The sequence below is a fragment of the Rhyacophila brunnea genome, unplaced genomic scaffold, assembly GCF_057557595.1.
Source record: "Rhyacophila brunnea isolate RB1 unplaced genomic scaffold, BYU_Rbru_1.0 scaffold_11, whole genome shotgun sequence".
NCBI lineage: Eukaryota > Metazoa > Arthropoda > Insecta > Trichoptera > Rhyacophilidae > Rhyacophila > Rhyacophila brunnea.
In genome coordinates, this window is record NW_028232763.1 from 27336964 (window position 1) to 27409052 (window position 72089).

Consider the following 72089-nt stretch of genomic DNA (forward strand, 5'->3'; position numbering starts at 1 on the left):
CTGTAGTGTCCTCCGAAAGCGCCCTTCCGCCCGTTGCCGATTTACCTGAACCCTTCTTGGCGGTCTGTCCCGTCACGCCTGATCCCCCCGCGGAGTCCGCGCCTTCCCCCGTCATAGAAAATATCGAAGCTCCAATTTCAGCATCCTCCGTCGATTTACCCCCGCCCCCTGCGCCCGAATCGGAATCGACGTCGCCGACTGCGGAGGCCGCTCCGTCCCCCGTGGCCGCCCCCGACTCTCCCGTCTCCGAGAAGGCTCAGTCCGAAGCGTCCGAAGGCGCGGCGGCCGGGCCCCCTTCCGATTCTTTCCCCCCTCCACCCCCACCTGAGTCGTGCGCCGATTCCGTGACCGAGTGCTCCGTCTCTGAATCTCTTCCCCCGCCTCTGTCTGATGCCCCCGATGCCGTCCTCAACAGCCCCGCCTCGGAAACGGCGGACTCTCCTTTGAAAGAACCGTCGGCGTTACCGGAGGAGCCCGCAAGAAAGCAGTCGGTGGACCTGGAAGCCCTGGCGGCGTCGGCCACCTTACCGGAAGTAACCATTCCCCCTCCTGCGGAGATGGCGTCGCAAACGGCCCCAGAGACGGTGGCCGAGCCGGCGGAGCTTCCCGCCGCCGTCGTCACCCCTCAGCCTCAGGTGAATAGCACGCCGACGGAAACTATTCTGTCTTGTTTTGTTTGCGCCCGATAGATCATTCATTAACATTCGACCGATCCCGGCCGCCGTAATCTGTCTGTGAACGTATTTAACATCCGCCGTCCCGGCTCTATTCCATTTAGTGTTGTTTTCTTTATGTTGTTTTTCGATTAATCGAGTGGAGTTCTGCATGATTAGCAGATTAATTAACATTGCGTAGTGGAACGCATCGGATGGTTCGCCTCTCCCTTCTCCCATTTCCGTTCGTGATCCTCAGACACTACAGCAAACGTCGACTTCACTGCGCATTGTAGCGTTCGGTGAATAACATTCAAAGCCACTAATGAAATCCTCTGTTTTCAGGTTTTGCGTATTCTAGTCGCCTGCGATTTTCACATTCCTAGAATGCCCGCCAGTTTTGTAGCTAGCATTGATATTTTTAATAGAGTTAAACTCTTGTGTAATTGATCTTATATTTCTAACACAGCTTTTTATTCAGTTAAATTATTGTTTTGACTCATTTATAATGTTTACATTTTAGATTTTGGGGTTATTTTTATTATCAGACACTACTATAATTACTTGTAGAAAATATTCATTTTAACTGTGTTATTATTACAGTTTTTTTTTCAATGATGCTTATGATTTCATTATGATTTAACTGTATTGTTGAACAACATCCATGTAAGGGAGGGAGCGTGTTTTAAAAAACAAATTGAAGTTATTGCATATTTTTTATTATTATTTCAAAGAGGTGGGTGGGTCACTTGATTTATATATGTTTAGGAAATTCAGTGCTAGATTATGTTTAGATTTTTTGGATAATATCGAAAAGGTAAAGCAAGGAGTATTTGTATTCGCTGTTAGAAATGGGGTTGTTTGTTAAACATTTCACATTACAACTTTAAAACCCTGCTTCCGCTTTTCTTTTCTTGTGTTTAGTGGGATCTATTGTTATCATTACATATTTCGCATGACATCTCGCATAACATTTCATTACCATACCCAGTATATTAATTAACGCAATTTACGCATAAATTAAATGCCACTATTTGATGCTTTTAATGATACCACTGCATTCTTAACAAATTGATGTTTTAATATACAATTTTTTTTTTTACACTTTATCTTAACTCAATAAGGCTTAAGTTCACATAATGTTAACTACTAAAAGACATCGGTCTCACAACATGTGCTTTTGCAATACGAATTTTTGGTCGAAACATGATAACTGTCTGTATAACGAATAATTTGATTCCACATAATTTAATAATCACCAGAACCGTTTCATTTGCTTCAATGGGACATTGTCAACTGTGATGGAATAAAGTAATAAGTATATTTCAATAACCTAAGTTTCATGCTTGTAACATAAATTTAAAACCTTGTCTTCTCTTAAATCTGATATTGGCACAATGTCGCCGAACCCTCGAACAGACATTGTGTAATATTCTTTTTTGTTTAAAATTTTTATTAATAATTAGTTGTAAGTTTTTCTAGCCGATGGCATTCATGATCTTTTTTTTTATATGTCGTGTGATCTGTTAATGGATAAAACGGTCTAACTCTGGTGGGAATAAATTAGTATTCATTCAATTAATGTGGATTTTCAATAGGGTTTATCAAGCAATGTCTTTACAATAATAATTTGACAGTTGTCATGTTTAGCACAAACATAATGGATATTGTCCCTGTTATAATAAAATCTCTTGTAATGAAAAAAAATCCCTTTGTCTTCCTGCTACATTTTTATTTTGCAGTACAATTAATTATGAATAACTTTCTAAAAGATTTTTTTTTTGATCATAATTATTGTGGTGTTATAAGTGGTAAGAGCAGTTTTCACACCACTATATTATATTTACCCATTTATTTGTGAAATAAGATACATCCGTTTGTAAGCAAATAAACATTGTTTATAAACTGTTTGCACACATGTTGCTTTATCTTTATATGAAAGTTATAAGCATTGTATTCATAACATTGGATTATATCCCATTGACATGGTATATAAAATGTTGCTATTATTTGTAATATAAATATATTATAATTTTAATGTTTACGCCTGACTCCACCACCACCACCGAAAACATAACACCAAAAACATAAAGGTGTACCATGTTTTTTTCTTAGATAAGTAATATCATCAAGTAGATAATTATTGAGAACAAAATGTTGCTTTCAGAATATTAAAAATAGATGTGCTCAACTCGGTTACCTGTCAGATTGTATTCATTCAATCGTCAGCGTAACAGTGACATTTTTTTTTTTTTATTACGCTTCTCAAATAATAGGCCAGCTACAAGAGATTTTATTGTATCGGAGACATTAATACATTCAAAGCTTTTGATTAGAAATATTTTTTTACAAGACATAAAGGATTTTGTGAATGTTTTTAGGTACAAGCCATGAGTGAAGTGACGTCGCCTGAAGCATCACCTCAAGTCACTGAAGCACCAGCCACAGAATCACCCACAGTGGTATGTTATTTTCACTTTGTGATGTTATATCCAAAGTCCGTCTTCAGTTAAACTGTTATTGCTTATACACCCGTTCCTCTTTTTGCACGGGGGATACGTACCAAAGACTACTGTGCAACATAAAACCGTGTAAAAAAGATAAGGTGCCCATACAAAAATGGTAGACATGTTCCATTACTTTATCAACTCAAAATACGAAATTCTTGAACTCAGAAATATATCGAATTTATTTATTATTTATACATAAAAATAGATAGTTTTCGATTTAAATAAAATTTAGTATATATAAATATATTCATTCAGTGTCGCTACTTGACAAGAAACGTGCTCGTTAAACTGCTATTTTTCGCTATCGAAAAATCACTATCGCTGGAAATATTTAATGATGCTGACGCCGAAGCACGTGGCGCGTCTCGTATCGAACCCGAAGTGACTGACTGCTCTGCTCGATGCGGTCATAGTTCTTCATTACAGGATGTAGCGCCAGAAGAGAAGGAAATGAATTGTGTTAGAACTAATTGGTGTTTTTCTTTTTTTTCAGGATTCTGCGACGGAATAAGTTATGGCGGGTTTCGAACGAGGGTTGTGTACAGGAAACAATTGAAGTTGTTTAGACAAAATTGCGCATCTTCCGTTACTTCGTGGAACAAGACACAATTTCAACTGTGGGCCTCTCATCAATTCGTAGCTGCATCGTATCATCGCTCATCAATCGTCCCCCTCGGTCTACCGGCGGAACTGTCACCGCAAAATTAACACGCTGCCAAATATAAATTAATAATAAATATCGAGAAATTCAAAACCCGAATGATGATCAACCGACTCTAGGCGACATCTGTAATAATTTATTAGAAGATTTTTGGAAATTTTTACATATAGATATCATAATACTACTCTAAGTTTGGCAGTCGTCACTCATGTGATAATTGTCAACTGATTAATAAATTAATGTGTAGAATAAAAGAGTAAGGCGCAGGTGTAAAGGAATGAAGGGCGTCGGTGCGCACCGGCCGTGCGGAGTCTGGACTTCGTTTTGGAGTCGCCAATTTTTTTTGAATGTATCAAATATATGTAAAGAAGTGCGCAAATTTTATCAGTGGTCTTAAATATGAATACTCGGTAAGATATTATTATCTATTGAAAATAACAGTAAATATAAAGTTTTTTAGTTATTAAGAAAATTTCTGTATGTATCAAACCAAAATTCAGTACGAAGACTATTATTATTTTATCATATTTTTAATCTCTCTATTCCGATGAAGTAAGTAATCGATTTATCAAAATATATATGTTTATTTGTGTATAAATTTAATGTATGAGAAATTGTCTACTATTAAATATTTAGTTCTTAGTTCAATTATGGATTTGACATCACTTATACAATTTTAATGAACTTTTTACGATTTTTATCTAATGAATACACTTGTATTGAAATATTTTGTACTGTTAAATAAATAATATAAAAATTGCGATCAAATATTGATCTTTTAGTATAATAAATAACCTCTGTAATAGAATAAATAGGTTTTCATCGGAAAGTATTTATAAAGAATAGGAATGGAGTGTCTGTTGGAACACTTCCGGTTCAGAATGAAAAAGTGATGAATCAAATTTGTCATTTTGCATGGAATAAAGCAGGTGCTATTTGTATTTGAAAGGATGCAGGGAAGGAAGGCGTGGAAAGGGCGCGGTCGCGGCCGACCGATGTCAACCGAGATACGGTGCGCCGTCGCCATTTTCAGTGTTAGCTAAACGTGTCAGCAATAAAAAATTAATGTCAATCCGTCGGGTCACTCGGGTGCACCGCTGAACTGTCTAAATTGTAAACATTATCAAACAAAGGAAACTGAGCAGTGATAACCAATTATTGTGCTGTAAATTAATACATCGACCATGTTTTGTACTCTTTTGAAATAAAATAGAATCATTTCTTCCAACGTAAGTTAAAGGTAGACGTAAAATATCAACATTTGTAATTTTATACATTTTATTATCCGGGAGTAGATGCTAGACTATAATTTGGACATATGATGCCATGGATAACATTGAAGGAATATGTGTGTGTAGACATTCCATAGTATGTATCCTGCTGTTTGTATACGCAGCCGTTTCAACGTAAAACAAATAACAGTAGCCTGTAAATCCAGTTAATTTTCATATGTGGCTGTTTCCTAATTATTATTGCCATTCGCCATATAAATCTAAGTCATGCATGCCCGCTCGGAGATACTTTGAGATATCATGCGGTCCGATCGATTTATACAAATTTCCTTTCGGTTTTTCAGATAAGCTTTTTTATTCACCGCTCTCTCTCGTTTACCGGTCAGTTATAAATCTGGATATCGATGTTAGTAAATGTATTGAAAATATTAAATAATTAGGCAGCTTTATGAGATTACTCTGGTTTGTGTAAAATCATCCGTTGCGATTCCAATTGTAAATTATTCAACAGTTTTTGAAATTGTTTGACAGAGAATGTTGGTAGTGTTTCTAAAGCGATAATGATGAATGTTTAGAGTCTAGAAAAAATATTGAAATGTTATTCTTTGGCGTTATCATCTATAATTTATGCACCTACATTTTATGTAATAAATTTTCCCCATCTGGGCTCTATCGATAAATATATATATTATACAAAAATATGTAAGTGTCGATGTGTGGATGTCTCTTATAAATACACTTGAAAATATTTCTATCATTGTTTTTATTTCAACCAAATTATAACCATTTGTCTTGTCAGCATCGACAATTGAAGAAAATTACTTAACAATTAATTAGTCAACTTGTTTATTATACTTTTAGGCATTGTTGACTATTTTATTATACTTATAGTATACTATATGGTGAATACAAATTTGATAATACGTATTTAATATGTATTTACAAATTGGTCCCAAGTATGACACAGTTTATTTTTACAATAATTTGAATCTGTTTATTTTCTTTAATCATTGGTTAACACTTTTTTTTTTTTTTTTAAACATTTACATAAAGATATAAGTATATGAACGAGCTATGCATAAAATATATGCATTTGGATCAATTTACCGTTACAGTGGTAAAATATCTTTGATATTAGATGTGAGTATCGAGGATCCTATTTACAAAACACCTTATAGTGGGGAAGAGTGATTTTTAGAAGAAGGTAGCTGGTAGACTATGGAGATCAAAAAAAAAAATAGTACCACACACTTCTTGGTCATAAGTATACAAGGTATCGGGATCTTCTGGATTCTATTTTTTGCCAAAAAGATTATTTCTAGTAGGTATACACTATACATAATAATTATATCTGAGGTGTTTACAGGAGGACCTCGACTTTCGCACATAATTGGTTCCTGAAAATGTGTGTGAATGTTAAATGTTTGAAAGTAGAGGGAAGTAAAAAAATATTTAAATTGTGTGTATTTTAAAATATTTATTTATCAAGTATATGAAGCGTCTAGTTACAAAAAGCGATATGATAACATTTTCAATATTTGCAGGAAACATGTTTTTATGTTTTAACGTAAAATTTGTTATTTTAAGTTAAGATTATGTATTCTATCATATTGTATGTTTAAATTAGAACAAAATAACAATGTGTAAGTGCCTATAAACTCTATAATCAAATAAATATTAGCAAAATAAGATTGTATATATCGCGATTTGTAACCGACTTCAGGATTGGCGCAAACTCACCTCTCATTCGGCACGCGCCAACGAGAAGCTACAGCATGGTTAGGAAACAGTTTGTACTAAAACTAATGTTATTTTTTGCTCTAAATTAAAAAAATATTAGCATGGTAACACAAATGTTTTTAAAGATTTACATGTAAGTATTATAAATTAGAACTGGGAATAAAACTTAGATAATAGAAATGAAAATAAAAGCTTAGATAATAGAAAGTAAAATAATGTAGAACAGAACATTTTATTGTAGATTATTTTGGATGAAATGTATGTTAATATTTTATTTCGGAATTAAGCGTGATTAGGAATTTCCCTGAACTCTTAATCCAGGAAAGGATGGGCACAGAATATGAAGGATAGAAAATACCAAAATGTTATAAGGTATTAACCTTTTAACAGCCCAGCTGAAAGTACTAGGTATACTCCCCAGGGCCCAGGAATTAATTATATTATAAAAAAATTAAAAGAATAGTGAAAAGTCCAATATAATGCACTTACATATATGAGACCTCAATTGAAGTTCGGCGAAAAAGTTTTTCATACACAATTTCGTGAAAATGTCTGAAAATTTTCAGGTATGGTAGGGTTGTCACAACACTGCACTTACAAGAATTAGTTGATTTTTTTTTTTTTTTTTTTAATATAAGTATTTTGAAAAATAAATTTTATAGTATTTTTGTAAAATGTCACCATAAATACTTATAGCACTAAGAAGTATACTAAACACATTAAAATCACTAAAAACTTTCTTGTGTATGGAAAATTTCGAAGCACGGTTCAAAACACAGAGCAATGTCGCACTGCTTGCACAAATACCTAGTTTCTTTCCGTCTTTTCTGATTTTTTGTATTGGCACATACATAACATCTTCTTGCCGCATTAATTTTATTGTTAGTAGGTGGTATTTTACCCAAAAAATGTCTTTCTGTTAGCCTAAAGGGTAAGGGTGCTTTTCGCTTCAAAAGAGTTTTTGGTTCTAACTTATGTTTTTCGATCAGTTGTCCGATGACTTTCAATTGAAATTCACCCAGCGGTTGTTTTTTTCCAGTTTTTTGTTGGAACAATACATGGGCATTCAGCAGAGATAAATCTATCAAATGGAAAAAAAGTTTTTTGTACCATTTGACAGTTTTTCTTGTCGAATTTACAGAAGAAATTATCATATCACTACGATCCACAGCACCCATGTTTTTATTGTAATCAACAATGCATTCCGGCTTGGAAATCGGAATTTTAGTCTTATAGTCTACTTTTCCAGTAGGTTTGAAAGTATTGTTGTGAATTGTGGACAACATTGTAACATCCTTTTTATCCTTCCACGCCAAAGCCATAATTTCGTCAGTATGGAATGTATCGGTTTCCCCTTTTTTCAATTTCTTAGTAAATTTGGGCATCCCAATTCTGTTTCTCCTTACGGTTCCACAGGCATTCGTCCGGTGATCATAAAGATACTTGAATAACGTTGGGCTGCTGTACCAGTTGTCAATGTACAATGTATGCCCTAGTTCCAAGTATGGTCCAAGCATCGTTACCACCACGTTGCCCGATATACCGATGTAATTATTTTTCTCAATTTCAGTTTGTTTTCCGGTATAAATGATTACATCTAAGACTAAACCAGTTTTGCAATCAGCCATTACAAAAATTTTTATTCCGAAACGACTAGCCTTCGTCCTGATGAATTGGCGGAATAAAAGTCTGCCTTTGAAAAGGAGAAGACTCTCATCAATACATATGTTCTGATATGGACACATGTACTGCTTGAAAGAAATTTTCAGTTCCTTCAGGACCTGTCTAATTTTATATAGTCGATCTCCGGGAACCTGCGTTTCATTGTCACAAAAATGCAACATTCGATGCATCAGTTCGAAACGATTCCTGGACATGGTTTCGGAATAACATGGTGAAAATAACAATCTGTGGATAGACCAGTGTTCAGATATTTTATTCCGTGAATTCCTTGACATTAGCATACACAGCCCCAAAAATGTGTACATATCATCAATTGTGCAGTCTACCCATCGCCGTAGACGATCTCTCAAAACTGTGATATTTTTTGTGGCAAATACAAATTGTCTGTTGGTCTCTCGGACTAACATTTCAACAAAAGAAATATCGATGAAACATTTGAAATAGTCCATTTCGAGTGCATCCGAAGTCAAATTATCAGCTTTGCATCCCGAAACGTTAGCATCGAAGGAAAATGCGCGTGGCTCAAACATATCCGATTTCCACTCAAATGTCGGTCTTTCAGTGGATTCCGGTGTGATAATTTCACTTTCATCGACTTCCAAAGTTTCCTCAAGTTCGACATCCGAATCATCACTTCCATCGTCTTCAGATTCAACTGTTTCGATAAGGTTATCGATTTCACCAACTTCGTCGATCTCATCCATTTTGAATAATAAAATTTGTAAAACTAAACTCGTAAATAAAACACTTTGTATACGCAAATCGAATCCGAAATACAAATAAAAAATAGTCACAACACTTAGTTCTTTGTCAATTTCTATCTAAAAACATCGAAAATCTTTCTTTTCATTCAAGTTTAGTAGGTAAAATCTAAAACAAAACTCGTAAATATAACACTTTTTTATACGCAAATTGTATATGAAATATAAATAAAAACACTTGGTCACTCAATAGAAATTAAATTTCAATGTAAAAACATTGAAAACATTCCAATTATAACGCAAATCTGAATAAGAAAGCATTCCGAATTAGCATCCCGACTAAATGATATTCCGGCGACAACTGACTCATCACTATCGAATCATACCAACTGCCTATTGTACAAGATATCCCAGTGTGCAGGGGAATTTTGAGCTAACCCTGATTTGGCCTCTCGGGAAATTCCCTTATTCTCGCGATGTATGCGCCGTACAAATGTTTTTTGCTTGCAAGGTCTGATCAGAAATGTAGTTACACGTTTTAAAATTAAATAAATAAATATTTGACTCATACAAGCGCGTAGAACGGCTCGGCGTATATCGTACGGTACGGGCGCCTGAATCACCGCCGTGCATGACTAAACGTTACGTTACGGGCAGCTATCAGGTTAAAAGATAATGAAATTAAATAACGATTAAAATAATATTTATTTTACATAGTTGACATACAAAGAATGACATATTTCGATGAAATACATAAATGCCAACAAATTAAAATTACACACAATAATTGTCTACAGTTACGGTACCACATTCAAAGCCCCTTGCATTGTGTCGGCACGGTGAGACCAGGAAAATTAGTGGGGATGTACCTAAAAAAATAGAAAGCAATTTATTTAGTATAATATATGTATGGGAACAGTTTAATTTTTATCATAATTTTTATAAAGTTAGTATAAAGAATATAATAAACACCAGACGCATTTGGAATCCACTGGAATTTCATTTTTACAAATTGTTTTGATAAGCTTAATATTTTCATAGAAAACACTCAACGTAAGAAAGTGCATAAAGTATAATCAATTAAAATCTAATATATTTAGCGGTTACACTGTACATGGCATGTAGTGCAAAATTTACTTACTTTATATGGCGCTCCTGTTCTTTTTTCCACGAATCTTTGTTTTACCGAATAACTGTCACCTTGATCGTAAAACTTTAGATTTAGTTCTGACGCCATTTTTAATATTTACCGCTCGCTGATTGGTCGACAGAAATGAGCGCGGAGTTAACCAGATTTAAAATATTCCGATGTCGTGATTATATCGCTTTTTGTACCAAATTAAGAATTTAAATATTTTTTTTGTAGGTTTATATCGGGTTTAGAAACATAAAATTTTCACACATGGTGTAAAATTACGCGTACAATACGAACGTATTTTTTTCTCGATTTCGACAAAATGTGGTTTTATCGCTTTTTGTAACTAGACGCTTCATATAAGATGTTTAAGTGGGGTTTGCGGGTGTTTCCCTTAAAAAGTTATCAAGAGTTAACTGTTGGCCACTCTTCTTTTTCTTATTTTAAATGGTGAATTATTAACTTTACAATATTGCTTAACTGCTGGCACGAAATTTAAAGTGAACCAATATTTAAATATTAACGTAGTAACAGTCTTTCTTATTTGATTACCAAATGACTGGAAGCAATTCTTTATCTTTCCCTTTCAATGCTCTGGGATTTTCTGGTTGATAAATTAACATTGGCATCAATTTTAAATCACCAATAAGAAGCAATGTCAATCGGTTTTTAGAAGGTTTATGCCCAGGGGAAATGATGAGCCTCCAAATCTGCAGCTAGCTCCGAGGGTTGGAAGTGGAGGTCAATCATGCAAGGAGTCGCAGGCCAAGATCTTGCAGTAGGTGGTGACCACATAAGTTACTAGAATAAAACTCATAGCAAAATTAAAAAGGACTATATATTGTTCACGTTCACAAAAGTTCACAATGTTATAATTTATTATTGTTCAGAAAGTTAATATTGTTCGCAGAATTATTAGTACACAATTGCACAGTCACACATTAAATGTCAAAGTACATCGAAGTTCAGAAAACGAGAATAATTAAATTCGAAAATTCACAATTATTTCAAACATGTACACGGGCCGCTACTAATAGACTTTAAGAACCGATGTTTGAATGAAATGAAAGTTTGAAAAATTTCGGGGCCTCCGTTGAAGAACCACTGTACGAAAACTAATTTCGCGTTCGAAAATGATTAAGTACTGGATAGGTATTTATCTCAAAAAAATTTCTCGCGATCACGCTAAGTCCGGTTTAGGTATTTATAATTATTCTCTCGCCCGAAAAACGACAGAGTCCACTTTAGGTATAAACCCGAAGTAGGTATAGGGGGAGGTGGGTGGCCACGCTCCTGTGCAAACTTGCACAAATATATGGTTTTGTATGCAGCGGATCAAAGCGAGCTCCGACGTGGAGACAGAGCTGAGATGAAATTAAAACTGGATAATGAATTCAAAAATCCTGGGTTTTTATCTAAAAATGAAAATTTCATCCCCCAGGATCAGCGTTCCACGCATCACAATCTCGCGCAACGGCTTCGCTACAAAAATTGCACTCAATCGCTCACTACGCGAGACCGCGAAATCAGAACACTACAAAAACACTTGCACTCAATGCAGGCGGTCGGTAGGCACCTGCGGGCCGACACTGCGTCTCATTGCGAGCCGGCTTTGGGGTACATCCCCGAACAGTAAGTACGTTTCGTAAAATGTATTGTCATCTACGATTTTACTTAACCACATGAAAATCTCGCGTACGGAGGTGTATGATACATCACCCCACGTGACGTAAGTCTCGTCATGGCTGAGCGGCGCGAGTCGCAAGCTCGTACCTACAAGTGGGCCTCCCTTGCGCACCGTATACAGTAGCAATAAAAATTAAATTATTAGACCTCCTAACCTAAGTACATGTATATCTCTTATATCTAATTACCTTATAATTATTGCGTGAAAATTAATTCCTAGTCCTGAGCCATATATGATTAGATAAATCGCTAACCCTTCTAGTTACGCGAGCTACGGAATAACAGGTCACCGCGATCCAGAGACGATCACGTCATCACAAATTTCAATCTGATTGGACGCACGTAACCCAAGTTATCGTTTATAATTCGTTTGTATGGAAATCTCGCGGCCTTCCGCGGTTCGCGCGAAAAGGATGGGGCCTTACGTGCGAACGAGAAAGCTGCCGCAATACCGGATTGGAGACACCGCTCTCAGAACAGCCCTCGCGGCTTTATAGAACCGCGAAGAAATCCGCGCTTTTATTGCGCGGGATTTGCCTACTCCGCGTATGATATTTAATATGGGCGTGATGAGAATTATAAAGTCGGGGATATTAGGTTCCTCGTAAAGAGTTTAGATACTATGTTGATGCTTTGTGTGAGGCTATCAAAATACCTATCACTATTGTTGAAATACCTATTACTAACATCTTAATTAATTCAAATTCAGCCATTAGATTGTATGTCTATCATATTAATTTATGTTAATTGTTATTATTGTTACGTTGTTGTTATCTGCATTCTTACCATTACTCTTCCTGGTCCTTGTGACCGACTTACATCTTCCACAATTCACCCTGAGAAGTGGTGGGACCTGCCAGAGCAAACTGCGGAACTTCTACATTTATAACATATTGCTCTGCTTTGTCGAGGGTCGTAAGCACATTGACTACTAGGATCAGAACGAGCGGCTGGGTGGTACTACTCCTTATGGGAGCACCCCCACAGGGGTCTAGAAAACAGGTGCACGTCAGCAACTGATTCTTCCTTAGATAAAAATAAACCTGTCTATATTAAATATTTGGCTAGAGGAATATTCTCCATATTCAATAATTTTGGATAATGAGGAAATAAATTCTTTTGCTGCATCTTTATCCGCATCAGCCGATTCACCAGTGAATTTAATATAAACCAACCGTTACTTGCTTGAAAATCGTGTTAGAATCTTCTTTGAATCTAGCCTTCCAATTTTTGTGCAAACTAAGAGCCTTCATTTGAATAATTGAAATACTCAGAGGGACATCTTTTTGATGTTGGTCATCGATCCATGATGACAAAGATTTTTGGAATGTGTCTTTTGGAAACAATCTTTCAAGATATATTTCCACAATTATCACAACATATCGTAGACCTGTTTGTATTATACGAGCGTCCGATTGATGCAAAAGATTCACCGCTATCAGAACGTCTAATAATTTCCATCTTTGTCTCGATCCTGTGAAGTTTATGAGTCCTTGATTTGTTTTGTTCGTATCAACACTGCAGTTTTTCCGTTTCTCACTCACTAAACCTATCCTATCTAGCTCACAAGCAAAGTGACGGGTGTGAGCAGGATGCAAGTGATGCAAGAAATGCACTTGCTTGTGAGCGAGCGAGAGGGGAAATCTTTACCCCACAGCGCAACGTTTTAAAAAAACATTTTTTTTTTAATGTGCGAAAAACAACGAAGTCAAACGTTCGAAAGTCGAGATCTGCCTGTATGTTTAATAAAGAATATTAGATTCTCAAATCTTGCGAATACAATATTATAACTAAAATTTGGGAGATCCTGACACCGGTTATTAAATATCTAATTAATTTTCAACCAAAATTGTAATTTATATTCTCCATTAGTGAGATACTAATTGAGGCGCCGAGTGCCAAAGGAGCTTAAGCGCCAACTTTACGATTTTTGACATTTGAATGTAGGTTTTTTCTATAAATCGATATGTATCATGCCACAAAGTCTTATCGCTCAAATAATTATAGATATTTTACAATAGAGATTTATTTTCTGTGGCATAATTGTTTTTGTCGTTATGTCGACACGCCACAGAAGCTTATCCGCCAATATTCTATGGAGAGCGCGAGACCAAAACAGCTGTCAGATTTGTTTTATTGAATATAGTTCTCAACAGTGAAAAAAACTAAAAATGAGCTCAAGAAGGATTAGAAAAATAGTTTCGATGTGTGTTAAACCTGTAAACGAGGAAAATCATGGTAAGTTTAACATGTTTTATCCGTTTTTCTTTCACATACGCTGTTGTTTAAAATATTTTAGATTACTTTTGAAATATGGTTATTAACTTCATTTTAGTAATTATGTCCACGAAACTTTTACTTCCATAAAGGAAAATAACTCTTATTTCTAATTTCATCTTATTTTATATCTAATTACGAAAGATATACACTAAAAAAAGTATTTAAAAAATCACCCGTATCCTTGAGAAAAAATGATGGTGTTAAATTTGAATAATGATTTTGTTATTTTGGCCAGTTTGGAGTAACGATTTGATTTAGTATTATTAATAATATTGGGTTTATAGACGGTTATTACAAAAAAAAACCATCCAAAGGCTTTGAAATCATTGCTGTAATGGAAAAAATGTATTTAATATTATAAGGCAAATTTTATGCCAAACAAACTTATGTAACAATCATAACAAATTTGACCATTTTTTCAGTGTTTATTTGGCATAATAAAATTTGTTTATATCAAAATGTTTTTTTATTGCTATCCAAACCCTTTCATTAAAACATTTTTTTTAAATGATTTATTTTTTTAAATTAATGCCATTATTTGAGTTTGAAAATGTTAATGCCACAGAAGCTTATGCAACAAAAAAAAGTATCAAGTGCCACCTTTTTTCATTTTTCTATATGCCAAAGGGGCTCAAACACCATTTTTTTTGGAATCCAATAGATATTTTCCATTAAATGTTATTGCAAATAATACTTTGATTTTTTTAAATTTGCTTTGCTTAGAAAATAATTGTCCATTTCAACATTCAAGTTTAAAATTAAAAAAATAAATTCACTGAAAACTTGTCGGCCATTTTGTAGCACTTTTGTTAAATGGTGCTTGAGCTCCTTTGGCGCTCGGCGCCTCAATTATTTTAGAGCAATTGTATTATGGATATTTTTATGATGTTTAATGATCATATCTTATCTCCTCGTACTCCTAAAGTCATACCCACCGCACACTCAGTATCCGTCGCAAACATCTGTTCTTGAAGCTCAGTATACGGTTGCTCTGAACCTTTGTAAGGTGCCATGATTTGCAGCAGTAAAGCAGTATAGAATGTTAAATTTTTCTTATTGAATCTCTCTTGAAAATGTTTTATATCTACACACACTCACTTGGCCTAACCTTTTTTCTAGATTCTATTCTAATATGTATGTTTTCTGAATTTTTTCAAAATTATGTGTTTGTTATACATACCTATTACGTATTTAGAAGTCTTCTTCATATTTGGTAAGAAATAAAATAAACAATAAATATATTGAATAACATACTTTATTATTTAAATACAATATTAACTATTAAATGCATCATTATATAAAATTAAACACATTAACAAAAAGATGATCAGTGGTGGAAAAGTACCTTCTATTGATTGTTAAAAAGACATAACCGAAGGCATTTTTGCATCAACCGAAACTGCTAGCAGAAACTTCAATCAGTTAATCAGTTGAATATAAATGTAGCACATGGGTAAAGAGCACCATGAATAAATCAGAAGAAAATTTAAGTATGAAGTAATCACATAAGGATGATAAAAATGACAATGACAGATGTCAATGTGTGAGTATTTTTTAGATTATGCAAATCAATCGACAGTGGCTACTAATTTGAGTTTAAAGTCGGACACGATAACTCATGAAATATGTATGAGTGGCCTGTCGATCACGGCCTCGTAGGTGAGAAAACTCGCTGAAGGCATACACCCTGTTAAATTAATTTAGGTGTCACGTCACTTATATCTGAAAACGGTTGTATGAATGAAAATTAGCTGAAATTATCAGGCTTATTCATGATAGCTTTCAAACCCAATTGAGATTTCAAGTAAGTTTTTACCAATGCATAATTTGTGTGAATTTTAAAATGTGATTCGTAGTACTCGAGTAATATACTTACGTAAATTATGACAAGAAAAAAACACTAAAATATATACAATATTAGATTTTAGAGACAAACATAGAATATAAATCTATAATATTATCTGGTTGTTACTAAAGATGTCATATTGAAAGAAAAATATTAATATCGGTATTGGAAGAAATGTATCGAAGTGTTGGTCAGAAAGCATTAATATTTCTTGTGAGTATCGGATCGGTGTCAAAACTGATTATCGCTGCAAGAGTTCTTTTTTCGAAAGAAAAGAATAAGTCAAAAAGGATAGATTTTTTAACAACCCTAATTGTAACCATTTTTGATAAAATAATGAATGAATCATTCTAAAATTACAAAATACCGCTTTATTTTTGAGTTTAAAGCATTAAGATTGATTGGATGACAGTTAATCAAGAAAATTATGTGAAAATGTAAGTCCGGAAGCATTCAGAATGAATAAAAGTTACCAACAAAATTATAATGAAATATTTGTTTTGTATGCATTAGCATTTTTTAGAAGCGCCACAAATAATGTCTTCCTATTTACATAACATACATTTAGATGGGACGCATACATACTATACCAAATGTCTATGCTGGCATTTGTAGTACTTCTAAAAATGCTAATGTGTAAGGGCACTTTTGGCTAATTTAATCTCAATGGAATATTGATGTTGTTTCTCAAAACTAAAATCATACAAATAATTGGTAAAAATCTGAATGATGAAAATTCCATTTAATGCTTTTCTGCTTTTTATAAATTGGGTTGATGGTATTGGCCAATTTTCCTTTATACAAGTATTTACATACAAGTTACTTAGTTACGGACATAATATATAAATTTAATGCATACCATTGTCTATTTGTGAAGCTTGACTTTCGTCCAACACTAAAATCAGTCTTTCAAGTTCCTCTTTGTTCATTTCTAAGCTAATATTTCTATAGGTAGGCACATCTTTTACATAATTTACAGTAACCAAATCCAAACAAAATAAGGGATAACGCAATGTTGTGGAAGAGCTGGTCCCCATAATCCAATTCACTTTCCAATCGAACGTGTCAATGACTGGTGCGATTTGAGCATTGTGTTGTTTCAAGAGTGCTAAAGCTATGTCAAGTTTTCTTGCATTTACACATTCGATGAGAAAGTCCTTTTGATTAGATTCCAGAGAATTCAAAAATGTTTCTTCACTCGAGTTTGTCGAGTATACGAGCCTCAGTAAGATTGATTTGATGGTAATTTTTATGTTTGTCAACGAGTCATCGGAATATTCTGCTTCATTCAAAGACTGTTTTGAAGATATTGTGATTTGTTCTGAGATTTCATCTAAAGACGATATCGCAATCTGGAAAAAAAATAAAATTCAACAATTGATTTATCAGAACTTGATATTTTCTTGTTAAAATATATTGCCATGATTTTGAATTGCATTTCTCGAACACAATTATTCAATATTTATACTGACACATTAGGAACACTATTAAAATTATCTTTCTACTAATGAATGTCGTTTATTTTTCTGGTTTTGATAATGGTGTTTCACCCGAATTAGCTATTGACTTAAAAAAACATCCAGTAGAATTCAATAAGTATAATTTGTATTATCATTTGTAAAATAGAATTCTATACTAAGTAAAATGCTGGTTCAATTATAAACAGTAAGTAAATAAAACCAAGTTAAATACCTTTCAAAGTTCATGATTACCCCACAGATTAAGATAAATAACATTACACATAAAATAATAAAAGCAAGTGATTGGGATTATAGTTTAAATAACTTAAAATAAAAGTTTATATAGGTACTAATATATTGCAGAATTACCTTTTCAAATAGCTCGAATGGAACATCATTGAGAGCTAGCATATTTGAAAGTATCAGCTATATGCTATATAAAGTAATTTTTTTCATTAGTTTTCTTTTAAACGACACTTGACAGTGACAGTTGCAGTCATTAATCATTATCTATGGTTGCAGATACAAAAGAAGAGGGTTGCTACTTCCCAAAAGCTAATTTCCACAAAATAATTTTGTGCATGACTAAATTGTAACTAAAACAACGTCGCCCATATCTTAAGGTAATGAAAGGAGTTTTACCTACCATTAAAACTCTTATTATTTTTGTTGATTCTGAAGTCCCTCGAGATGTTGATCGTATTTTTTGCCTTGTGTTCTTCTGTGCTGGCCCTTTTTTACCCCCTTTTCTTCTCGATTATTTATATCTCTGGTTACTCGTTTTGTTTAGCAGGCTGGCAGGACTGACGGTTCTATTGGTGGCGTCAGTGTTGCCAACTGTACTATAATTATAGTATTTGTACTATAATTTTGGTCCGCGTACTATGTACGATATAAAATAGGTATAATACGCCCAAAATACTATAATTTTGAATATCGGAAAAAATATGTAAAGTACCTACTAAAATTTCTATATTTTCGTTGGATAAATTGGTGCAAAGTATTATAATTTCGCAATATAAGAAGATTTGGAGAACATGAAAAAAAATGTAAAAAAAATCTTTGACTTTGGGGTAAAATGAAATTTCTTGAATTCTTCGGTAAGCAGTTTTGATCGCAAGAGGTACCAAAATAAAAGGGGTCTCCGAGTTTCTCAATAATATCTCCGTTATTTTTTTTTTCTGAGAAACAAAAAACCTATACAATTTCAACAAATGACAACGCGTACTATATATTTTCCCCAAATACTATAATTTTGAAGGTACTGTACTATAATTCCACTTTCAAAATATAGAAACACTGGGTGGCGTCCTTTGTCTCTGCTTATTTATTTTGATATGTCTCAAGGAAACCAGGTAGGTGTTCTCTGGACTTCAGAGTCAACAAGAATAATAAGAATTTTAATGGTAAGTAGGTAAAACTCTTTTCATTATTCGCTATTGACTCTGAAGTCCCTTGAGATATCTGTTTGTTATCACCTGGTAAAGCAAGATCGATCCTGCAAGATAGGATGGATGACACCCATGAGAATTAGGTACAATATATTCCTTGCTTTTAGGTTCAGTCCACTGGGCTAAACAGAGAGGTCACTATATTTTGTTCCCCCGCTGTAGAAGTCTGTGTGTCTATCGGTCTCTGGTAAAATGTTTTAAAAGTAGCTTCGTGGCGCCAATTACGGCCCTCCTCCCACGGCGCAACTGAAATCTGTCGAACTGGTTTGTGAAGGAACTCATAAACTGGCCAATGTGATGCTTCGCACACGGCGCTACTGAAACCACTTGAAATAATAATCACATAACCTCAAACTGTCAAACTGAACCATCAGCTGTTTTGTACAAAAACCGACAACACGCACACTGCTGCGTTCATTCGAATAGAATTAAGTTATTTCTATTTTGCTTATCTTGTACTTTTTACGTTTTGGGTTGTTAATGATTTTTATAGCATGACACATGTTCGCAGTGCGACCAATTTTGGTAAGAAAATATGATTTTTCACCGAATCTAATGATGTTGGTACCACTGTTTTTCGGTGACTGGAAACTTCAGAGACCGCGCGACTAGCATGTCGCGTCTCTTCGCGACCGTTTTGAAGCTGAGAGATTCCAGTCTCGCCGTCAGCGAGCCGCCATTGAAATACATTAGCTAGATACTGGCTGGAATTTTAATTTCAGTTCCGTCGGACTTCAGTTGCGCCGTGGGAGGATGGCCTACCTCTCTGCAGATGTCATCTATGTGGTAATTCTCTAACCAATTTATGGAGGCGACTGCTGATCGAGTACTGCCTGGTGATTCCTGTACCCCTGCTTCAGTGAGTACTGACTTCACCCAATTTCCGATGACTGCTCGAGTCGCAGGTTTTGGGGGGCCTCTTGACGAGATAAATAATGCCGGAATATTACCACCTTCTTCTCTTCTTTCATTGGAAACGCAGATAAGTTTTCGTAGCCAAAATACTGGATCGATGTTTTGGCAACTGGAAGCGTTAAATTTCCATCCAGATTGGCGGTGCCTTGATGTATCTGTCTTGGAACCAAACACTGGCCATAGAATTATATGGTCGCCATTATCGACTAGGCCATTATCCGCTACACTGAGTAGGGTAAGGTCATGAACCCGTCTTCTCGATGCGAGTAATAATAATAGAGCTGTTCTACGTAAACTTCATATGGGTTGTATAGTAGTGGTGTTGTTTTCTTGAGGTAGTCTACGACTATTCTTGGATCCCAAATCGGTGGTTGTATAGGTTTAATCTTGCGGGTAGATATGGCTTTTAACATATGACGCACTACTATGTTACTGCTGATGTCTTTACTGATCATAGGTTTGCAAAAGGTATCTATGGCTGACTTATGTACAAGAATAGTGTAAGAAAGACCTTCCTTATTGTATAAGTGACCCAGGTATCTAGCCACTTCAATCGGCTCGGGGGTGTTATAGCTTATCGTGTTGGCCATGCACCATGTCTTCCATTCGGCTCTCATGCAGGTTTATAGGTCTTCAAAGTGGATGGTCGCCAGCCAGAAGTGAGAAGTGATCTGTCCTCTACCGACCAGCTAGAAACTAACTCTGCCCACCCGAAATTATCCATAACTGGAGTGATAGGTCCCGGACTTGTGGAGGTAGATGGTTTGTCACCGTGTCCACTAAAAATGACTCTAAGTGCGGGATCGGGTAGGGGGGTTCCAGTGATCTCTGCTATAGATATGCGCTCTAAAAACACTTCTTCCACCATGGGTCCACTAGTAAATATTGCCTGTATACCTGATAAGTGGTACTCGTCTAACTGCGCTCCCCAGCCTGAATCGGCTGCGTCTGTGGTGACGAAGTGATTGTAGGTTGCCCTGTGAATCTTTTCTGAGGAGCCCACCGCTCGAATCCACCACATGATGTCCTCTCGAGCTTGTGGTGAAATCGATGTTGTTCGACGAGGGTGGCTCTTTGATAATTGAGCGCTCGTACGTTGTAGACGTCGGCAATGCAACCTCCCCTGTGGAGTGACGAAAGTTGCAAAGTTGAGTCGCCCGAGGAGGCGTTGGGCCTGCCTGAGCGACCTTTTTGGATCTGCAATTGCAGGTGGTGACGAAGTGATGTGCACTTCTCTGTTGATAGATATTTCCGATTGTTGTGAGTATCCCACGCCGTTGGCTTGGAATTAGACAAGATCTTTTCTTGTTGATTATGAAATCTATCGTATAAGTCAGTTGCGACCGAAGTATCTCTCTGGACTGATTTGCCATCAGAAAGTCGTCTAAGTAAGTGACGATTCTCATACCTTTTCCCCGGAGGTGTTCGGCCACCCAATTTGTTAATGAGGCAAACAGTCTTGGTGCTGCCGACAGTCCGAACGGCAGGCATGTGAATTGACGGAGTTCTCCTTGGTAAACTAGCCGAAGGAATCGGCGATGTTGTATAGCTATAAGTACATGTAGGTACGCTTGGCTTAGGTCTATTTTTACTAACCAGTCTTCCCTTTGCACGAATGTTGGGACCTTGAAATGGTGGAACAGTTTGAACGGCTTTGGTTGTAGGAAACCGTTTAGGCATTTTAGGTTGAAGACGGGATGTTGACTGCCGTCTTGCTTCCTTACTAGAAACAGGGTTGAGAGGAAGCTCGGAGATGGCTCTGCCGATTCCAATACTCCCGATTTCTTCAGTTTCGCGATTTGTGAAGTGATCTCCGGCGATTGTCGCGTTTGGAAATCCTTCTGGAATTGTACGGAAGGCATTATTAGAGGGGGTTTCTTTTTAAACGGAATACGGGTTCCCGTATTATTTTTAATAATGGTGTTGGTGCACCCTTGGCCTGCCAGATTTCCTGGAAATGCTGGAGGCGTCCCCCTGTGAACGTGGTGAGTGAGACCCGATCACCTGCGTCTAGGGTAAGTGCCCCTCACACCACCTCGGTTACCTCTGGGAAAAACTCCGTTGGGTGGGCGTGGGCCTCTCGGAAAGCCACCCCTAACCTGGTCTGATATCCTCCTCGTGTATCCCTGCCTCCGAAAGGTGTCCTTGTGTCCACCTGACGAAGTGCTAGGTTGACTCTCCCTGCCTTGGTCAACCACATTGGTGGTCTGATCGAAGACCTTCTCACGACCCCCACCTCTTTCTAGGAAAACCGCCAGTTTATCTTTGTTGAAGATATGTTCGGCGCTAGGTGGGATCTTGTTAAGAGCCTCTCGCGTAAAGGTGTCTTGTATTACCGAGAGGATTTTCTGCCGCCTCGTCTGAACCAACTTTTCCCGTTTTCCACAAAAGATTCGGGCGACGTCCTCACACACTTTGTTGAGTGCTGACGAGTTTCCGAACTCCTTTGCGAACGTCTCAAAAAGAGCCGTACCAATGGTGTGGTCGCTGACAGAGTCAACCACTCGCTGTAACGCGTTCCGAATGCACTCCTTTCCTAGGCCGGCGATCGTACGCTCCATTAGATGTATGGTTTGCGATGAACGATCGTAGGGGCGTAACTCATCGTTGAGTCCCAATTCAACGAAGGACGGGGCCGCCAAATACTATTTTTGTTTTCAGCATAGCGAACCCCCGCTCAATTATCTGTGTCGAAAAATTGGAGTCTGGTAAGTTCCGCTACCCGAGCTTTGTCTGGCGTCGGAAAAGCAGGCTCCTGTACTACGACACTAAATACAGGCAACGGAATCCTGTTGGGTTTTTCCGCTGTTCGGGCCTTGCGGGCGGCCGTAAAAAACTTACCGGAGAGTCGATGTTTACCGTCGGCCTCTGCGGAGTAAGCACCACTGCAGGCAGACCCTGTTGGGTCAAGATTGAAAAAATCTGCGATACCTTATTATCCAGTGACATTACTGACGCCTTCAGCTCACCAACGGAATCCTCGATCAGTAATTCCGACTCATTCGAGTCAGCCTCCATTGCCAGTCCCTCCGCGACGTTGCTGTCTTCTTTTTAATGCACAATTTCACTGTACTTTCGTAAGACTCAAATTTTTTCGCTTGCGAGCAAAGGAAAAACAATCAACTTATGAATAAGCAGAGACAAGGGACGCCACCAATAGAAGCGTCAGTCCTTCCAGCCTGTTAAACAAGATGAGCAACGATGAGAAGAAAAGGGAGTAAAAAGGGGCCAGCACAGAAGAACACTAGGCAAAAAATACGATTAACATCTCAAGGGACTTCAGAATCAATAGTGAATAATAATAATAATATGGACTAATAATTTAATGGACGAAAGAAGAAAATGGAAAAATAAAAATGAAACTCAATATAAGAGAATTCATTATACCATAAAAAGAAAAATTCGTACAGCTAAAGAAGAATGGATGTCCGACCAATGCAAAGAAATTGAAAATCTCCAACGAAAATACGATTCCTTTAATATGCACAAGAAGATAAAGGGAAACATTGGGAATTACGAATTGCCCCCCCCCCAAAATATGAAAATCATCAGAATGAATTTTACACATTGAAATCGAAAGCCAATAAACTATACCTTGGGCTTAGACAAACAACACGGCAAAAAATGATTTGTAATTCTCCAGCACCCTTTTTAGTAAAATTTCTTAGATTTTAATTTCTAACACAAAAATTTCGAAACACTAATGTCAGGTTTTTTTAGAAACCCGTTCTTTAATGAAATTCTCGGTGTCCACCCGAATTCCGGAGTGGTATAGGTCATGGCTGGGGAGGGTTGATAGGGCTCTAACGTGGGGGCCCGGGCTGTGGGGGGCCTGGCGTGTCGGGTTGACCAGATAAGTGAGATAAACACACATCATAAATTAGCTTTAATAGTAAAAAAGTCGCCTGCGGCGCTATTATACTTCATGACTATGAACATTTTAATTTATATAATTGTCCAATATATTTTCTAATTATTATGTGTCGATACTCGACAGCTTTATTATTAAAGTAGATGTATTGAAAATCACCAATAATTCACTGTATAAGTACCCTCAATTTGAACTAAAACACAATTTGAAAAACGTTTATGTAGTATTTCACACTGCCTTTAATCTAAGCGGTGGATAGGGGGCCCGTCAAATACCCTAGGCCAGTGGTCGGCAAACTCATTAGTCAATAGAGCCAAATATCAACAGTACAACGATTGAGGTTTCTTTTGAGAGCCAAATTTCTAATACTTAAATTATATACGTAGGTAGTAAGTAGGTACACTGCTAATTTACTTAATAAACTTTAGTTAAAGTTTTAAGTCCTAATTAAGTTATAGGTAGGTACACTGAATAAAACTGAATATCATACGTAATAATGATCTTATTTAATAATAAAAATTACATTGTAAGTCAGGTATCCATAAAATTGAATCATGACAATGACTGACAAACTCAATGTAAATAATGGCCTTGCATCTCCTTGTAAAGTTTGGGTAAGTCAGGTTCGTATGTTGTTGATTTAATTTTAAGCACGATTCCAGGTTCTCATCAATAAATCAATTTCTTAATTTACTCTTGATTTCCTCTCTTGGAAATCTTTTTACTAACCACAAAACTTGCAATATTAACATTGTTGACAGATTTTATTCAGTACCTAATTAAATACAGAACTTTATTTTTATTGACTCTTCTCCTCAGCTGCTTTCTTCTTTGCATCATCGACAGAATATTTAGCGCAAAATTACGAGTTTTTAGTTGTATCTTTCTAAATTTCAATGCGCCAATTTTTCCCGACACATAAATACACGTCGGTAAGCCATTTAAGTTTTGAATAAACGCGAAGTCTCGGTCTATTCAACATCACATTTACGGTTATCCTCTTCCATTTTCTTTGCTTCTTCTTTGTAGCCATGTCAAATATGGCAGAGAGCATCTGTGGCAGAGCCGCACTCAAGGGGCCAAAGAGCCGCAGTTTTCCGACCACTGCCCTAGCCGGAGGGCCCGTTTCAGGATGTGGGGGCCATGGTGTAGGTACACCGAGTGCAATAGACAAAAGACCGATAAACGAGATATTAGGCTGTGTTGTATTGAGTAGGTTGTGTATAATTTAAGCTATAATACTTTTTTGTCCATTTTCGATTAATATGTTGGAACCTTAATATTGAAAAACCAAAAATCTACGATAAACATTCGGCGAAAAGAACGAATACACCCACCACGGTGGTGTTGTAAATCAAAAGAACATTTTATTCGGTGGAATTCGGCATAAATATTGTAGCTCTCTAGACCAGTGTTCCCCAAACTTTTGACATCTGTGTACCCCTTCTATAATTTTCGTAACACTGAGTACTCCTCGTCAAAGAAAAATGCATATAAGTACTTTAATAACAATCAAGATATATTTATATATTCCTTTTGTAGTACATAAACAAAATAATAATAAACGAAAAATAAAATTCATTCATAATAAAATATAAATAAAAGTTATATTATAAAAAATAACATTCATTGGTTATTAATTTTAATCTGAGGTGCGGTTCCACACCCAAAAGGCTGTGCCTTTTTTTACGTAATGTCTACAAATTTTATGCTGAAAAAGCAACTTCACATATATATGAAGTTGGAAAAGGCAAGATGTATTTCAGGAATGTCTCTGTTAAAACTGGATACACATGTTGCATTTGCAACCTAAATGATGTTTAAGTACGCTCCTTATATTTATTTTGCAAGAATCCGTCTGAAGCTAATAATTCCAACAATTGCTCTTCTTCCGCATGCGATAAATCTTCTAGCATGGATATTGTATTAATGCTTGTTGCACCAGGTGTAGCCATAACCCGGTGCAGCGCATACCCCCACCAAACTCTTCCCGTACCCCAGGTGGTACGCGTACCACATTTTGGGAAACACTGCTCTAGACCAAGCGGGTAGCACAGCCGATATTATTTAAGTAATCTTTTAGCATACTAGGTAAACATGTCCAGCATGGTCGCTGTTCACTTCCAATCCGCCAGTCGCTGATGACACGCTCAACGGTTACCGCCACTATGCCTCCAATTTAATAAAAACTAAGAGAAACTGTACAAATATATCGCCGTGTATTGTGAAAATATTTATATGAAGAAGAAAAAGAGCCTATGGGACTAATTTACATTCTCCTCCTTGCCCCCCCCCCCCCAATAATAAATCCTGGGTGCGCCACTGATGACACACAATTTGGCTTCAAAAGTGGTTTGAGCACTCGCGAAGCACTTTACAGCTTGAATGTTCTAGTGCAAAGATGCCTAGATGCAGGGGCGGCTCTTCCTTTGGGTACCTAGGGGACAGACCCCGGTCCCCTCATCATTCTATAGTCAATATTCAATTGAATATTCATGTTATACGTTCCTACCATAATACATTGATTTTGTATAAATTAATTAAGTATATATTTTATTTGTACTGTTTGCCCATCCTTGATTCTTGTTTCTTGGCCCATCTCTAATGCTCTATGTGAGTTTTGGCACCACCTACATAGTACAATACAACGATACTGCCGGGGTCGAAATTCGGTGGTCCCTTTAAAATCAAAGCAATGTTATTCTCAAAATTCATAAGGAAGCTGAACAATGCGTACATCTGTAGGCCGTTCTGGGGCTCTATGTTAGAACTTGCGAGTGCAAGCTTCCCGGTCGAGATGACGTCATATGACATCATTATGACGTACTACCGGAGTGATAATAGCATTCGAGAAAATAGCGAGTGGTCAGACAGCGGCGCTATTCATTGTCACCATACACATATAGGTGTATCATAATAAAATTTTCTATAGTTATTCTGTGCGCGGTCGGCATGCCTCGAGCGTGACGTCACAATTACGTCATCTCGTCTGGTGCCACACGAGACGAGAGTTAGGAAATCGCGGTGCTGCACGTGCTATGCACGTGCTATGCACATTTTATCCGCATGTGCCGATGCTAGACCGGGGACACTGTAGTAAATACCTGGTCTTGCATAAGTGTGAGTTTATAATATATTATCAAGTTATCTTGTCGGTCGGCTGTAAATTCATATCCCATGACCCATCGGTTTAGTTTATTAGTTAGTTTGCCAGTAAGTGATCAAATATGTCATCTATCTCCTTAAGTTTTAAAATATATTTGTTAATACATACTATAATAATTTATAATATTATCTTGAATGCTTAGATTATATTGAATGATAATAAAAAAGAGTAGGTAGGTATGTGCTATTTCAGTTAATTAAATCAATATTAATTTGTATTACCTACCTACCTAAATATTAATAATTGTAATGTACTAGTTGTGGATAGATGAATTTCACGTTAGTAAAATAATTTTGATTAATAATATTAGGTATTATGATGAATGAGGTGGTTCATTTATTGAAATATAAGTTCAGTACATTGACATTTGAAGACAAACTAGAAGTGAAACAATTAGGACCTCATCAACCAGTCACCAACAGATTTAGTTATTGTGTATGAACTAATCAAAACAAAAAAAGCATTAACCTCCGAACAGTTTACCAAAAAACATGGTTGACGGCAAGTGTATCCTTCAAAAAACTATGTTGTTTTTCTTGTAGAAATAAGATTCTTTCGAACGCAGGAGGCATATGACGATGAAGTAATAGCTAAAAAAGATATGTTTTTTACGCTTTGATTAATATTGATTAGGTAGGTACTTATTAGATATTTCACGCCATCTGACCCCACTTACTAAAAGATGCTAGAGCCGCCACTGCCTAGATGTTAATGTTGATGTTGATATGTTTTTCATCGATTACGAGAAAGCATTCGATACTGTTAGGCATCATAAACTTCTCGAACAGGAGAAATGCATCGATGCAAGAGACATTCAACTGATAGCTAACTTATATTGGAATCAAACAGTGAATATCAAGATCGAAAACGAAATCAGTGGAGAGGTAAAAATTCGTCGCGGCGTAAGACAGGGGTGTATATTGTCACCTCTGCTATTTAACATGTACTCACAAGCTATTTTCAAGGAAGCCTTACAAAGTGAATCGGTGGGTATTTTGGTTAATGGCAAACATATTAACAATATACGATATGCCGACGATACTCTGCTGATTACTGATAGTTTCAAGAGTTTAAATCAACTGGTAGAAAAGGTTAATGAGGTCATTAATTTTTATGGTTTAAAAATGAACCTCAAGAAAACAAAACTATTACTAGTATCAAAAATATCGACACCAGACACCAACACAAATTTTGTCATTAACAACGAACCAATCGAACGTGTGACCCATTATAAATATTTAGGTACATGGGTCAATGAGAAGTGGGACCAGTCTCAGAAAATAAAAACTAGAATTGAGATCGCAAGGAGCGCCTTTTTCAAAATGAGACGCCTCCTTAGCAATCGAGATCTTAACTTAGGTCTGAGACTGCGTATGGTACGTTGTTATGTTCTCTCAATTCTTTTCTATGGTATGGAAGTATGTACGCTAAACCAAGAGATGTCACGGAGACTTGAAGCTTTCGAGACGTGGCTGTATAGGCGCATCCTTAAAATTCCTTGGACTGACCAGGTGACAAATGTTGAAGTTCTCAATCGAATGGGGAAAGATCGAGAATTTCAACGTAGTACCTATCAAAACCAGGAAACTACAGTACCTCGGCCACATTATGAGAGGACAAAAATACAGCATTCCCCAACTTGTCATTCAAGGAAAGATCAATGGGAAGCGTAGCAGAGGACGGCGCCGCATTTCGTGGCTTAAGAACCTCCGTGATTGATACGAGTGCAGCTCCACTGAACTGTTCCGGGTAGCAGACGACAAAGATAAGATCGCCTTGATGGTGGCCGACCTCCTTTAGGGGATGGCATAATAAGAAGCAGAGTAATAATATTGGATTGTAATATAATTATCTAGCGTTATTTGTCCACACAACTAAATAATGTGATAACAAAGTTCCTATAGCATATCGTAATATTGGATTGATTGCTAATTGCAAAACATGATAAATTAAATCCCATTAAAAAGAGCGCCTAATATTTTTTTGTAACATTAAATACTTACGTAAATAAAAATACTAAAACATATTACCATGGTGACTACGTTTTATGAAGGATATAACTACCGCATATTATTATAGGTAATACGAACATAATAATAATATGACAACATACTTTTCTTTTCTAAAGTCGATATTATTAATTTTATTATAGTCATTGAATGTACCTTTTTCTTTATGGTAATTTTTTTAGGCTGGCAAATCTGAGTATAGACGCCATTTTCGTGAAGTACGTTTTTCATCGCGCCCTATCTTATTGGCATTTTGTGGATTCAAAGCTTTTCAATTTTTATACAATCTATGTTTGTTTGGGAATAAGGTGCACGACTTTTAATAATGGCCGAATATTTAGCTGCTATTTTTGGTACAGAAAAGGACAAGTATGATAACATTCTATATTATACTTACTATTTAATCAAAATTGTGAACACGGTTATGTTTCTCTGAACTTTACTTTTCAGATGTTTTTCATGCATTCGATTAGTTAAAGTTAAGAATAATTTATCGCCGAGTATTAACGTTATTGTAAAATGTTTTGTTGTTATTGTTTGGGTAGATTAGCTTCTTATTATCATTTGTTTTTATATATGCCGGATAGGTGTCATTACAAATCTCTTAACGTTTTCTTATGTTTTAGAGTAAATTGCTCCTTTTACTTCAAAATTGGTGCATGCCGGCACGGTGATCGCTGCTCTCGTATACACAACAAGCCGACCTTTTCTCAAACATGTTTGCTCCAAAATTTGTACGTGAACCCACAGAATTCGGCGAAATCTGCTGATGGAAGCCATCGTGAGTACACATCAGTTCTATATTATCTTGTTTAAAGTTTTTTTTATCATTATCAAGCTGCGGTTAAATATTGACACTTCTTGATTTGATACCAAGCAAAGATCAATGTATAGGTAGCTATATGGAACATTGAAAAACGCAGGGCATGTCCATTATTTTTTTTACTACAACGTTTTGACAGGGTGACAGTTGCTATATCGTCTTACTTGAATCTTTCTATTCAGTATATAATATGTATATTGGCTCTATTTACCGAGAGCTTACGGCGAAGAAACGTCAGATTTTTCGCGTCTATATCTGAGACCATCCAAACGCTACTTTTTGAGCCTAGACAACCATGGCAAAACTGCTATTATAAGCGTAGACAATAAGTACGGTCACAGGGAACGGTGAAATATTTTAATAAACTTGATAATAAATTAACAATACAATTATTACGTTGGAAACAATAAAAATCACTAGTCAAAGAGTAAATAAAAGGCATCCAAGCCATTTTCACTCGTATTTCTTATTTTATTGATTACATTTGAGTCGGAATTATCTGAAATAATAATAATATCGTTTAGTTAACACGGCTAAATTTTATATATATAACGTTTTTTTTGAACAATGTTCCTTATTTTCGCCTGTTTAGAGCGATTTTATATGAAGGATTAAGCACGAGTGTCTTCGTGTCAAAAGTCACATTATATTTATTTTAATATTATGAAATGCATTGGCAAACTATTATGTATACTGATTTTTGAAAACAGCGAATTTTATTAATTTAAAATATTTAATATCGTCACCGTTCAGGCAAAAGTCACCAACCCTAAAAACATAGTTTTGAGATATCGCAATTTGAAAGTTTGAAAATGCAGGAAAAATCAGATTTTAATGTTTTTAAGGTTTTATCTACATTAAATTATTTTCTCATGTCTTCTTAATAATTTCTTTAAGGTACTTTTACTTTTTGATGCTAATTAAAACATCTGGAAGGTTTTAAAGGAGGCAAGGTAGCTCAAATTATGGTTTGGTGACTTTTGCTTGTTAATAATCTGAACAATGTTAGCCAAAAGAAGCATCAGTAAAACTCACCATCCATAGTATAGTGACTTTTGCTTGTATATTTATAACGAAGAATTTTTTTTTATAGAGTCAATAATGTCTATTCATCTATAATGACTTTTGCTTGTTAAGATTTTATCGAAAGTCATTTAGTGAAAAACAAATAATTCGGATTTAAGCAAAATTTTACTAACTAATGCACCGAGGTGAGTTTTGCATCTTAAAGAACATAATTTTACGCTTCGGGTGACATACTCAACTCAAAACTGCCATTTTCAGGGTTGGTGACTTTTGCCTGAACGGTGACGATATTTATTCATTGTAAATGATTTTTATATTTGTACTTATTGTCTACGCTTATAATAGCGGTTTTGCCATGGTTGTCTATGCTCAAAAAGTGGCGTTTGGATGGTTTCAGGTATTGATATGAAAAATCTGACATTTCTCCACGGTAAGCTCTCAGTAAATAGAGCCGGTATATCTACATTTCAACACTTCATCTTCCACTTACTTCAACTTTTTAATTGTTGTTTTAACACTGAGTTTTTTGCGCATGTTTTATAGCGCCTATACAAGTGCTTGGATTTACTACCAGCAATAGCGTAGTAATAACCGCTTACACACTAAAATGCTAATTTTCGCGCCAATCTCATTTTTCAAGTGTCAGTGTGACGTGTTGATTACCGTGCTACACGCGGTGTAGCATGTATTTTTTCCGGCAGGTTTGCCACTATCAATATCGCACAAGCTGCAACTTCAGAAGCCGCTGAACTTTTATGACTCGCATCAGTCTTGCAACTTGCACGATTAGACATGTTTGCACATCCATTTTATTGTTATGATTACGATATTACGAACTGCTGGCAGTAAATCCATGCACATGTAAACAGGTTATTAAGTTGAAAGTGTGTTGTGCACCGCGTATGTCAAAATTGTTTTCAATTTTTCACGGAAAGCAATGATATCATCTTTTTATCATGCTGATTTTAATATAAAGATGTAAAAATTATAGTACATACAGTGACTGTACACAGAACATTTTTAGCTTAGAATCCTTCAAAATTTTAGTAGTTTTGGCTTATTTGGCGTAAAATTATACTTGGTGTAATTTACTAATATACATTTTTTGCAGAATTATTCAGTTGGAACAGAAGTCCATTGACGATGGAGCTATGTGCGCCAACACATTCATCATGAAAAGTGATTATTTTGAGACCGGTTTGAGGCAGGCAATGCACAAGCTAATGCTAATGGTCAACTGCAAAATAAATGTTCCTTTCACTATCATCACTATTTGATTGTTGAAAAATGAAAACACAATCTTTTTGACCAAAAACCTCAGTACTTATTTTTAGGTTGCAGTAGGTTACATTTTTGTTTGTTTTTAGATATTTATCAGTTTTGTCCTGTCCTCGGTTTTATGGCAAAAAAATACTCTTAATTTCGTTACAGAATAAAATAATAACGTTGGCGCACTTTAGAGACGCTGAAGGTGACATTCTAAATGATCTAAACCCATAAATAACTAATTATTGCCACTCCTAGCAAAAATCATTTACTCGGTATCGCTATCAAAAAAAAAATAGGTATTTATTTCAAAGTACCAATACTCTTTTAACATCCCAATCTACTTGTAGCCAAAATTACTTCTTTTAGAAGACTAAGTAGAATACTAAGTGAAGAAATACTATATTGAATACGAGCCCATTATTGGTAGGTACCTACATCAAATATTATTCTAAACCTAATAAACAGAACATGGCCATGAAAACCTAAGCAAATAAAAACACCGTTTGTTTAATTTAAATGTGTATCCTCAATTTATTTCACTCAAGCTGTGTTCGCACTAGAAAAAATCCTTTGAAAAAAATACGACACCTGGCAGGTTACGAACCTGGTTATATATTATTTCTCTGACATGCTTTCAAGTTTAGTATGTTCAATAAAGAATATTCCATTCTTAAATCTTATGAATTATTCGTTAGAAAAAAACAGTTTAAGAATAAAGTCATTTGATATTAGGGTGCTATAGATAAAATTTAATGTAAATAATGATATAAGACACCATATCTATAATTTTTAATAATGTATAGTTCAAAATAATCAAATTCAACACTAAAACTTTGTTAAAATGAGTTAAAGTGAGAAACGTTGTGTAAATTGTTGGTATGATGAATGGGAGGAAAGTTTTCTTTTTACTGTCAGGCCAAATGGAAACCTCATAACTCATCTGTGAAGAAATATGAAAAATATGATGTCAGAAGACATGATAGTAAACACAAATAAATATGGAAGATTGACAGTAAAGAATTTCAATAGTATAGCAGTAGATGGCGCAGGAATTAATCTGATGATTTTGCAGAAAAGAGAAATCTTTGTGCATGTAATAGTGTATCTAATACTTATACAAAAAAAAATATATTTTTCGATGAAGATATTTATAAAAATGTAACTTACTTGAGTGACAGATATTTTCTCTCGATTAAGTGACCCTTGGTCGAAAAATGGTGTGCACCACTAATCTAATATGGTACATAAATGGTCAAAATACACTAACAGTTGTTTTTGATTGTCAACGAATATTGAAACCATCATTTAATTAATTGTTTTCTATATTATCCTTTGGTTCCTATGAGATATAATATACATAGGTATTACCTTGTGAATTTTTTTTTTTGTGAAAAAATGGCAGGCTCTAAAATTATAATCAGAATTTTCATTAACAATCCTTTTCTTATTTGAGTGTTTGTAGGTTGCAGTTGGCACTACACGCTTTTAAAAAACATGAGGGCTAATGGAGAATTTGAAGTGATGTAAACATTAATTGAGTTAGCATATATGTACATATACCTATATAAATATTGAATGTATTGTTATTTCTATTTTAGTTGTGGCAAACGTGTCTGATGAGGAGATGCAAGAGCATTATGATAATTTCTTCGAAGACGTGTTTGTGGAATGTGAAGACAAGTATGGAGAAATTGAAGAGATGAACGTTTGTGACAACCTTGGAGATCATCTGGTTGGAAATGTATACATTAAGGTAATGGAAATGATTTCTAATTATTGATAAAGTGCTATTTTATTACATAAGGCTTTATGGTTATTATCCACCGCTTTCTCTGACCGATGTTGTCTTGAACATGCCTAAATCTATCAGTTAAGAGAGATCTTCGTGTGGCTATGTATTTTTTATTTGTAAATGAACTGCCATTATTGTGTATTCTGTGTGTTCCACGAAATTGGAAGTACCAGTTTTTTCAATGTGTAAAACTATGCTAATATCAATTTGTTGGACCAGTAAAATCTGTGTGAAAACATTTGTTTTGCACCAATTTCATATGTGTTTATGAAAAGCAAAAGTATGAAAACATTACTTGCTCTTCGTCCATAACTCCCATTCAATGTATCGTAACCCATTGACAAGAAATGAAAATATAATTAATATTAAATTCTTAGCTATTTCGAACAGAATTTCGATACAGAATACTTTTTCTTATTCGTTCAGAACGAATAAGAAACAGTATTCTGTCTCTATCTATACGTATAGTATTTAAGCATAGGCAAACGGCCTATCTGAATAGTCTTGATAATGGTGTTGCAACCGAAATAGCTATTGACAAACTTTTTAAAAACCTGTAGAATTTAATATTAATTATAATTTCATTTCTTGTAAAATGGAATTCTACCAAGTAAATGCTAACTCAATTAAGTAACCCATTGAGTTTCACCAGACCGGGAATAGGGTCTCATTTTAATATGTTACTACAAGATGTCTACTTATAGCTACTATATAGTCACTAAGGCCATCCTCCCACGGCGCAACTTATGTCCGTCGGAACTGAAACTAAAATTCCAGCCTGTATCTAGCTAATGTATTTCAATGGCGGCTCGCTGACGGCGAGACTGGAATCTCTCGGCTTCAAAACGGTCGCGAAGAGATGCGACATGCTAGTCGCGCGGTCTCTCAAGTTTCCAGTCACCGTAAAACAGTGGTACCAACATCATTAGATTCGGTGAAAAATCATATTTTCTTTCCAAAATTGGTAGCACTGCGAACAAGTGTCATGCTATAAAAACCATTTACAACCCAAGACGTCAAAAGTACAAGACAAGCAAAATTGAAATAACCTAATTTTATTCAAGTATACGCGGCAGCGTGCGTGTTGTTGGTTTTTGTACAAAACAGGTGATGGTCCAGTTTGACAGTTTGAGGTTATGTGATTATTATTTCAAGTGGTTTCAGTAGCGCCGTGTGCGAATCATCACATTGGTCAGTTAATGAGTACCATTACCAACCAGTTCCACCAGATTTCAGTTGCGCCGTGGGAGGAGGGCCTAAGTCTCTAAGTATCATCTTCAGTACTGGGACATATTTCTGGTTGCTGTCAATCATGGCTGCAGGAGACCAGTCGACAGTGCGTAAGAGGTCTAACTTGCCCAGGAGAATCATTCCACTCAAAGTCAATCATTAATTATCAAAAATCTGTATAACTTTCATTGTTCATATTTTTAGTTTCGTCGTGAGGAAGATGCCGAAAAAGCCGCAAATGAACTGAACAACCGATGGTTTGGTGGACGTCCCGTCTACGCTGAGCTGTCTCCTGTGACGGACTTCCGAGAAGCGTGCTGCAGACAGTATGAGATGGGAGAATGCACGCGTTCCGGCTTTTGCAATTTCATGCATCTCAAGCCAATTTCACGCGATTTAAGAAGGTATATAGCTGTTTTGTATTTTCAATTACGACATCTGTAATCTAGCAAGATGTTCTGATGACTTTATATCCTTAAGTGTCTTATCGATATACCGAACACATATACATGCATACATGTACTTCTACTCTTTTTAAGATACGACTAGTATTGTAAAGTCTTATATCTCAAGATTGTAAAAATTATTTACTTTTATTGGGATTCCATTATTTAAAATAGTCACAATATTACATTTTGATAATGGAAAATTTTAAAAAATAAACCTCAATGAGGTCAATACGACATCTTTATACATGAAATTTATACACAGTTCACTTTCACTTTGCGATATAAATCCTTATTGTTACAAATCACTCCATACCGATTGACCCGAATCCTCATTGGCTGCATACTGCCTAATATAAATAGGCTGACCATTGAATGACCCGGATTGCTTTACAAAATGTCAAAAATTATGTTTCCATTAAGCCTATAACGATCTTGACCCACCCTCCTGGTAAATCCGTATGATTTAATGATTGACGCCAATAATAAACTGAATGCACCTCTAATAAGCATTAATGGTTATTATCCTTCTACATATTAAAAAAAATCATCCAATAGCAATGAGATTTTTAATTTTTGGATCATATTATACAACGTATGTACATATTATTTTGTTTCACGAAATAAAAGTAGTTACGTAACACACACTATCAAATGAAGGAGAGAGAGAGCTGTCAATAATTGTTACATTTACTTTGTGGAATTATTGATCAGCAATTTGTCATATTCTTTGCCATTTTGGATATCTAATGTCTTTGCCATGATTACATAGTTTAAGGGGACGCTCTACAGAAATGCCCTTGAGAATTGAAAATATGATTTTTTTACATGTGGTCCGGAATTGTTGCTCTACTGGTAATATTCAAAGGTCGCCGACAATGCTTTGGTCTAAAGTAATAATACTTAATGTTCTCTTAATCAAATTTAAATCATAAACACTGTCGAAGTGAATAAAGTATGGGGTGACCAAAAAATGATATCTTCTAATATACGTAAATGTTACTAAATTCAATTTGTTAATCAGCTGTCTGTTGGGAAGTATTGCAACCAATATGATGGATAGCCACGATATAAACTTAATAATATATTAATAACGTTTTAACCTGAAATTGTCCGAGAACTAAACATACGAAGGATGTTGAAATACATTCTACCTACATTTTTATTTCATATGCTATCCAAAAAACATTATTAATGAATAGTATTTATTTTGAATGTGTCAGACCTATTACATAATTATTAAAAAAATAGGTACATATTGTTTAATTCTAACGCATATTTAAAAAAAAAGTGGAATATAGTTTATTATAAAAAGAAAGTGACTTTTTATTACTTACCCGATTGGTTTAAATTTAGTTTGACACTTTTACAAACAAGTAATGCAGCTTTACTTTTAGTTGGTAGGTACAATAATTATTGCATTTTGTCGGTAAGTAAAGCCAATGCAAGAAATAATTTATACTTATAAAAAATGATTATTAACGTGGAGACACCCACAGATTATTTTTTTATTCAAAGCTAGCGGATCACTGAGAATATAACAAAGGTACCGACAGTATTGAACCAAGCCAGGGCTGTCGAAGACGTCTTACTTATTCTTATGATAAGTTCTTTTTAATTGTGTGCAATTTGGCGAAAAATATAATATATAGAGTTGCTTACCATTCGGTTATCCAATGAGCTGGGTTTTGTTTAATCTTCTGCCGGCATCCTACAGTTTTATTTTATATCTTGCCCATCTCGCGTAAGGCTATCTGATATTATAAAAGTCACACAGTACAACAGTGTTTAAATCTAATATGTAATTGCACAGGTTTAATTAATAACTATAACGAAATTAACATTTTAATGATTTACCTATGTTATATCAACTTAATAGCAATTTTAATGATACAAGATACGAGGGTGGGTCAATAATTCCTTAGAAAAAAGCATTAAAACAGTTTTTATTTTTGTATTTTTTTTTTATTTCTCAACATAATCTCCTTGGAGCTCAATACACTTGGTTAGACGTTTCTCAATTTTTTTTAAACCGTCAGAAAAATAAGTTTTCGGAAGGTCCTCAAAATAAGCATTTGTCCGATCGATGACTTCTTCATTTGAAAAAAAACATTGTCCACTTAGCCATTTTTTTAAGTTTGGGAAAAGGAAAAAGTCACTGGGGGCTAAATCTGGCGAATACGGTGGGTGGTCGACCAATTCAAACTTCAATTCTTCAATTTTAGCCATTGATCGTAAACATGTGTGAACACGGGCATTGTCCTGATGAAAGAGGATTTTTTTCCTGTTTAAATGAGGCCGTTTTTCTTCAATTTTGTTTTTTAGCTGGTCCAATAAAGATGCATAATAATCCCCTGTTATTGTTTTTCCTTTTTCCAAATAGTCAACGAAAATAATTCCACGTGCATCCCAAAATACAGTAGCCATAACCTTACCAGCTGATTTTACGGTTTTCGCCTTCTTTGGACATGGTTCGCCTTTCGCAATCCACTGCTTTGACTGTTCTTTCGTCTCGGGAGTATAGTGGTGTATCCATGTTTCATCTACAGTCACAAAGCGACGAAAAAATTCGTCCGGATTGCGTTGCATGAGCGACAACAGGGCTTTAGAGGCCACCACCCTATTGCGTTTATTGTCGACTGTGAGCAAACGTGGCACCCATCTTGCAGAAATTTTTTTCATGCCCAATTTGTCATGTAAAATAGAAATGACGCTACCTTTTGAGATCCCTGTAACCTCAATTATCTCACTCAACTTTAATCTTCGGTCACTTAACACCATATCGTGGATTTTATTGATCATTTCTGGTGTAGTCACCTCTACAGGACGTCCTGAGCGTGGTTCATCCTTTGTTGATGTACGACCACGTTTAAATTCATTTAACCAGTTATAAATAGTTGCAAGTGAAGGAGCAGATGTGCCGTGAACTAAATCCAACTCATTTTTTATTTCCTTTGCTGTTAACCCTTTTATATTAAAATGTTTAATAACAGCTCTAAACTTAATTTTCTCCATTTTTGTAAACAAGCAAATTTTTTTTTTAAATGTACGAGAAACACACAACAACCCGACCAATCTGATTGAAACTTCGCAGCATACTGAATCGGTAGTGCCGCTGCATGAACACAAACCGCTTACAGTACTAGTCGCGCCACCTGTCGGCTTTTCTAAGGACTTATTGACCCACCCTCGTACATATTACGATATACTCAAAATACATATTACGAAATACTCGAAATACACATCAGATAATATGTGAAATATTTTGATAAGTAAAAAAATAAGAACAATACAAAAATAACATAACATAATCAGCTAGTCTTTTCATACTTATTTTGGATGAATGTTGTATATCGTTTGACGCTTGGAAATATGTAATTATTCCATCTGTACAGTAAGCTATTTTTAACTTAAATTTGTAACTCTTAAAACGTACCATTAGATTGATATTATTTTGACAGCCCTGTATTCCTTCGGCCGGCATCAGGTTACGTCGCATACATGGTATGTTTGAAGGTAATAATAGTAATAATAATAATGATTATTCATTCAACCGAGAATTGTAATTAATAATTATTGCGTTTCTTAAAATAAATCCCTGATGGTTATACGTTTTTGAGGTTAGACTAAATTAAAATGACGTCCTTTCAACGCTGAGATTACTTTCTGACTGAACTATGTATGACCTTGTTGCTGTTCAGCTCACTCTTAATTGGTCTTGAAATTGACAGGTACCTGTACGCTCGACGCAAGATGCCAATTGGAGGGTCGGGCGGTCGCCACAGCCGGTCCCGGTCTCGCGAGCGAACCACTCGCCGTCGCTCCCGTTCTCGAGAGAGGCGCACTAAAGACTCTCGCAGCTCCCGCTCTGGCAGATACTGATCTTCTCTTTTTACTTCTTGTACTTTCATTCGTAGTCTTTCCATGCTACCTTTTCTTCGGGTACAAACCGTCTGGCTGCGCACCCGATTCATTGTAAAATCAATCAACATCCGTGAGCTCTGTATCCCATAAACGATCAGGCTTTCAAATATTTCTTAAATGAGCCATTATGGCATTAATTTTATATATTATTTGTGTAAGCATTTTTATTGACGAATTGAGAAACAGTGTGATTGTGTCTACATATAAACTCAATTATTTGAAATCTGTTGTTTGAATAAATGTATTCAATTATTCTCACATCTTATTAGCAGTCATTGTAGTTCAGGATAAGAATGTTTCCGTTCTATAAATTATCCTATATATTGTTTTGAAGACTATGTTTGCAATAGTTCTGTTAATTGAGTTTTTAATTGATTATCTTTCTTTGTGATGAGTTCATTCAGATATGATGACACTTACTATCTGTACAACTGTTTTATTTTGTAATTCAAAATCAGTTATGTTTATTTATTAGTTTTACTTTAAAAATTAAATGCATATTTGATTTTTTTTATACATATCGCACCGTGAGTGTAAAACCAAGGCATCTGCAAAAGACATATTTTGGATATATTAGGATTTTTGAAGTCTTCATTTTGTGAGGAGAAATAGTTTCTAAAAAAAAAACCATAATATTTGGTTTATATCTACATTATATTGCTTGTTCTTTCAGTTACTTCACTTTTACATTATCAAGTTCGCGACTTTTGCAGTTGTTTTGCATTCAATCGCGAAATTGAAAAATTTGTAGATGCCTTGGTTTTACACTCACGGTGCGATATAATCTAACTGTAAGAACAGATAAGGTCAAAAGTTATGCTAGACTGTGAAATCATAAACGTGAGACCTGTTGGCGGCGCTCGTGTCGTATCTTGTCTATGGTTTTCGATTTCGAAGTATTGTAAGTACTGAAACGCGAGAGGAGTGGATATAGTTCTCCAAGCTGCCGCCTATCACCGTAAAGATTTCGCACTATAATGGTGCACCCCATCGGCTTTGGATCTAAAACTTCATTCTCTGCAGACTATTCTATGAGACTCAGTTTCATCGCCATCGCCATTGTGGATCTGTTTTTTTTTTAATTTGACACCTAAAACTAAATTGTCTTTTTGATAAGTATAATTTACAGATGGAAAGTTTAAGTTTAAATACATAAATAAATAAATGTATTTGAAATTTGTACAAGATATCATTTTAATTTGATGACAGTGAAGCAGTACAAACTCCATATGGATTTATTTTTTATTTTGATTGAATGTAAACTGATTTGTGTACTTAGGTAATGACATGTATGAGTATGAGAGCTATTTTTCTGGTGTGTATGAAAATATAATTTTAAACATTTAATAAATAATTTGAAATGATACATTTAGAGTTTTTATTTCTTATTCCCCTATGTTTTTATTTTTCCACACTTAATTTCATTCAAAATTCTTGTATATAATTCTGATGATTCAAAAATAAAAGGAAGCTTGAAAGAAGATTTTACAGTCATTGCTGGGTAAATGAAATATGCACATACGAGGTTTATCCAAAAAGTATCCAACCTTTAGCCGGGAAAATTACAATTACATAATAATATATGTGTACTCGAACCCTAATCCCCTTCAAATGAGTTGTCACGGGATTGTACACTCTTTTCCCAGTGGTCCTGTCAGTTGGGAGCATTTCTGATGTAACACAATACTTATCCCTACCTCGCCAGTATGGTCTCACACAGTGATAAGACGGTCCTTCATGATTATTGTTCGTACATGGTCAATGATTTTGTCTTGTTAGGTGCTTCACAGATACAAAATAATCTCGTCTGTGACACAGCCATAAATCAAACCTCGTAGGTATGTTCGAACTTTTGCCCGTATACACAGCTTCGACAGTGATGGGACGCGACCTGTCAAAACGGATAAATGTCATTGATACCGCCTAAACCATGGCATCCTCAGAGGATCCAAGGCCATGAGGCCTGAATCATCATTGGGCTGATTCATGCAAACATGAACAGATCGACTGCGAGGCAAATTTCTAGCCCGTAAGCTTAGATGTATGGAAATTTATAGTCACCCTTTTGCAAGTTCTACAAAATTTAATAGAATCAGTCTAGCCCTTAATATAAATAAAATCCTGCATTTTTTTATACCTACATTAATTCTATAAGCAAGCCAAGTAAAACCTAGCGTCATTATAAATTCTATACTTAGTCAATTTAAAAAATACTTAGAAGCAAGCTGTAATTTTAAAGCCAATCAATAGCAAACGATTTTGTAGTTACCTATATAACTTAAAACAATTGTCAGCACAATATTTTAGATGCCAAAAATAGTAATTATTAAAACCTATCATTTTTAATATTATTACCTACATTTCATCCAATTTTGACCAATATTGGAAGCAAAGTTTCCAGCCATACAATGTACCTAATACCTAGAATATCTGATTTGAGAATATTTTGAAAAAAAAATGTATTTGTATACCTAGTTCAAATATTTCAAAATATGTAGCTAACAAGCAAAGAAATGCAGAAGGTAATAATAATTCCAAGAAATTCACAGCCCCTTTCCAAAGCATGTACCTAGAAAAGGTCTGAAATATGAGACCTGAGGTACCTACTTACAAGCCAGGTACATATGCCAGAGGCTGTTTTTGTCATTTTTCAGGGATATAATAATTGTGAATTGTTTGTTGTGTATTATTACTACCTACTCTGCCCTACCAGCCCCTAATAGGGTCAGTCGGTTTTCGAACTCTCGAGGAGCGTGACGTCGGCCGTGGCGTCGCGCTCGCCGACGTCACCGCCATTTTCAATTTAATTATATTTTTTTTTTTTTTTTTTAATATTTTCTATGCTGTACTACTTGACTGTAAATGTATTCCGACAAATAAACGCCCTGTTTTCGCCTATAATTCCGCGTTGTCAATCAACATAAGCATGTCCCCGAAAGAAGCCAGCAGACGATATCACCGTGACATTACATCATCACCACGGGGGGTCCAGCGCACTTACCTACCCCCCCCCCCTTTCGGAGGTGACATCATGTACATCCGACAAAGAAACAGTGATTTGTATTCGCAGAATTATTGAGTACATATATTACCAGTTAGAAATATGCATAGTGCTCCAATTGTTCGAAGGATATAATATGTTAACATGAAATATCATTTCATTATGAATGCTGCCATGAATTGTCATTTTTGCTCTCTTGTGATTTGACTACAGAAAAGAAAAATAAATAGAACTCTGATCCTCGGTCCTGCAAACATTGCGAAGTGAAGCAGGATTTTAGAAGTGTGCGTAATAGGGTGGGCGGACAAAAAATGACCTTCGCAGCACACACAGAGCTGCATTATTGATGTATACTTTTCATTAGAAATATTTCATACAAAGCAATATAATATTATAAATACATATTACTAATATTGGTGTTTTAACGCGTTTTTTTAATTAAAATACTTATTTAACTTACAGTTTCACACACAGTTAGGAATATACTTTATAGAAATTGAAAAAAGTGTATCAATTGGATTTTGTAGTAAGTATATTTCTATGACTTTCTATGACTATGGACTTAATAAGTTGAGCAAGTGGCTGACATCCATTTCTCGTAAAAAACAAAATCTGTTAATACAAACCTCTACTCTGTGGAGGCCCATATGATCCTATTAGGATCGGACATGGTCGAAAGAAATATTTCTATGAAATAAATGAACATAAATAACACATTGTAGAGAATAATTATGAAAAATATTAAATATAATTATAAAAACCTCATCAAACTTATACGTGACATAATATATAAGATTAACCTGTTCTATGCTGGGAGGTATTAGTATGGCCATATACGGAGGGCCGCGATTTTCTTTGAAAAAATAAACCTTAGTAAATGTACTTTTTTTAGCATTATATTAATACTATATCATAAAAACTTACCAAATTAACACATGATGTGTCCATTTACGCCGTCATTTATCGAAATAAATCAAACTCAATGTTTCATAAAACGTCACGGTTGTCACAACACTTACACAGTAGATATGAGAACGTGATTATGTATGAGAAGTAATTCTACAACATGCAGCTTCATAATTATGCACTGTGAATCAAAACATCTTGTTCCTCTTCATCAAAATCACTGTCATCCGATTCAACAGTGAGGCCTGTTCGGCATTTTCTGATGTACTTTTTGTTCCTTCCATTTTGATTAGGAAGAAGATAAAATTTTTTATATGTAAAAAAGTTCAAATATCCCAGAAACTTGACTTATTATAAAAAAGATATATATATATTTTTTTTTTTTTTTATATATAATACAAAATTAAACAATATTAAGATATACATAATACAAAAAAGTCAAATAAGTTAAACACTATGCGAATAAAATAAGTCCCGACATTAATATCTTATAAAATAAATAATTACCGACACAACACAGATTACGAAGGTTTAAAAATTACGAAATCGTACCCGTAAATTACGAATAAAAATGCAAAAAGTAATTATTATAAAACTATCATAAAAGAAATGAATTATAAAGTGAAAATATTTCAGCCGCGAAACCGAATTAGATACGTCAAATACGATAACGAATATTCAACTGGTATGTATTCCAAGAAGTGTCACTACTACTAGTATTACTATATGTATATTCAGGAATCACAGTATTCCCCGTTTCTTGTATGCATAAGCGAACCATAATTTCGATTGCATCTACTATAAGTAAACGGGAATCCCGGCACGAGATTTGATAAATATCGAATCCGTGGCACAACCCTACTAGCGACGCGTTTCGGTAACCAAAGAAAGCTTTGTTTAAAATTGACGTTTCGTTGATGGTAATATAGAAATTGTCAAATGTAAGTATTACAACCATGATCCTAAGAGATGTCTCTGTGTGGGCAATGTGTTTGAATTATTCAAAACATTGACCTCGGCCGATATATTGCGTTTCAAGTGGAGCATCTTTGCACGCGCATTTTGCTCGGAATAGAAAAGCGTGCTATGACGCTGGCGGCAGTTATCCGGTTAAGTAATAACAAGATAAGTACAGCAATATTTACATACAAAGGTACTTCTACATAGGTATAACATTAATCGCATTTATAATAATATATTAACAGAAAATATACATTTTCGTCTTATACCTAACTTACTGTTATCCATCAAATTTTTATTACTAAGGTATTATATTATTAAGGTACATTTCCTTTTTAAGGCATTTTTATCTGGTGTGCCGCGGAACAAATCCCATTCATCAGTGTGCCGTGAAGTAAAAAAGTTTGGCAGACACTGCTAAAACCATGCATTTTCACGCTATTAATTTTTCGCATAAAAATATGAAAAACGACTGTACGGACATAAATAAGAAAATATTATAAGTACATGATTTATTCAATCGAGACGGGGAGAAAAAATCAAATATCAAGTTTTTTGACTATTCTGTCGCATGTATAATGGAAGATCTCTCTAAACATGGCATCATCACTTCCCTTCCGACTAAATATGGGTAGGTACAAAAGAAATTTTAAATAATTGCTTACTTGATTACAAAACGGTATCTAAATACACTACATTAAGAGCCCGATGAACAGGAACAAGGTCATTCATAGTTCATTCAGAGAGTAATCTCAGCATTGAAAGGACGTCATTTTAATTCAGTCTAACCTCAAAAACCTCTAAGCATCGGGGATTTATTTTAAGAAACGCTTTAATTATTAATTACAATTCTCGGTCGAATGAATAATCATTATTTCCTTCAAACATAACATGTATGCGACGTAACATGATGCCGGCCGACGGAATACAGGGCTGTCAAAATAATATCAACTTGACACCCCGGAAGTCCGGGTAGGGAAGGGAGTCGGGGCCGCACAGCCCGATCCGATCTCCGCGCTCGACTCTCCGGTCGACCAGGCGTCAATTACGCCCTGGTTAGCGTGCCGTCGGTCGGCACGTGGGAGTCACACGACCAGCTTCCACCCTTCGACTAGCTCAGTGATTTAAATTGTTTAGGGCGGTCAATTGAAGCTGGGTTTTGTGTTTGGGTAGAGCACGTTCAGTGTAAGGTTAGGCCTTGACAGTTGATTATGGTGGATCTTCACAATGAAACACACGTTGTTCGTAGCACAAAGTTTTATTTTTAACTTATAGTTCACAAAAAAAAGGTACGTACACAACACACAGATACACAATATTAAGTTTTACACGGTTTATAATTTTTCAACAGCCCTAAATTTATTAATGATGGGCGCCGTAGGCTGTCACAATTAAAATTTAAGAATCAACATGACACGAAGTCCGTCGCGTATCGGAGGCTTCGGCTAACTTGATCGATTCCTGTCGATACAGAAATCGTTTTTAAAAGGTAGGTACACAATCAACAAATTATATTCTTCGCGAAGTTGATTTTCAGCGGGACACAAAGTCCGTCGCGAGTCGGAGGCTCGGGCTTACTGCGCCGCCAGCCTGGACACCTACCGCGTGCCGCGGCCAGGTCTCCTTTTTTGGCTTTATCGCTGTCCCTTTCAATCTACCCCTGAACGTCCACCCCTCTCTATCATTCTTGCCCGCAGCAGAATGCTTGGCCTTTGCCTGGATTTTACCTTAAGGGTCGTCCAAGTCACCTTTTTGCCAGGTTTATTTCAGTTCCCATTATTTCTGAGTTGCCTGGATTTGACACTGACAGGCCCTCAGCAGTCGTGCGACAATCATTATACTACTGCACTTGGAATGCGGCTCGCACGCTGTAAAACAGTATGGACTATGCATGGTAGCGTCGATTTTTTGAACTACACACAAGCGACATGCATGCTGCATATTTCGAAATATGTTACATGCTACATCAGGTATGTTTTACAACCGAAAATATTTCAATCATGCGGTGTGCTAGTTACATGTGATTGGTGAATACTAACAGAATCTCATCGACAAATTCGACATGGTGTAGTCGAGGCGAGTTTGTATGTGCGACCCAGTTTAACGGTCTACTGGAGCAAAACATTGCTCTTCGCTGATGTGTGGCCATCTTCGAACTTTGGTGTGATGAACATGGCATTGTCACTAAGCCTGCTGAATCTTCCGAATGCTTTCTATTTGGGTATCGCCAGGTTTGATATGAAGTTTGATGCAATAAGTCATTTCGTCATTTTGCGTGAAATGTTAAATCTGATAGGACTCTGCGGGAGGGAAGGAATACCACCTGCCCAATAGAGGAAACCTATATGGTCATCACACGCGATCAGGTACCGCTGCAGAATATAGACATAGGACAGCATGCATATGAAGGGGTGGACAAGTTCACGTACCTCGGATCCAGCCTAAATACCCAAAATAAGACAGCAGAGGCGATAAAAATTCGCCTTATCTCAGGGAATAAATACTGGCATGCCTGCAAGCGACTGGTGGGGTCGAAAATTCTAGGCCGACGAAGTAAACTTCTAATATATAAAACAATTATAAGGCCAGTGGTCACTTATGGCTGTGAGACTTGGTGCTTAATTCAAAACAAGGAAAACAAATTAGCTGTCTTCGAGCGCAAAATACTCTGAAAAATCTTTGGACCTACGTTGGAAAATGGGAACTACAGAATAAAAATGAACCACGAGTTGGAAGAGCTGATTGAACAGCAAACAATCATAAGATACTGTAAGTCCCAAAGACAATGGGTGGGACATGTGGAGAGAATGCCTGAAGTTAGAGCACCAAGGATCATGACGAAGTGGCTACCCCAACGGAAGAGACCCAGAGGCCGTCCAAGAAGGAGATGGGCTGACGCCGTAGAAGTGGACTGGCTTCATATAGGAAGACCCGGTAACTGGAGAAGTGAGGCGAGAGACCGGAGTGAGTGGAAAGCGGTTGTGGAGGAGGCCAAATCCCACCCCGGGATGTAGCGTCGTGGAAGAAGAACAGGGGAAACTACCTGTGCTCAATATGTTTCCGCTGGAAAAACCAAAGTTGGACACCTTTGGTATGTGTACTGTAGCGTTCAAATTGACAGGATTGGTTTATACTTTATGCTCTAATTACACGAGCCTATTCTCACAGACCATTATTTAGTCTGATTGAGAAATGTTATTTTGAGCGAAATCGAAATATTCTATTATCGTCTAACCTGACTAGATAATTGCCCCCAAGATTAAGCCAAGAACGGCCGAAAATATATGAATATGAAGGAACTACCTCCAGTCAAACATTCTGTCAATGCTATCATCTTGATGTCTTAGAGCTCAGACACACGAGCAGCAAATCAAAGGCATACGCAGCCGCAAAAGCCTGCAAACTGTCACTGTAATACAATATTATTGCCTACCTACCGGTTATAAAGGTTCTGAGAAACAATATCAATTATCCGTGTCCACATGTGTAGCTATGTGTTCTGTCTAGCCAGCGCATCTATTCTATACACAAGATTGCTATAGGCTGCTATCGGCAGCTCAAGGGCAGTTTTTCATTTTATGTATCGAAGTATTAACAATTATTATAACAATTATAATAAGTTAGTTGTAATTGTTACAATAAGTGTTAAGTTTTAACAGCACCTCTCTTAGCTTAGCTATCTAGCCTGCCTTTATGTCAATGTGGTATGACTATTACATTCAACGTCTGTCTCGGGTTTGTGTGCCATAGCTTTTACATAATAATTGTCAGAGGATATTATTTATTATTTGACCAGGATGTTAGCCACTTACTCAATTTACTAGGTCCATGGTCAGCGGTCCAAATACACACTGAATTAACAATGTGTTAATTTGCCAGACCCGACATTCGAGCCCGAGACCCACGACTAAATTATAAAATAACACATTACCGATAGAGAAATGGGACGGCGATACTATTTGATCTCGTATATTTAAGAAAAAGGCATGATTTTTTTGGAAGATTCACAAAAAAAAAGTTTATTTCCGAAGTATTATAGATTTTTAAATACCCTGATGATCTTTATCTTCAATAATAATTTCCTGGGTAAAGGGTAATCGAAATTTTATAATAATATTTTAAATATTATTTTGAGATTGTTGCGACATCTATGTTTGAATAGAATAATTATTTGCGACTCTTTGAGAAATACTCCGATAGGTATCAGTGCTATACCCGCAAGTTGCAATTTGATGAAATTCGTTTATTGCTAAAGTCACGCGGGGGTTCGCAGATAATTCGTCTAACGTTTGTAGGCTAGGGAGGTTTTTCATGTATAAAGAGATCATAAATTTACATTTACGGTCCATCTACCGTGCTTGGAGTAAACGACCCAATTCTTCCAAATACCTGTATCCATGTTTAATGGGAGTTTAACGTGAATGGCTGTAATTTGTTGAATCTGTCTGTGTGTAACTGCGTGAGCGTCGTGTCTAACTCGTTTGAGATTTATTTCGGGACATTTTCAAAGTTACTCCTCTTCTTTCACGTGGCCGGGTGAAAATTCAAAGGCACCTACCTATATATTAAATGAGCATGCAATTAAACTTAACCTTACTGCGCCAAAAGGGCTGATTTCCATAAATTATGAAAATGATTAATTTCCTTTATTTTGTTAACTGTCAATTCATGGTGGAACTGCATTGTATTGTTGTTTTTATTTAATAAAACGCAATTTTTTTTTTATAGTACTTATTCCACTTTTAATTAATATATTAGGACCGGTTTCGTCCGCTTCAGTGGGACATTTTCGACCACTGAAGCGGACGAAACCGGTCCTAATATATTAATTAAAAGTGGAATAAGTACTATAAAAAAAAAAAATGCGTTTTATTAAATAAAAACAACAATAAAATGATTAATGTTATTATCGTAACATTTCTGTTCTTGCGATAAATTAAAATAACGTCTTATAATATAAATTAATTAATAGGGTAAATCTATGTCTATCTACACCCACAGTGGCCGCGTTGGACTATCATGCCGTGGGTCTCAGGTTCGAATCCTGGGTCTGGCAAGTACACATATTGTTTTTCAATTTGCCAGGGTCAGGGTATGGACCTATTAGGTTGAGCAAGTGGCTGACATCCATTTCTCGTAAAAAACAAAATCTGTTAAGGCCATGCATTAGTTGAGGCACGGTCTAAAAAGATCGTCGCTAGGCGATGCGCGGATTGCGGGTGGCGGGTGAAAATGACGCCTGTCAAACGAAATATTAATTGTCATATAAATCCAACATACGTCCATTTTATGTTCTGTTTATTGTTCTATTAGTAACAATAATAATATATTCATTGACATGTTTTCTTTTTAAAGTAAATGAGTAACGTTTTTAGTCATCTTTACACGATTTTAGAATTAATTGACCCGTCGCCATCACGCAGCAAAGTGACGTGTTCCTGGGTCAACTTTATCTCAGTGAATGGCAGCGAGTCCAAAATTTCGTCGCCCGTACAGTTGAAAATTATTTGGCGTTTCACTGATGCGTCACCTTAATACAAACCTCTACTCTGTGGAGGCCCATATGATCCTATTAGGATCGGACATGGTCGGGAAAAAAATAATCTATGTAACTGCTTTGTTGACGAAAAAGAAATCTTCCGCAGTGGCACTCAGTTCTAACATATGAATATTATATAATTTATTATTACCTAGGACAGCAGTATATAGATGACGCAGGACCGCCGCTAAGGATGCAGCCACCTATGTACGAAAAAATGCCGCACTGAATCAGGAATAATTACTATTAAAAATCTTGCTCTTTACCAGCGATACGCTATAATGAAATCTGACGGACTTCTGACGTGAAATTCACACACAAACTATGTTTTATACACAAACTACTCAATATTCATATTACAGTTTTTAATTAAAATATAACTTTTTTCGATTTATGAGATGCAAATTTTTAACAAACACGTCTAGATCAGGGGCATTAGATACTAAACTGAAATTCTCCAGCTTATATCTTGGGAGATGTAGATCGTAAGTAGATTTTTCGAATAATTTTTAGTTTTAAAAATCAACGCTACTGTAAGTATTTGCTACTGATTCTGGGGGTGCTCACTAAAACCACTGATAGATTATTTGTTATTAGGGTTGAGATTTATTTTTTGAATTGGATACTTTTTGGTGAAAAATTGAATAGCTCTAGGGGATGATTTTTATGGCCACTTGTCAAGACCATTAGATATCGAATATAATTCGATTTCAGTACTTTAAAACCAGGTTTATAGCAGAAATACTGAGATTATGGCTGTGCACATATTAGGTATATACTGTGTATGAACATGGTTGAACGTTCCCGGTGACAATAACGATATTTGTTTTGTAAGAAAAATTATAAATGTTGTACAGATAGGATCCACAAAATATTAATTAAACTGATGTGGCGTAGCCAATTCATTAAAAGAATATGCAACGCATCAGAGCCCAAAATTAGATAAAAATTAATCGTACGGAAATCTGAAAAGAAATGAAAGGAAAGCTATAAAGATGCTTTTGACATTGATTTTGAGAGGAAAAATGAGCAAAATATAAGTAAATAAGTTATTCTATCTAAAAACAGCACTCGATTTTTATTTTGGATGATTTTTTTAGAAACACTAAGCATAATATTTCTAGCTATGCTGTTGAGTCTGCTAGTGATTATAAAATAAAATAAAAATCACAAGAGATTGGCACATACCTACATTGAATCCTCAGATACCTAAACAAAGTACAATATATTATTTTCCATGCTCTTATCAGATGTCAAAACCTGCCATCTCTGTCCTGGGGCGTTAATTTAGTTCCGACACAGAAACATGTTACGAGTCGCCTCCTGGCCCCCAGGGCTACTTGGTTGCATCATCACGAGGGTGCTCTGCCCCTTTGTGGAACTGCTCTTGAAACATCCCCTTATTAAAGCCATTTTTGGCAAAGGGGTGAAAGATAGCGACATTGTTTACGTAGTCATGTTAGGCTTATAAAAAGAGTTATTATACAATATAAAATATTTTACACATTTTAATCAGCCTGGGATTAAAATTAAAAAAGAGTCACTTATATAAATGGCATTTCAGATTTTTAGAATAATTCTTTTCCTCGGTGTCTGCTAGGTATATATTAAAATGTTTTACCCACTTTAAGTGTCGGCCTACCTATAGTAAAACGATTGAAAGTTTTCTGTTTGAAATTTATTACAGTTGGATTTGTTTGTTACTATAGAGTATAGATAGATAGAGCTACCTACCATATTAAATTACAAAGGTACTAACTAGTGTCCACTATATAATCTACAATGTACATACTACCTAAGTTATTTTACGTAGGTGTAATTTATTGAACTCAGATGAACACATTATTTTTGTTGATGTCAACACACATTCAGAAATGGTTGTCAATTATATTATTTCATTGCAAACAAACATGTATCTTATAATATATTACATATACATGGATAATTAATACATAGGTAAACGATAATAATAACACAAGCGTAAAACAAAATAAGCGAGAAAATGTGTAAAATTAAACGGTATAAGTATCTACATATAATATATAAACTAATAGGACGGTGATGATTCGGTTGCTGGGAGGGTGGGGGTGTATTATACTAAGGATTCCAGGCACTGACCTTCGATGATAATGAGACAGGCGCACTGGGCTGGCTGCGTCGTCTGTTTCTCACTAACTAGCACTATCGATAACTTGAGTTATCCTATGCATGGCGATTGACGCTATCACACAGATCAGATTAATAAGATAGAAATGTGAAAGTCAGTTATCCTGAGCCTAGGTTTTGAAGCCGGGCTATTTTTATTGGTTTTCTGACCCAACCCAAAGAACACAAAGCGCGCCGACAGTCCTCAAATTTGGTATTGAATGCGCGTTTTGTTTATGTTACAAATTTTAATGCATATTATGATACAGACATAACCATTGAAAATAATATATTCACATTCATGTAAAAAATATGTAAGCAGTGTATGCACATATTTAAATTTTCATGTTTTAGTATTTGACAATTTATGAGATCAAAAATGGGGAAGTTTTGTGATTTTACGGATAATAAATTATCCGGGATGGAATCATTTAATGTTTCAAGATAAAAAGGGAGGGAAGTTATGAAGTATTTTGCGTATGATTTTTTTAGCGATAATACTTGCAAAATTCCCCCTATCATTTCAACATAGCATACTATTAATACTATTATTCATAATATCACTAAATATTCATACATAATATTTACTTATCTACTTATATGATTACATTTTTAGTCATGAGTTCATGATACAATCATTGACTTATGCAATCCATAAAGGTCTCATAATTAGTCAGTTCGTCAGACGTATATGCAGTGGCGTCTTTAGGCAACGTGTCGCCCTTAGGCAGACTTAAAATGCCACCCCCTTTCATATTATATTAGAGCATTACATATTATCAAACAGCGATGTTTTTAGAAACGTGAAGGTCTGATGCCCCCTAATGATTTTTTTCCCTATGCAATAAACTGCCAGTGTATATTACAATACAAAATAGGAATAACATGATAGGTTACCAGAAATTTTATTACTTCCATTATTTTTAAAAATAAGATGTCGGCACTTTCTAACGAATCAACCGCATTATTTGCTTCATATAAAACCGCCACTGCTTTCGATAGTTGGAATATTAAATTTGTGATCGTTACTTCATCTGCCGTCCTTTAAAATATGTCGTCCTTAAGCAACGTATAATTTGCCTATCCCCACGGGACGTCACTACACATACGTCACTAAATTGATGCAATGCGTACATTTTATATTAGCGCTCATTTATGATAATGAAATATTATTGAAGACGGGTTAAAAGCTATAAATTATTATGATTTATTCGGTTGGTTTATCGTTTCATTGGTACAGTGCATCTGACAAGTAGTTAGATATTATAAATGTAATAAATATTCATTATTTAAAAGTTCTTTTAGGGTTTAGAAAAATTTGGCAAATCATCAAAAGCTTTTAGAAGCCATTGCTAAGCGAACATGATCGTTTTCGTTAAATTAGCATTCTTTTTAAGCTTACGAATTGTTAATGGAAAACAGCACAGACATATTACTTTATCAATCTACTTGATTAATATGAAATGGTGACTTGGCGAATTTTTGTCTAATGTATGATAACTTGCATTGTAAGCAACATAATAATGAAATATTTAAGACATTAAGAAAGTTTTGGAATGTCTATGCAAATTGCGCACCCCACTAATAGAACTATTCTCGACCAGTGGCGTCCAAGTAAATTAATTTTTATATTTTCAATCTTCTTGTACGGTGTTGAAACCTGGACTTTGTGAGAATCCGATAAGAAAAAAAAATAAGCGTAAGCTGGCTCTCACATAATATAAACTCGTCTCGTAAATCAAACCTTCTAGGAACGTCGATCCGATGTTGTATATGAAGACCGCGCACATCTACCTAGCAACAGTCGCACGTAACCTCTCGAAACGTGTAGATATTTGGATGCGGCGACCAGTGAGCGAGGTATAGGAATTCGTAGGTGTGTGTATGCGTTTTGGCGCCTTCGACTCGCAGCCTGAGATGCATGCGATTTATTGATAGCAGCACAAGATGTGTTTTTTTTCAAACTAAAAAGTCGCATTCGACCAATCTGCGGATGTGTTTTGTGAACAGCAATGACGTCACATCGACGTATTCGACACGTTGCAGATGAACGAGTTTTGATGTGCTGGCGGAGGGCATTTTGAAAAAAAAAACAATAATATTTGAAGGCGGTGGGGAGGGTTTAAAAAAATCTACTAGATGTCACTGACTTTTACTTACGTTTACTCCGGCTAACATTATAGATTCTCGTCGCTTCAATGGCGGAATACCACACTTTTCCAGATACATTTCCCCAGCACTCAGCACTTTAAATTTAGCGATAAACACCTGGGCTGCATGTATACAATTTATTGTGATTGTTACGGTCATAATTATTAGGGTCATCAGTGTCCATTTGTGTCATCCGCGCTGTCTTATCTTTTAGACATCCCGCATCATGCGGGTCACGATCCTCTGTCATGAAGTAATGTTACATTTACCCAAATAATTTGTGTTTTTTTTCTGTGGGGAGGGGGGCTTACCCGAAACATCCCCCCTTGTGGGCGCGCCTGCACTATATGGAAATATATTTTTTTGGTTTGTAGGATTTGGATGCCTACAGTTGGGTAATTATGAAATAGGTAATAATCCGACTACAAGAAAAAGCTTATGTTTCAATAAAAGTATTGTATACCCAGGTACATAATATGTATCTATACTAAGATAAGTTAGTTATAGAGAAATAACAGAAGCTAATTATTAATAGATGTCCCTGTGTCCAGTGAATCTGATTCAACTCATTACTTAAGGTTTCAAGTGAATGTATGTATTAATAATTCAGATGGTTTTTGTTTTGATGAGAGGCACAGAGAGTATCAACAATCGTGAACAACGTCGATTTATGTGGACAGGTAAACGCGGAAGTAACAGCTCAGCCGAAGTGTAAAAAGTATAAAATAGTGAGAAAGTGTGAATAATTTACGAGTCACTTTGTATACCGGTATAATAATGGCGAGCTTCAAAACTTTTATACCTCATTCATTCACTGATGGAGTATTAAAAATTCAAAGCGTTCGAAAGACGGTAATCTTTCTTTTTTCTTTTCGAGCTTCGCAGTTAAAAATTCAATTTTATGCCATTATTGCGGCATGATACTTTTGAGCCATTAGGTGCAGAAAACTTTTCCGTGAAATTATAATGTATGGGGCGTAAAATAATATTGTAGGCATATATAGTGCATACGTACTAGTCTTATCATCTTCGTCATCATAAGCCTAATGCAGCGTTCACAATTAGTGTCTTTGAATTATCTGTTGAATGGCCGTTGAAACTATATTGATAGGTGGAAGCCACACTTTGACCAACCTAATAACTGTATTGGCAATAATTGATATAGCGTGACTGTTGAAAGATGTAGAAAGCTTGTGAATTTTTGTCTACATTACCAACGACTAAAATCGAACTAGAAAGGACGTCAACTTATTCAATTCAATTTAGAAATAAGAAGATAAAATTTGTTGAAATGTGGTTGCCAATTATCAATTTAGTTTTAACTGTCTTATAGATAGATACGCGTCATATAACAAATAATTACAAGATAAAAAGAACTTTTTATATACAACATTTTTAAATTTTCTGTTGAATTATTATGCTCAATATGCTCAAACTTAGCAACCAATAATAGTCTTTTACTTTTTATGGATTTTTCTGAAATATCTTTCCATACAAAACAGAATTAACTGATTTCAAGGTTTTCATTAACATGACTTCAATTCTGCTTAAAGATGGCTAAAAGTATTAAAAGAATGCATTGTGCCATCGCGTTCAACTGTTGCAAGTTTTCAATGGGAGGGAACGAGATGGATGTTGAATCGGGTGGGAAACCGGCTCGCCAGCTTATAGAAGACAGACTCTATCTGTAAGTCAATCGTACACCATCTTATATGCCCATGCGTCATGACTGACTCACGGTGTCACGGCTGAAAAGCTACATCTACAACAGTACTGCAGCCAGTTCTTTGTGAGCGTACTGAAGACAGAAGCGAGTCAGACAGAAGATATACAATAATTACCTACTATATCCATTCTTCAACACAGCGTAATTATAAAATAAATCCTGTTGGGCCGTAACCGTTGACTGATCGAAAGAAGAAACCTAGGAGAGGATTTCATTTAGCAGTGGGCTTAAAATAATGAGAAAAATATGTTATAAACCAGCGATAACAACATTTGTCGTATCAAAATGATTTAAGTTGTTCTCCGCATTTACAATTCAGACAAAAGTTGAAACATTATTTCGTTAGTAAGTTTAAATTCGATTTTGTTATCCCGTTTACGAATGATTTGCTTAGAATGTTTATTCAACAAACTGATTAAAAACTCAATCCAGATTCGAAAATTTTTGGAAAGTTTAATCAAAAATAAATAGCATCAAAACCCTATGTTTTGAATAATATTATAGAATCGAGAAGACTGCTAATGTCGTAAAGACTTTTAAAAGGTTTTTAGAAAAGTTAATTCCCAGGGTTTAGGTTTATCATGACAAAAAATGTCAGCATGTACTCTGTAGGTACAATGAAAGCAATCTGGTAAAGAGAGTGGGTCACGTAAAATACTTCGGTTGCCGAAAACTGGAGCATCGATTCAGAATTGAGACGAAAAGTAGAACTTATGTTGTACCTATATCTCTTCTGCATTCGAGACTTCTCGGGATCCGATGGAGGGCAATAAGATCCTATATTACTATTATCCGCATTGACCTACTGAGTAGAAACATCAGCGTTAAAGAGTCGGCCATCAAAAACTTTAGGCATTTGAGATGGGGCTGTCTTGTACCGATCACGTTACAGCAATAACGTAGCTTCGTAAAAAAAGTTAGTGATGATAAGTCCGGAGAGAAGACGAAAAATTGACAGACCCAAGCATAGATTGCTTGCCTGCGTTAATAGAGACGCTATCATACATCTACTTCAAAATTGAAAATTACAGCTCAGGATAGGCAGCGTGGAGAGACACTGAATTGTTGACCCGATGAGGATGCTTGAAGATGAGCCAATAAGCCAAAATAACTTATAGCTACCACCGATCGCAGACACGCTGCATACTTCGGCCATATTTCAGGTTCGGAACCCCCAGGAATGCAAAAAATACAAAATACTAGTATTTACGTAAATAGAATATGATTTCCTTTTTCTTTTTCTTTATCAAGACCTCACGACTAAGGATCGTGACCCGGATATTTAGCTGTCTATAGCTGCAGGCCAAGTCTTCGTCGCTTTACTCAAAGTTCGGAAATATCTAGGTATGAGGAGAGTACCCGGAAAAGTGTAGGAATCCGCAGTTGAAGCGACACGAAGCTATACAAGTAGTAGGCGGGGTGAAAATATGGATGTCAGTGGTTAACCCCACCCCTCTTACCGACTTAAAACAATATTTAGTTATAGATAGTTATTCGAAATGTAACGCCATAATTTTATCTGCGTATTTTGCTTTGTATGTAACGATGGATATTCGAAAGCAAATAAGTATGGAGTTATTAAAAAAAACACAATTTACGTGACAGTGAAAAACCTCGTAAATAAATGGTAATAAGTATTCAATACAGAATATCGTAATTTGGCTTAAATCTGACTGCGGCTTTCGCAGATAACATTGCTTGTGTTTTTATGGGTGATAAAAAGTAATGATCCGGCCCTGGAGGCCGTAATGACTATTTAATAGCGCCCCGGTCCTGTCCCGCGGCATCACAATGCTGGGTGATTTTATTCCCTATTAAATGACAGCCGGAGTTATTGATCATTTCGCCCAATACTTACCCTTCATAGGGAATAATTAATTTATATTTTATAGAAAACATCAACTATTTATGGCTGCGACAGAGTTTTTACGAATTCAATCTAGGCGCGAATAATGTAAGTACATAATAAATTATTAATAACCCTTTATATTTTTTCTTTACATATTAAGAATAAAAAGCGTCAAAAAATGTGTGCGTGAAAAAGATTATAATTGTTTTCACTTGTTTTTCGTTTATGGTAATATTTATATATATGACAGGTACATATTACCTATATTAAAAGTATGCAATTTGAGATTTATTTTGAATTAAGAATTCATAAAGAATATACCTACATCACATTCAATTCTTATCTATAATATAATTTTGAATGTATCAATGTCAAATAAGAATAGGTACCCAATAAATTAAATAACTTCATGAATTATTATATTATCATCAATTCAATTTTGACATACTTATCGAATATTGTATTGTCTATATTAAAATGTCAAGAAATTCGTCACGCAGGTTAGCAATACAATAATAGAGAAGCTATCTTCTTTTGAATTACGAGTATTTAAAAAAAAAAATGATTGGATTTAATCTTTAAAATGCCACGGTTATAAATACTATTGGTACCTATCATAATAATATATTATTTTAAGCGACAATATTAATAAACTAATCAAATTACGCAAAAAAGTCGACTTATGAGTTTTGAGAATCAATAAATTATCAGGCTAAGTTTCGGGATACTCTGGTACGACCGTGTCACAAATACTCGTGTCTGTGAGTAGACATGTCGGTCCTTGTTGATGGACGTAGAAGCGCTTTAAGCTTTAAGTAGCTGGAATATGTGTTCTGGATTCCACCTGAAAGTGCGATACTGCAGTGTTGCTACAAGAACGATATACACTATGCAGATCTAATATGGCAAGAGTCGTAAAATATGACGCTGGACCGTGGGAATGTAGCTTGACCTATGCTGCGATGTTCTTCTTTTTTTTGACCGTGTCCGATCCTAAGATCATATGGACATCCACAGAGTGGAGGTTTGTATTAACAGATTTTTGTTTTTACGAGAAACGGATGTTAGCCACTTGCTCAACCTATTAGGTCCATATTCTGACTCCGAACACACATTGAAAAACAATATGTGTATTTGTCAGACCGAAGATCGAACCTTAGACCCACGACATTATAAGCCGACGCGTTAGACGCTCGGCCATCGTCACCTATTCAACCTACAATTATTAAATAACACTAGGTACATATTATTAAAAATATAATAAACAATATCTACTTGTTATGGTACGTAGGTATCTACCACAATAATTAATTATAAACGATAACCATTTTGTCGATTATTATGTTTTTCAGTAGGTAGGTACATTTTGAAAATAGATTCTTTGGTATGGAAAGTTATTCTTTTAAATTAAATTGTAGAAAGAAGCGTCTCTACAGTAAAATAACTCCACGCTATCGTTACAGATATGTGACATTCCTGAAGTACCTTAATAAGAAAATATATCTCCGCCTCTTCTTCCCCGAATGGTGGGTGGTGGAGAGTCATCGCTTTCCATCCATCCGTGATCAATCGTCTCTCCTCACATCCTCAAATTATTGAGTTATCTTTCGTATCAGTGATTTCACCGACACTCGCGAAGGTATAAGGGAGTTGGGGAATTTTATTGAATGGGGAGCGATTTTTGTACATGCGATTTCGCTCTTGAGAAATTCGACGATTTTCATTGGTAATTTAATAATAATATTGATACATTGAAATCTCAAGGGTGAGACGGTTTCCGAAATGTATTCGAGAATAAAATATGCCAATACGAGAAGAATTTATAAATAGAATTATCAAGTAAATAAATTATTTTATTAGAATCTAATAGCGCCTGTACACGTGTATGTATTTTGGCAGCAATAGTGAGTATTTTAAACTATCGTGACAATAACCGTTTATCTGTAAAAGTGCCGAGTGTCTCTCCAATTCATTCTTTAAGAGTGAGTGAGACGCGATGTTGTCATTTACGGTATTATTTCGTACTATTTGACAGGTAGTGAAAATCGGTCAACCTGAAAATTCGTTCGTAGTTCATTTTTTATCGTTCAGCTGCGCAGGTGCAGATCGAAAAATCCTAATTCAGAAGCTTTCAAACTTTTTTCATTCATGCATGCAATCTTGCCAACTGCAAGATAATACATGTTTACCCATACATTTTCTTACTGTCAACAGTAAATCCGTGCACATCTATTTTATGTACGGTGTATTATAGCGCCTGTACACGTGCATGGATTTACTGTCGGCAATAGTGCTTATTTTAAAATATCGTGACAATAACTGTTTACACGTAAAAGTGCTGACTGTCTCTCCAATCTCATTCTTCAAGAGTAGGTAAGCGAGACGTGATGTTGTCATTTTATAGCACTATTTTGACAGGACGTATTGAAAATCGGTTAACCTCAAAATGAGTAGTTCGTTTTTTTACCGGCAGGTTCGCCATTATTGTTCTACTGCGTAGGCGCAGATCTTACTTGAGCATAAAAAATCAGAACAATTCAGAAGCTTCCAAACTTGTTTGATTTATGCACGCAATCTTGCCAACTGTAGGATAGTGCATGTTTCCCCATACATTTTCTTACTGTGCACAGTAAATCCAAGCTCGTGTCAACGGGTTATTATGCTCACGTATCGTAAACATTGCAAACTGTCTTATACAAGTTTTGTCTGTCCTTGACATGCTTACATCACAGAGGAAATTAACAAGATAAGCATGTCAGTGAACAAACTCTGATTTGGCCTGTTAATATATTTAACATCCGCCTACTATCAGAGTTATAAAGCCCATGCTTACTTATAATACCTCAGATACCCTAGACCAGAGATTACCAACCCTGTGCCAATGGGCGCACCTGTGTATAAGATATAATGCTGGGTTCTAAGGTGTCTACATAGATCGCAGCGCATCTCAATTAATAACAATTGTAAGCAGGCCGTTACAGTTCAATATGGCACAGAAAACGAAGAAGGCCTACATTTAAATAGGTATATGGAACTACCGATGACTGCTGGTGCTGGGTAGGTAGATGAGGTGTTGTTGGAGAAGGTAAAGATTCATCATAGTGATTACACACATAGACTTTATCATACTATTTGAAGTAAAATAGTGTCGTGTAATTTGTGATCATTTTTAAATTCCAAATCAAACGTACTAAAAAACGTAATATATATAATACAAGAGAAACAAAAGAAAGTCAAGCGAGGGCGCTACATGCTAACATTTGATATATCATTCAATATTTTTTATACTGTGATGAGCTTAGTTCCAAATTCTAGCACCTGAGGATTTATGATAATATTTCTATAGTAGCGAATTGCCATCATCTTGGTTACTCTAAGCAAATAGCCTACTGTAATAACTAGCTAATCTCAACGCGATACATTCCACTTGCGGTGAGTAGATTGAAATAAAGGCGCTGCTACTAGTTTGCTGTAAGTGACGAAGCCCACCAGAAGCGGCGCTCGGTGCGCTCACTACGAAGTAGGCCCCCTCCCACCCGCGCATTACCCTTCACCTATGTAATAAGGGGCACGAGAAGCACAAAATAATTATTATTATCAGCGTCTCTCATAAAAAAGCAATAAAAATATTATTATGTTTCTCGGCAGCTTGTAATTCATATTCACGATGACGTAATTCTACCAGCGAAATATCGGACACCCAGCAACTAAACAATGAGTTCACTGTTATTAAATAATGCCTACTCGCCCGTCTATCGACAACGCGTCCAGAAGCGGATAAAATAAAACGGCGCGCGCCCCTTTTGCTTGCCGTGTTCAATGGGCTTTGTCATATTTAACAACTTAGTATTTTCGTTAATTCGTCCCGCTGAGAAGCCAAATAACCTGTGAATCATGAGGCGAGCGGACACAGTGCTCCGTCAAAACTAGTGTGCGCTGCCATATTTGATTACGTTGTATTTTCGATGATTCACATTGAATATGCGCGAGCGCCCCGCAAGCCCGATTCTATGTGCATGGCGCCTTTAAGGAAGCCAAAGCATATAGACTGCCAATAAATCTTAATAAAATTATGCATAGTACGTAAGCGAGAAAAAGATAACCCGCGGCACATATCTGTAGACCGCGATGTGTATAGTGTAGACTGTAGAGAATTTGATTATTTAATTGCATATCTTGGAAACCTGAATACATTGAAGAAGACGGTAAAAGAGCGAAACATCTGTATAATTGCGGGAAATAAAGTACGTCAGCAAGAGACTGCTGGGGTCGAAGAATCAAAAGCAAGGCTTCAAAGGGCAAAATGGTTCAAAATAGAAACAAACCATGCATTAGGCAGTCTTTCCCAAAGCCTGGTGCAACAAGCATTAATACGACATCAATACAACATCCATGCTAGAAGGTTTATCGCATGCGGAATAAGAGCAATTGTTGGAATTAGCTTTAGGCGGATTCTTGAAGAATAAATATAATGAGTGTACTTTAACATCATTCTGGTTGCAAATGCAAAATGTGTTTTAGCAGAGAAAGTCCTGAAATACATCTTGCCTTTTCTAACTTCATATCTATGTACAGGAACAGGTTTTTGGATGTGGAACCGTATCTCAGATTAAAATTCACAACCAGGGAACCAAAATTATTATAATGATCTGTCTCAACATAAACAATTTCATTCTTCCCATTAATTATAATGAATGTTATTTTTATAATATAACTTTTATTTATATTTTATTATGAATGAATTTTATTTTTCGTTTATTATTATTTTGTTTATGTACTTACTAAAAAAGGAAAAAAAATATTTTGATTGTTATTAAAGTATATACATTTTTTTGACGAGGGGTACTCAGTGTTACGAAAATTATAGAAGGGGTACACAGATGTCTCAAAATTTGGGAAACACTGAAAGGTTTGAAATTGCAATGGAACCCCATACCATTGATGAATTCTGTAAGGTGCAATTATACGGCACCAAAAATTCTGAGAAGCTGAGTAACCTAGCAGAAGCGACCTGGAGGGAAACCAAGAATGTGATGAATTGACACTGTGGAAGACTGGAGGTGACTGGAGCAGGATAGTAAGGTCTGAAAACTAGAGAGGACTGGTAAAGAATAGGAGTCAATGGATTACGCTTGTGAAGAAGAAATTTGAAAAAAAATATCAGCGCATCTCATTATGATGTAAACTTGTACGATGCCATCATTCTCTTGATTATGTTTATTATAGTAGGTATTGTTAAACCCCTGCTTATTGGGTCTCTCCCGAAAGTCTAAATTACATAATTGTTAAGCGTAAGCATGTCACCTGACCTCTTAGTCAACAATGGGCGTACGTACGTTCAAAATTCCTTGATTAACTGTCGAAATGTTTATTTATTTATTTATTTATAAAAAAAGAGTATTACGGCATTACAGCTTTTAGCCAATGCGCCATAATACATAATACATACAAATATATAAAAATATCTTAATTACAAATAACAACTAATATGACAAGAAAGTGGAAAAGACAGCATGTGTAAATATTAAAGAAATATGATAATATATACAATTATAAATTTATCCTATTTAAAACGTCTACAAACATTATATAATTAATAAAAAACAAATCAACCTTTATGGTGCCATCAAATAAGCTAATTGCACGATACACAGCATCATGAAACATAACATCTGTCCTGCGACGAGGTATCTTGAAGACCGTGGAGCTGCGAGTGATATTGGTGGGAACATGAAAATTAATATTTGCCAGTATATGCGGATTGTAAATGAACCCACGAAGAAGTAAAAAGAAATGCTTTAAAAGAACAATCACTCTTCGGGTAGACAGGGATTGCATTGATAGCATACCCAGAAGAAAACGAGTCGGGAAATTCATTTTATTGTCATTATCATAAGGAAAGAACCCGTTTGTTCTTAAGTAGAGAAATCTAAGAAATCTATTGTGGACTCGATCCAGCTTAATTGTGTGCATGAACCTATTAGGACTCCAAATAATGCTGGCATATTCAAGAATACTCAACACAAATGATACGTATAATGTACGTAGCACTCGGACGTTTTCGAATGATTTTGAAACCCTCATAACAAAACCAAGCATTTTGCTAGATCTAGTACTGATGTTAAGAATATGCTGATTGAAAGTGAACTTTGTATCATACAATACTCCCAAATCTTTTATCTCCGTTACCCTACTCAATATTATACCAGACAATGTGTATGGGAACAATAAGGTGTGCCTTGAACGATTGAATGAAATAATATTACATTTGGAGGTAGCGAATTCAAGTTTATTTAAGATAGACCATTGCGAGATAGCATCTAGGTCAGACTGCAACATCGCACAGCATAATAGGGTTTCAATAGTTCGAAAAAGTTTAAGATCATCTGCGAATAGCAAACAAGAAGAATTGGTTATAACTTTGACAATATCATCAAAAAATATTAAAAACAAAATTGGGCCAAGATTTGAACCTTGAGGAACACCAGAGTTTGTTCTAAAAATCCGCGATTCATTCCCATGGTAATCAACAAATTGACGGCGATTTTTCAAATAAGAAGCAAAAAAACATATTATACTATATGACGCGCCAAATGTACAAAGCTTTTGTAATAAAATATCGTGATCAACACGATCAAATGCCTTGGAAATATCTGTGTACACAGAATCAACTTGAATTGACTTATCCATAGAATTTGAAATAAAATTATTATACACTATAAGATTTGTTACTGTGGACCGCCTAAGTCAGTTCAACATGTACTTAGCACGTAAGAATCGTACCTAATTATAATAATTAATAGTGTGTCAGGGAAGAATGTGATTGTGCCGAATAAAAGAGATGAAAGCCAAAGGAATTTAATATTAAGGAGTATGTAAAAAAAGATGACAACACTGCTCGATAGAAAAATCAGTCTGGGGTCGCCATCTAAAGACCCCATCGACCCCACGACTCTGAGAGTAAAAAAAATACATAACCACGCATGGACGTGAAAAATTGACTAGAGAAACGGATAAAGAGAACTGAGTTTAAGGTTAAAGCGAATTAGAAATTAAGCAGTACTATTAAGTGACGGAAATGTATAAGAATAATATTGTGAATTGATTGTGTGTCGATTAAGCCAAAATATAAAAAAAACCACGTTCTCCGAACGAAACAATCGAGACTTTTTGATTTACTTCCATTTATTTCTTATTTAATTTTGTGAGTCCTGCGTTCTACCAATATCCTGAGCTAGTCTTCGAATCCTGGATATCTCAGTATACACTACAGGTAGATTAGTATATTTCAATTTTTATGGATTGTAAAACTCGTTTTTCAATTTATAAAATGAACGCCTTGCTTCTTCGCAAAATTGACTTAAATGCATTTATTCAAAAGAACACGGCTCCACAAATTGTAGCGATTTAAGCAAAAAGATCCATCCGTTAAGATTGATGGCCTCAATTGACCGATCCGTCACGAATGAAAGCTATCAAAAAATCTTTCCAGCTTAAAGGCACGGCCTTTATCTTCTCTCAACGGCCACAAAAAAGGTTTCAGCGACAATATTGGCAAGGTACACATTTCTATTTGAAGTCTCCGAATAAACAGCTTATTTTCTAACTTTACGAAACAATTTTGTCTGATCGTGCGTTTTAATATTGAAAATATTCGACCTTTTTGTTAGAAGGATGTAATCTACAAAATGTATGTTAACATTGTTTGAAGGGTTTCTGCGTTGACATATTATTTTATATTGTCAATATTTATTCCTATTATCTCAACAGTACTACGAACTACCACGTTGTAAGACTTTTGGGTTCGCCTACGTTCAATATATCGACATCAGATCGAATAGTCGTTTTTAGAGAGGTAGTCTATTCGGTTACATGCAAATTTTACGTAAAACATTTCACCGTGGCACAGTTCGCCATGAGCTTTCTATCGGAAAGAGATGACCGTATACTATACGGTCTCCAATTTTATTAGATCAATCAATCAGAACATTAATTTAATTTTCATAGCAGGTTTTGGCAAAATTCATGAATTAAAGAATGAAAACCTAACCTAACTTAACCTAGACTAACCTAACCTAACAAATAATCCAGTAGGTATATCAGCTATTTTCAAAATTTGTTTGCTGTTGGCTTCCTGTAAAGTGTAAACCGACAAGAACCGTGTTTTACTTAGACATGAATTTTATGTCAGTACTATACGACCCGAGGTTATATATTATATATTCATTAGATATAGTCAATTAACTGTCATTTACTTTTGTTTGTAAGAAATAAAAAGGCTTTTTTATTTTTTATTTATTATTATTATTATTTATACTATACGACCCAAAGAGGTTAGACGGTCTTTAATATATGGCCACATATTTCCGATACAACATTTCACGGTGAAGTGTGATACGGCGAATTGCGTCCGTCAAGTTTCCGAACACGAGTCTATTCGAGCCTATACTAAATATACATTTATTCCATATTATCTGCAAATATAATATATTTGCAGATAATTTTCTATAGTCTTCTAATGACACCCATGAGTCACAAAATGCGCTGGATTGACGACTTCAGATGGTTTTAGGGACGAATACGCTAGGTAGCGAAGATCTACGAATGCGTGCGATGAGTTAGGGGAGGCTTTAATCATCAAATAATAACAGTAAATCCGTGCACATCTATTTTATGTACGGTGTATTATAGCGCCTGTACACGTGCATGGATTTACTGTCGGCAATAGTGCTTATTTTAAAATATCGTGACAATAACTGTTTACACGTAAAAGTGCTGACTGTCTCTCCAATCTCATTCTTCAAGAGTAGGTAAGCGAGACGTGATGTTGTCATTTTATAGCACTATTTTGACAGGACGTATTGAAAATCGGTTAACCTCAAAATGAGTAGTTCGTTTTTTTACCGGCAGGTTCGCCATTATTGTTCTACTGCGTAGGCGCAGATCTTACTTGAGCATAAAAAATCAGAACAATTCAGAAGCTTCCAAACTTGTTTGATTTATGCACGCAATCTTGCCAACTGTAGGATAGTGCATGTTTCCCCATACATTTTCTTACTGTGCACAGTAAATCCAAGCTCGTGTCAACGGGTTATTATGCTCACGTATCGTAAACATTGCAAACTGTCTTATACAAGTTTTGTCTGTCCTTGACATGCTTACATCACAGAGGAAATTAACAAGATAAGCATGTCAGTGAACAAACTCTGATTTGGCCTGTTAATATATTTAACATCCGCCTACTATCAGAGTTATAAAGCCCATGCTTACTTATAATACCTCAGATACCCTAGACCAGAGATTACCAACCCTGTGCCAATGGGCGCACCTGTGTATAAGATATAATGCTGGGTTCTAAGGTGTCTACATAGATCGCAGCGCATCTCAATTAATAACAATTGTAAGCAGGCCGTTACAGTTCAATATGGCACAGAAAACGAAGAAGGCCTACATTTAAATAGGTATATGGAACTACCGATGACTGCTGGTGCTGGGTAGGTAGATGAGGTGTTGTTGGAGAAGGTAAAGATTCATCATAGTGATTACACACATAGACTTTATCATACTATTTGAAGTAAAATAGTGTCGTGTAATTTGTGATCATTTTTAAATTCCAAATCAAACGTACTAAAAAACGTAATATATATAATACAAGAGAAACAAAAGAAAGTCAAGCGAGGGCGCTACATGCTAACATTTGATATATCATTCAATATTTTTTATACTGTGATGAGCTTAGTTCCAAATTCTAGCACCTGAGGATTTATGATAATATTTCTATAGTAGCGAATTGCCATCATCTTGGTTACTCTAAGCAAATAGCCTACTGTAATAACTAGCTAATCTCAACGCGATACATTCCACTTGCGGTGAGTAGATTGAAATAAAGGCGCTGCTACTAGTTTGCTGTAAGTGACGAAGCCCACCAGAAGCGGCGCTCGGTGCGCTCACTACGAAGTAGGCCCCCTCCCACCCGCGCATTACCCTTCACCTATGTAATAAGGGGCACGAGAAGCACAAAATAATTATTATTATCAGCGTCTCTCATAAAAAAGCAATAAAAATATTATTATGTTTCTCGGCAGCTTGTAATTCATATTCACGATGACGTAATTCTACCAGCGAAATATCGGACACCCAGCAACTAAACAATGAGTTCACTGTTATTAAATAATGCCTACTCGCCCGTCTATCGACAACGCGTCCAGAAGCGGATAAAATAAAACGGCGCGCGCCCCTTTTGCTTGCCGTGTTCAATGGGCTTTGTCATATTTAACAACTTAGTATTTTCGTTAATTCGTCCCGCTGAGAAGCCAAATAACCTGTGAATCATGAGGCGAGCGGACACAGTGCTCCGTCAAAACTAGTGTGCGCTGCCATATTTGATTACGTTGTATTTTCGATGATTCACATTGAATATGCGCGAGCGCCCCGCAAGCCCGATTCTATGTGCATGGCGCCTTTAAGGAAGCCAAAGCATATAGACTGCCAATAAATCTTAATAAAATTATGCATAGTACGTAAGCGAGAAAAAGATAACCCGCGGCACATATCTGTAGACCGCGATGTGTATAGTGTAGACTGTAGAGAATTTGATTATTTAATTGCATATCTTGGAAACCTGAATACATTGAAGAAGACGGTAAAAGAGCGAAACATCTGTATAATTGCGGGAAATAAAGTACGTCAGCAAGAGACTGCTGGGGTCGAAGAATCAAAAGCAAGGCTTCAAAGGGCAAAATGGTTCAAAATAGAAACAAACCATGCATTAGGCAGTCTTTCCCAAAGCCTGGTGCAACAAGCATTAATACGACATCAATACAACATCCATGCTAGAAGGTTTATCGCATGCGGAATAAGAGCAATTGTTGGAATTAGCTTTAGGCGGATTCTTGAAGAATAAATATAATGAGTGTACTTTAACATCATTCTGGTTGCAAATGCAAAATGTGTTTTAGCAGAGAAAGTCCTGAAATACATCTTGCCTTTTCTAACTTCATATCTATGTACAGGAACAGGTTTTTGGATGTGGAACCGTATCTCAGATTAAAATTCACAACCAGGGAACCAAAATTATTATAATGATCTGTCTCAACATAAACAATTTCATTCTTCCCATTAATTATAATGAATGTTATTTTTATAATATAACTTTTATTTATATTTTATTATGAATGAATTTTATTTTTCGTTTATTATTATTTTGTTTATGTACTTACTAAAAAAGGAAAAAAAATATTTTGATTGTTATTAAAGTATATACATTTTTTTGACGAGGGGTACTCAGTGTTACGAAAATTATAGAAGGGGTACACAGATGTCTCAAAATTTGGGAAACACTGAAAGGTTTGAAATTGCAATGGAACCCCATACCATTGATGAATTCTGTAAGGTGCAATTATACGGCACCAAAAATTCTGAGAAGCTGAGTAACCTAGCAGAAGCGACCTGGAGGGAAACCAAGAATGTGATGAATTGACACTGTGGAAGACTGGAGGTGACTGGAGCAGGATAGTAAGGTCTGAAAACTAGAGAGGACTGGTAAAGAATAGGAGTCAATGGATTACGCTTGTGAAGAAGAAATTTGAAAAAAAATATCAGCGCATCTCATTATGATGTAAACTTGTACGATGCCATCATTCTCTTGATTATGTTTATTATAGTAGGTATTGTTAAACCCCTGCTTATTGGGTCTCTCCCGAAAGTCTAAATTACATAATTGTTAAGCGTAAGCATGTCACCTGACCTCTTAGTCAACAATGGGCGTACGTACGTTCAAAATTCCTTGATTAACTGTCGAAATGTTTATTTATTTATTTATTTATAAAAAAAGAGTATTACGGCATTACAGCTTTTAGCCAATGCGCCATAATACATAATACATACAAATATATAAAAATATCTTAATTACAAATAACAACTAATATGACAAGAAAGTGGAAAAGACAGCATGTGTAAATATTAAAGAAATATGATAATATATACAATTATAAATTTATCCTATTTAAAACGTCTACAAACATTATATAATTAATAAAAAACAAATCAACCTTTATGGTGCCATCAAATAAGCTAATTGCACGATACACAGCATCATGAAACATAACATCTGTCCTGCGACGAGGTATCTTGAAGACCGTGGAGCTGCGAGTGATATTGGTGGGAACATGAAAATTAATATTTGCCAGTATATGCGGATTGTAAATGAACCCACGAAGAAGTAAAAAGAAATGCTTTAAAAGAACAATCACTCTTCGGGTAGACAGGGATTGCATTGATAGCATACCCAGAAGAAAACGAGTCGGGAAATTCATTTTATTGTCATTATCATAAGGAAAGAACCCGTTTGTTCTTAAGTAGAGAAATCTAAGAAATCTATTGTGGACTCGATCCAGCTTAATTGTGTGCATGAACCTATTAGGACTCCAAATAATGCTGGCATATTCAAGAATACTCAACACAAATGATACGTATAATGTACGTAGCACTCGGACGTTTTCGAATGATTTTGAAACCCTCATAACAAAACCAAGCATTTTGCTAGATCTAGTACTGATGTTAAGAATATGCTGATTGAAAGTGAACTTTGTATCATACAATACTCCCAAATCTTTTATCTCCGTTACCCTACTCAATATTATACCAGACAATGTGTATGGGAACAATAAGGTGTGCCTTGAACGATTGAATGAAATAATATTACATTTGGAGGTAGCGAATTCAAGTTTATTTAAGATAGACCATTGCGAGATAGCATCTAGGTCAGACTGCAACATCGCACAGCATAATAGGGTTTCAATAGTTCGAAAAAGTTTAAGATCATCTGCGAATAGCAAACAAGAAGAATTGGTTATAACTTTGACAATATCATCAAAAAATATTAAAAACAAAATTGGGCCAAGATTTGAACCTTGAGGAACACCAGAGTTTGTTCTAAAAATCCGCGATTCATTCCCATGGTAATCAACAAATTGACGGCGATTTTTCAAATAAGAAGCAAAAAAACATATTATACTATATGACGCGCCAAATGTACAAAGCTTTTGTAATAAAATATCGTGATCAACACGATCAAATGCCTTGGAAATATCTGTGTACACAGAATCAACTTGAATTGACTTATCCATAGAATTTGAAATAAAATTATTATACACTATAAGATTTGTTACTGTGGACCGCCTAAGTCAGTTCAACATGTACTTAGCACGTAAGAATCGTACCTAATTATAATAATTAATAGTGTGTCAGGGAAGAATGTGATTGTGCCGAATAAAAGAGATGAAAGCCAAAGGAATTTAATATTAAGGAGTATGTAAAAAAAGATGACAACACTGCTCGATAGAAAAATCAGTCTGGGGTCGCCATCTAAAGACCCCATCGACCCCACGACTCTGAGAGTAAAAAAAATACATAACCACGCATGGACGTGAAAAATTGACTAGAGAAACGGATAAAGAGAACTGAGTTTAAGGTTAAAGCGAATTAGAAATTAAGCAGTACTATTAAGTGACGGAAATGTATAAGAATAATATTGTGAATTGATTGTGTGTCGATTAAGCCAAAATATAAAAAAAACCACGTTCTCCGAACGAAACAATCGAGACTTTTTGATTTACTTCCATTTATTTCTTATTTAATTTTGTGAGTCCTGCGTTCTACCAATATCCTGAGCTAGTCTTCGAATCCTGGATATCTCAGTATACACTACAGGTAGATTAGTATATTTCAATTTTTATGGATTGTAAAACTCGTTTTTCAATTTATAAAATGAACGCCTTGCTTCTTCGCAAAATTGACTTAAATGCATTTATTCAAAAGAACACGGCTCCACAAATTGTAGCGATTTAAGCAAAAAGATCCATCCGTTAAGATTGATGGCCTCAATTGACCGATCCGTCACGAATGAAAGCTATCAAAAAATCTTTCCAGCTTAAAGGCACGGCCTTTATCTTCTCTCAACGGCCACAAAAAAGGTTTCAGCGACAATATTGGCAAGGTACACATTTCTATTTGAAGTCTCCGAATAAACAGCTTATTTTCTAACTTTACGAAACAATTTTGTCTGATCGTGCGTTTTAATATTGAAAATATTCGACCTTTTTGTTAGAAGGATGTAATCTACAAAATGTATGTTAACATTGTTTGAAGGGTTTCTGCGTTGACATATTATTTTATATTGTCAATATTTATTCCTATTATCTCAACAGTACTACGAACTACCACGTTGTAAGACTTTTGGGTTCGCCTACGTTCAATATATCGACATCAGATCGAATAGTCGTTTTTAGAGAGGTAGTCTATTC

General features: G+C 35.6%; 2 protein-coding genes across 5 annotated transcripts in view; both read left to right on the top strand.

The window, feature by feature from the left end:
* Positions 1 to 5810, top strand: part of LOC147078550 (uncharacterized) — a 222293-nt gene extending 216483 nt beyond the window's left edge. For all 3 annotated transcript variants that reach the window (XM_085960217.1, XM_085960218.1, XM_085960219.1), the window contains 3 exons: positions 1 to 635; positions 3035 to 3115; positions 3657 to 5810. The exon at positions 1 to 635 is cut by the window's left edge and continues 775 nt beyond it. In XM_085960217.1, the coding sequence (XP_085816343.1) occupies positions 1 to 635; positions 3035 to 3115; positions 3657 to 3674 (734 nt within the window). In that variant the 3' untranslated portion in view covers positions 3675 to 5810. The remainder of the gene's footprint in view (positions 636 to 3034; positions 3116 to 3656) is intronic.
* Positions 5811 to 29190: 23380 nt separating this feature from the next.
* On the top strand, positions 29191 to 40874 carry U2af38 (U2 small nuclear riboprotein auxiliary factor 38). Of its 2 annotated transcripts, XR_015072182.1 has the most exons (6): positions 29191 to 29368; positions 29626 to 29780; positions 33716 to 33870; positions 35344 to 35543; positions 39317 to 39983; positions 40261 to 40874. XR_015072182.1 is itself a non-coding variant. In XM_085960211.1 (5 exons), the coding sequence occupies exons 1-5, from the start codon at positions 29325 to 29327 to the stop codon at positions 39465 to 39467; spliced, it is 705 nt and encodes a 234-aa protein (XP_085816337.1). In that variant the 5' UTR covers positions 29191 to 29324; the 3' UTR covers positions 39468 to 40126. The 2 variants fall into 2 exon arrangements, 1 of the variants encoding a protein (XP_085816337.1); XM_085960211.1 differs by lacking the exon at positions 40261 to 40874 and having other exon boundaries at positions 39317 to 40126.
* The last annotated feature ends 31215 nt before the right edge of the window (positions 40875 to 72089 follow it).

Bases quoted from the DNA above. Each gene is read 5' to 3' on its own strand.
- U2af38 (XM_085960211.1), top strand. From the start codon at position 29,325: ATGGCCGAATATTTAGCTGCTATTTTTGGTACAGAAAAGGACAA. The intron at 29,369-29,625 runs GTATGATAACAT...CTTATGTTTTAG, and splicing joins TTTGGTACAGAAAAGGACAA to AGTAAATTGCTCCTTTTACT. The intron at 35,544-39,316 runs GTATATAGCTGT...TGAAATTGACAG, and splicing joins ATTTCACGCGATTTAAGAAG to GTACCTGTACGCTCGACGCA.